The 70,673-nt window shown below is 44.0% G+C and overlaps 5 protein-coding genes across 5 annotated transcripts in view; 3 read left to right on the top strand and 2 right to left on the bottom strand.

Annotated features, from left to right (window-relative positions):
- Positions 1-168: 168 nt before the first annotated feature.
- skida1 (SKI/DACH domain containing 1) lies at positions 169-3,060 on the top strand. The gene has a single exon (XM_076761748.1). The coding sequence runs from the start codon at positions 169-171 to the stop codon at positions 2,707-2,709; it is 2,541 nt and encodes an 846-aa protein (XP_076617863.1). The 3' UTR covers positions 2,710-3,060.
- Positions 3,061-17,132: 14,072 nt separating this feature from the next.
- On the top strand, positions 17,133-40,137 carry pkd1l1 (polycystin 1 like 1, transient receptor potential channel interacting). Its single transcript, XM_076721593.1, is given in 49 exon segments — positions 17,133-17,329; positions 18,423-18,595; positions 19,387-19,548; positions 19,665-19,877; positions 23,168-23,333; positions 23,624-23,863; positions 24,099-24,231; positions 24,317-24,520; positions 24,643-24,824; positions 24,909-25,112; positions 25,267-25,430; positions 25,527-25,604; positions 25,918-25,968; positions 26,190-26,439; positions 27,330-27,407; positions 27,476-27,633; positions 27,727-27,804; positions 28,072-28,214; positions 28,350-28,470; positions 28,583-28,715; positions 29,082-29,274; positions 29,541-29,918; positions 30,008-30,256; positions 30,336-30,449; positions 30,570-30,718; positions 30,853-30,953; positions 31,295-31,493; positions 31,604-31,687; positions 31,934-32,141; positions 32,334-32,440; positions 32,611-32,710; positions 32,791-32,919; positions 33,018-33,191; positions 33,279-33,462; positions 34,000-34,213; positions 34,353-34,437; positions 34,536-34,712; positions 34,794-34,912; positions 34,995-35,105; positions 35,191-35,319; positions 36,074-36,136; positions 36,231-36,465; positions 36,633-36,737; positions 37,451-37,600; positions 37,872-38,006; positions 38,737-38,952; positions 39,114-39,275; positions 39,568-39,735; positions 39,839-40,137. Coding segments are annotated over 49 exon segments (7,860 nt in total). The 3' UTR covers positions 40,133-40,137.
- A 334-nt stretch (positions 40,138-40,471) lies between these two features.
- On the top strand, positions 40,472-45,954 carry pdia4 (protein disulfide isomerase family A, member 4). The gene is made up of 10 exons (XM_076761763.1): positions 40,472-40,800; positions 41,221-41,401; positions 41,521-41,726; positions 41,829-41,967; positions 42,089-42,294; positions 42,395-42,553; positions 42,763-42,914; positions 43,178-43,334; positions 44,417-44,650; positions 45,285-45,954. The coding sequence occupies exons 1-10, from the start codon at positions 40,725-40,727 to the stop codon at positions 45,698-45,700; spliced, it is 1,926 nt and encodes a 641-aa protein (XP_076617878.1). The 5' UTR covers positions 40,472-40,724; the 3' UTR covers positions 45,701-45,954.
- Positions 45,955-46,017: 63 nt separating this feature from the next.
- LOC143314467 (alanine aminotransferase 2-like) lies at positions 46,018-55,153 on the bottom strand. The gene is made up of 12 exons (XM_076721495.1): positions 54,989-55,153; positions 54,711-54,903; positions 50,643-50,732; positions 50,170-50,278; positions 49,842-49,975; positions 49,160-49,403; positions 48,976-49,055; positions 48,486-48,622; positions 48,083-48,257; positions 46,933-47,088; positions 46,739-46,851; positions 46,018-46,641 (listed from the first exon to the last, which is right to left on the bottom strand). The coding sequence occupies exons 2-12, from the start codon at positions 54,855-54,857 to the stop codon at positions 46,551-46,553; spliced, it is 1,476 nt and encodes a 491-aa protein (XP_076577610.1). The 5' UTR covers positions 54,858-54,903; positions 54,989-55,153; the 3' UTR covers positions 46,018-46,550.
- Positions 55,154-57,894: 2,741 nt separating this feature from the next.
- ppp1r16a (protein phosphatase 1, regulatory subunit 16A) overlaps positions 57,895-70,673 on the bottom strand; it is a 14,132-nt gene continuing 1,353 nt past the window's right edge. Inside the window, exons 2-11 of the mRNA XM_076760894.1 lie at positions 63,470-64,579; positions 62,833-62,903; positions 61,674-61,819; positions 61,241-61,344; positions 60,919-61,043; positions 60,531-60,656; positions 60,371-60,446; positions 60,029-60,158; positions 59,767-59,929; positions 57,895-59,663 (exon numbers count right to left, since the gene is read on the bottom strand). Of these exons, the coding sequence (XP_076617009.1) occupies positions 59,124-59,663; positions 59,767-59,929; positions 60,029-60,158; positions 60,371-60,446; positions 60,531-60,656; positions 60,919-61,043; positions 61,241-61,344; positions 61,674-61,819; positions 62,833-62,903; positions 63,470-63,716 (1,728 nt within the window). The 5' untranslated portion in view covers positions 63,717-64,579 and the 3' untranslated portion in view covers positions 57,895-59,123. The remainder of the gene's footprint in view (positions 59,664-59,766; positions 59,930-60,028; positions 60,159-60,370; positions 60,447-60,530; positions 60,657-60,918; positions 61,044-61,240; positions 61,345-61,673; positions 61,820-62,832; positions 62,904-63,469; positions 64,580-70,673) is intronic.

The raw sequence follows: 70,673 nt of genomic DNA, 5'->3' as shown, positions 1-70,673 counted from the left end.
CCATTTAACTCCGCATGTCAAAGTTTGCATTTTCATGACGCAGCAGCAGTGTGGATGGATTAAAGGTATGAGCAGGATGCCTTGAGCTCGCGACCCCATGCCATTTACTGGTGAATCCATAGTGTACTGAAAGTGACTACATGGATTGATACATTGGATGCATAAAACATGGGAGACCTGGAGTGTGGCTTTGAGGAAATGCAAGGAGTGAGACTGGGATACCTGCTCATCAAAGGCAAGCAAATGTTTGCTTTGTCTCAGGTCTTCACCGACCTGCTGAAGAACATCCCCCGGACCACGGTGCACAAACGCATGGATCACCTGAAGGTGAAGAAGCACCACTGCGACCTGGAGGAGCTGCGGAAGCTCAAAGCAATAAACTCTATAGCTTTCCATGCCGCTAAATGCACCCTCATATCGCGGGAGGACGTGGAGGCTCTGTATTTCTCCTGCAAGACGGAGCGGGTGTTGAAGTCCAACAAAAGGAAAGCGAAAGCGGCGTGTGCCCCCGGGGACGAGGATGCGTCCCAGGGGTTCCTGCGTGCGGACGCCGAGCTGTGGAAGGAAAAAGTTTGGTTTAGTTTGCACGGTGTCCCGGAGACTCTCGCACTTCACAACAAAACGGGCAGGAGGAGAGAGCTGACTCCTTGCCTTACCGACTCCAAACTACCTCAATTTTACCACAAAACCCACGGACGGGAATACCGTTCGGTGACCAAGTCTAGTCACAAACACTTTAAAAACTATGAAACAGCGAAAATAACAGGGAACCGCGTTACCTTGAGCCAAAGGCACTCGTTTTTCCGGAGCGCTGTGAGCCGGCAGCCGGTGGTGTCCGCCATAGCTGCTCAGTCCAGGCTCTCGCGCTCAGCCGGCGACCTACTTCACAAAAGGAAGAGGAGGCGCGAGGGGGGCGGCGGCAGGGACAGCGCGAGGCACTCGTGGAGCAGGAGCAAACACGCGCACCACCACGTACCGCCAGTGCTGCTCTTACAACCCAAATCACCCGGCGGTCACGGGACTTCTTTTGGTGCTTTCCACCTCGGTCCGGATTTTTATCTTGACCCCAGACCTCACCATCATCACCACCACCAGCACCACCATCACCACCATCATCACCACCACGAGCCGAGTTTCCCAGAGAGTTACAGCAGCGACACTGAGTCCAGCACCTACTCAGACCGGGCGTACCCCGACTCGGACTTTGGGTCCGGTTTCTCCACCACCAGCAACTCCGGGAGCTCGGAGGAGGAAGAGGAGGGCGAGGATGAGGATGACACGCAGTCAGACAGTTCAGAGGTCAGCTCAGACGAGGAGGAGAGCTCCTCTCAGTCCGACTCGAGCTCCGTTTCTAGCCGTGTGTCGGTGCAGAGCATCCGGTTCAGACGGGCCCGGGTCGGTTCCCTCGTCAAAACTCTCAACACTAGTAAAGCACCTTTGGTCCTGCAGCCCACGTTTCACTACAACAACCACCAGCAACAAGAGAGACAGTACAGGACACTGGATCATGCTGCCTCGTCACAGACAGGAGACAGCAGACAGGAGAAACGGCAGAAATGTGAATTTATATGCAGTGAAACTAGAAAGGACTTGGGACCCTTGCAGACACCAAAATTTAACTCAGCTGTCGTGGGGGAGAGCTTCTTCATCGAGTCTAAAAGGGAAAACGCGTTTGAGGCTGATCATGACAGATCTGACCCCGCGGACGAGCTGGTCCCTTATTCACCCGGACCCAACCGGAATAAGGCCTTTCACCCCTCACGCACGACGCCGGGGCACCCCACCAAGTGCCCCCCGGGACTGAGCGCACAGTGTGACCACGACAAGCTCCCCAAATGTACGGACAAAAGGGAGGCGAAAGCCGCCAGCGTGAAACTGCCCACTCCTCTGAAAAAAATAAAGACCGAATCGGAGGAGTCCTCTGTGACCGCCGCCCCCCACTCGGACAGCGGCAGGACAGCCCGGACACCGCCCTTCAACCTCCACAATGTGAAAGTTAAAGTGGAGGAAAGCTGTGATGAATATGAATACCAGGCCGCTGCAGTCAAATGTAAAGGAGATAAGGCAGAGAGTAGCAGTGGCCAGTATCCCAGTGGGGCCATCAAACAAGGGGACTTTTTCAGCAGCGGGATTAAAGACACAGAGAAGAGCCCTGACGTGGTCCCCAGGCCCCCCTGTGGTCCTCAGGAATGCTGGAGCACCCAGGACACCCCGTGCGTCGACGAGGGGGAGTACGGGAACAAAAACTGCAGGGCTCCGGTGCTGGGGAATAAGAAATCCCGAGTTTCCAGGGTGCAAACAAAACAAAACGTTCCCAGGGTCAACAAGGCTGCCTCTTCCTCCTCCTCCTCCTCCTCCTCCTCCTCCTCCTCTACCACCTCCTCCTCCTCCTCCTCTTCTTCTTCTTCGTCTTCTTCTTCTCGTCCCGCGGGCTGCGAGGAGGTATCCACGGAGGATTTACCGAGCAGACGCAAACGCAGCAACGCGTGCACTGTAGCATCGCCTGCTAAAACGCCTTTCAGCCTGATGGCAAACTTCCCATCCCCACCGTCGCTGGTTGTTGGCAGCGACGGGGATTTGTGCCCTGCTTACTCCCTGAACTCGCTGAGGGGCCCCGGGCCTCCCCCTCCGTCCCACCCCGTGTGGAGGTGGCAGCCAGGCGGCCAGATTCTCCCTCCCCCACACGCTCAGAGAACTAGGAAATACTGAGCTGGTTTTTAAAGCAAAAAACAAAAGCTCACATCGTGTCCACGTCCAACCTAATCGCAGCCCGAAGTCTTAACGTGAGCTCATCAAATTGCTCGCAACTTTATCGGTGTTTATTATTATTTTTTCTTCCACTCCCCCCCACCCATTTTTTCCCCTCCTCTGAATGGGTTTACATTCCGCTTTGTTTTGAAGTTTGATGGAGGAAAACCTTCAAGATCCCTTTTTGGAGCCTCAGAAAAACGCCACACAGGACTGTGAAACACCGCTGGTGGATTAATGCTTAAAAAAACTTTAGATAAGCTATCAATCCTAAGCAATATGTAAGGTTCTCATTATTGTGTTTACTTGACTTTTTTTTTCCTCCCCCTGATTATTTCTTCTTCGCTTTTCTATGCTGACCTGTTGGATTGTATGGTGCCAGGGTTTCAGTGGTTTGTGCTTTGTCTGAAAGAGGAAAGGGGTGGGGAAAAAACACAGCATTCCTTGAGATGAAGCTACTCTTAATGTATCTGGGACTGAGAGCAAGTTTGACTTTGTAAATCATAAAAAAGAAAAAAAAAATCAGGGTTTCCCATTCTGTGCCACTTGGTGTATTTTAACCTATATATCACAGCTGTGTTTTCTTTCTCTCATGCTGACCAGCTTGGCCACAATGACCCACGTGTCCAAGTGTTTAATTCCAGAGAATTATTAAAAAAATTGGTTTATTAATGCCTATCTATACATACTCACGGTTAAGCCTTTATTAGATTTGACAGGAATTTATTCCTGGTGGTTGTGGGGTTTTTTTCTGTTTTTGTTTTTTTTGGAGTCCTTGTGATCTGGTTGTCAGTCTTGTTTTTATTTCTGCAGAGTATTTCCTGGTTTGCAAATGTGTGAGGTGTGCACAGGCGCAGGCCCAGACACAACACAGGCCTTATGTACAGACAATCAAAAAGAACAAGGCTCAGACCTTCATGGCACGTTAGGTCCCACGTTAGGACTCATATTCACGTCCCCTCCTGATCCACTTGGCGATTTCCTCTGCACACCATATGTGCCAGAGGCTGTCTGTAGTTTGCGTTTAGAGCACGAACAGAAGTGGGGGGAAAAAAAGAAGTAAATCAGAGATGATAACAATGTCCAAGAGAGGCTATAGGTGGGATGTGATTCAGGAGTCACAGTGGGGAAAAACAGCGTGAAACACCTTCTAGCTACTCTGGCTACTCAGAAACAATGCGACAAAGCACAAGAGATAGGCTTAAATGCATTGCACTTTGATACTGTGGGGGGTCTTGTTTCAGCTTTAGGGTTTTCTGACTAGCCTGTGAAATGATGTCTGAGAGATGCTGATAGAAAAAAAAAAAAAAAAAAAAACAGCTAAACACGAGTGTAATTTGGATGCAGACACAAAGGCCAAACTGCATTCATTTGACTGCTATTTGGATGTTTAGGATTCACCCGTATGTGTTTCTAACCATGCCATTTGCTGATTTTTCCTGTAATTTAATAATATGCTAATTTCCGCGGAGCCACTGTTGTTCATTATTCTGCCTTTACTTGGACTCAATTGTGTCGACATGAGCTGGAAAAAACAACGCCAATTTTTTTTTTTTTTTTTTTTTTTTTCCTGTTATTGGCTGTGTTCCTCTCTGAGACACCCAAGATCCAAGATCAGTTTTTAGAACATTGCTCTCTTTATTTGTCACCATCTTTAATGTGTTTGAATATGGCCGCTCAGTGAATGTGGTACCCCAGACCTGCTTCATGTTGTCCCCAAATTCAGTGGTAGCTCCAGTGCGCACACCTTTTTTTAAAACCAGAAGTAAATCAAGTGGTCGAAGTTGCACCTACATGTAGGTATTTTGTGTAAACGTGGAGATGTTTTTAATGGCAGTGCAGGACGCGCTCTGCTAATTGGCAGGCTTTTCTGTCTGCGACAAAGAGAGGCCCAGCTTATGGCGAGCCAGATCACAACAAACCCAAAGCCCGTGAATGATGTCAGCCCCCTCGCAAGCACAGCGAAGGGTGCATTCATTCAGAGGATTGTACAAACTATTTAATGGTTGATTGTAAAAAAAAAAAAAAAAAAAAAAGAGGAGGCAAAAAATGTACAAAAAGCGAGTTTCACTCTGCCTACATGAGCGTGGATGCATATGGTGGACGTGGTAGATGTTCAGCCATGTGATTACAGCGCTACTCTGCAGCCATGAAGCCCCAACTCACCACCGGCCTTATGTCCGAGGCTGGAAGCGACAATTCAAACTTGAACTTATATTCTCAGCCTGTGAACCGGCTATTTTTGAAGCCACGGCAAAGCTGGTATATGAGCAGGCTAGCAGTAAAACGGAGGGGGTCGCACAGGGTTTGGAGAGGGGTGTGTGTGTGTGTGTGTGTGTGTGTGTGTGTGTTGGGGGGGGGGGGGGGGGGGGTGGAGGGTTGCTGTGTTGCGAGAGCGAAGCTTTCAACCTTTAATCCGCGTGTCAAAAGCATGGGCTGCACGGCATAGGAAGGAGGAATAGCCTGCGCCCGAAGCAGTGCGGGTTTGCCCCCTCTGACGCACCAGCCTATTCTCACGCAGCACTCGCACAATGCGCGGCTGAGGGGAAGGAGATGGTGGTAATGGCCTGTTGGGAGGGCCCTTCCACCGTTAAGACAAATAGCTCTCTGACAGTGACGCTATCAATGTAAACAATTGCATCGCGCAGCGGCTAGAGGCTGCGTGAACACCCCCCCCCCCCATCCCCTCCCCTCCTCGCCCCCTTCCTCCTCCTCTTCCCCACTCCCCTGCCCTCCTCATTCACTCACTTACTTCGCTTTTTTGATACAATACTTGAGGTCAGGTTTTTGACATGGAATTTGAAGTCACTGGTTGTTTATATGAAACTGAATATTTATTTTTGTGAATTTTCTGGGGTTTTCTTGTATATTGATTTTTTTTTCTTTCTTTTTTTTTCTTTTTTTTTTTTTTGGTGTGAATATATATATAGGACAACTGCACTCGAAATGAAAACTTGAACGGTGGATTTCTGAAGCACTTTCCCTTTCTTTTTCTTTTTTTTTATTATGAAGCATTCATTAAACGCCTCTGAGTGTAATTATCAGACTCTTTCTCTTTCTTTTGAACTATCGTGTGTTGTTTTGGAGGGAGGGTTGAAAAGATTCAGATGGAGAAATTGGTCTTGCATTTGCGTTCGGAGAGTTAGAAAAAGAGAGAAATTTTTTTGGGGGGGGTTGTAACTTTTTTTTATGGGGTATCCCTGTTCTTTTCTTTTTTTTCCTTTTTTTTTTAATTATGCTTTATTTTGGGAGCACAGCTGCTTTTCATCTTTGGTATTTCTTGCACTGCTATGAAAAGGTCGCAAGTCTTTCAATTTACTCCGTAACACGAGTATTTTCTTGAATGTTTAAAGGCTTTTAGTGAAAATTAGACAGATAACGGGTTTGTCCTGAGGCATAGAGGTGTCAAATTTGAAAGGCAATAGAAATAGATGTACAGTATTGCTTAGTGAGAGCAGTTTAACAAAACACCTAATGAGAACTGATGGTAAATATCCCTCAAAGATGGCTGCGTACAGTATCATCAGTTCGGTTTAACTCATGTAATAGTGAGGGAATCCCTTCCCCGGTGTATTTAAGGGCTGTGTGGCGGAAGAAGTGGTAGGCCTGCGGAGCCTGCAATAATAACAAGAGGCAAACCGCAGACATTTACGCATGCAGCATTTCCAACCACTGCACATGAGGTGGTGCAAGCCTACCCGCTTTAATACGTGAAGCAGAGAGAAACCTCAATAAACTGGCTTAAATAACACTCCTGCAGGGACGCTTGAGCAACCCATAAAGCAAACAATGCTGCAGCTTGCATGCATGTGCAGGAAACTGGTGTGCAGACATGGACAACGTGTCGAATAAAAAGGTTATGACTCCCTTCCAGAAACAGCTTCTGTGTAGCAGTCCTTCAGCAAAAAGAGTATTGTATGAAAAGACTAATCCACCGTATAGCGATACCATAGAGGGAGAAATACAATAAAATAAATAACAATTCACATCTATATGTACCTGCTGTGCGGACACAGAGGAGCACAGCTAAACTCGCCTAAAGGCTATTGGACTTTCATAGAACTGTGTGCAGCGCAAGACCAAGCAACTTTTCCGAGAAGCTTTGACCAGACTTGCCCTTCGCTCAGTCTGCCATGTTTGACGTGATGTTTCCCTGATTAATGGGACTCTGCGGTATATAGTCCAGGCCAAAGCCCCGAGGTTGATAAGGGGGAGTCGGGGCTGGCAGGCTGTCTGGCCCCGGCACGGCTGCTGCTGCTGGAGCCTGGAGGGGCCACACTGGGAGCAGAGACAAGCCATTATACTGCTGCTGGCGTTTCAGGGTTAAATTCCAGTGCGGATTGGGAACCAGTAGACTGTAACTTCTATAGAATAACAATAGAGAGAATACGTGAAAAAGAACAAAACGAGCCTTAAGCACAATTTGGCTTTAATAAATGAAAAAAGATCATGTTTTCTAAAGAGCTCCGCTCAAAATTATATTTGACGCTGGCTGCATGTTTGGGAAACGAAGTTATGGGTAATGCTGACAGACACATGCCGCGTTAGGGTCAGCACTTTGCATTGATCTTTGAGACAATTAAATACACGGAGACCGATAAAAGCTGTCAGGGCGTTTTTATGTTGAATCTCTCAGCTGTGAAGTATTGGCCGGTCACTCGCTCCTGCGCACAAGGTCACTCACAAGCTCATAATATTTTGGTGGAAGTTATTAATAAACAAAACAAATCTTTTGACGTTTTGGATCCACTTGGGGCGAATTTGTGAAATGTTTGTGTGTGTTCTAGTAGGATTTCAAAGCATCAACCATTACGTACATAGCCGTACCCTTTTTTTTCCTGTCAGTGTTCTTTCTCCGTGTGTGAATGGATGAAGGAGCGGCTCTGTATGATAAAACAGCCTCTTGTATGAAGGCGAAACCTGCAGATTGCACATAAGGCACACTTTTCTATTGCCTCCCTGACTGGGGAGGCTGCAGGACCTGCTGTGGATCTGAGGATGAAATAACATTTGTGTCAAAAAGCAAAGCTGAAAGAAACTCCCTTAATTAAGTAACTCAGAATCTGCACGAGGACAGTAATTTCTTGTTGTATATTATCAGTTTATGTATATCATATATTTTTTTTAGTCTTTTTTTTTTTTTTTGAGTCTAATACACAATGCAAGACTCACTGAGCAGCGTCATTCATGACATTATCATAATAAAGTCTACACACATGCTTTGGGCTCCTCATACTCGTGTCCATGTGCAACAGACCAACAGTGAGCGCGCGTATATGCGTTTAGATGGATGTTTATGGTTAATAATTCAACAGTCGGTCGACTAATTTCAAAATAAAGGCATACTCCTTATAATTAAGTGCAACACCGCGTGGAGTTGAAGTGTGAGTGCGACTGCGTCCCACATAACATTTAACAGAGAGCAGAGCTTCTGTTTAAAGTGTGAAACAAACTTTCCCCATCGAGAGAAGTCGCTGTAATGTAATGGCTCCTCCGTGCGCTGAGCTGAGAGCGCTCCTCTGTGTGACCCATATGCTTTTCCCTCTTTAATGTGAATTTATACAAGCTGCAGATTTGAGACACAGCGTGGATTAAAGGCACAATAAAATCTCACCATTTTCTCTGCACACTCCTGTAGTTCTCTTTTCTTGGTATAATATTTTGACCTTTTTGGCCTTTTTACGAGCACTTTCATGCGCCAACATGAATGTGTACGCACTTTAAATAGACTTTAAATGGAGTTTGAGTGACGTGAAGCACCATCGTTTAATATATGGAGGTATGGCGACAGATATCGAGAGCTTTATTGTATCCAAATGTTTCCATTTTTATTTACAACACTAATTTCCTACAAATACGGGTTTAAACCTTTTGACAAAATAGGCACCAAACGTTTCCATTTACAGCCCATATGCATGTTACATTTTACGTGCACTGGGGACTGACAATCAATCAATATGCCTATAAGTCTGAGATCTCCATGAATTAACAATAAGTAGTGCAGAGGTCAGGGGCTCATAACATTATAATATTGATATAATTACGCAGCCATTACGCAAAGCGCAATAAGAACTAAAGGTCGTCCGCATCAACCAATCGTGAAGTTTAGGTGAGTGGACTCTATAATAACTTTCCATTCCCACAAATGCATTAACATGTGTCCTATGTTTATTCATTTCACTGCAGCCTCCATCACCGCGATCGTGCCTCAACGTGGAGGAGGAAACAGCGGGGAAACAGCGCTGCCTCTGCTGGGTTTTACCCGGCGTCCCCCTGCACACACGCGGGGTCAGAGGGAGGAATGGCGGCCTGAGCTGAGTGGAGAGAAGATAGGAGGAACACTGCTGCTCCTGCTGCAGCTGCTGCAGCTTTTCCTTTGGGAAATCACATTCAAACACCAACTGCTGTATTGTCAAAGTACCGATTAAGATATTGGCTACTTTTTAACTGAAATTTAAACATTTAAATCTGATAGTGAGTTGACTGTACTTCAGGTTAATTGGTAGACTGTGCGTTCTCTGACAGGGAAACATTCAACATTTTAGAATTTACTGGTGAAATTTACTTGATAAACGTTCTGTTAGCTTTGGTTCCTGATAACAAATAAAATAGACACATTTTATTTTATTCATTAATAAAATAATTCAAGGCTATTATTATTATTATTATTATTATTATTATTATTATTATTATTATTATTATTATTATTATTATTATTATTGCATGGAAAAGTCTTCCAAAATTAACACTGACTAAAATGTCTGATCACCAAATTAGTGAGGGAATTATTTTATTTTATTTTATTTTATTTTATTTTTGCTTGAAGTGACTCAGCTCTGTATTTTCCAGCCAGCCCGTGTAAATTAAGTTGAAATGCTCTGGACCCCGAAAACAAGTTTAGAAAAGATACAGGGAGTCCAAAGAGCTGATATCTGGTGGATTTCCCTGGCCAGAGAGACTGCATGGGGGGGGGGAGGAAGGGGAAAACCAGCACCAGAGGGCTTCTGCTCGGTCATGGAGCTCAACTCCATTTGTAAAGGCTTTTCTGCAGACAGGAGAGAGCCAGATGTAGCCGAATGTTGAAAGGAGCATGGAGACTAGAGCAACTTTTAAAATACAATTCAATCAGTTATCAACAAGCCCGGTTCAGTGGCGCGTTTGGGCTCGTTTGGCCGATCAGTGTGAGTCACAGGAAGGCATTTCTTCCAGCTGGTCAGTTGAAGTCTCTTCTCATTCATCCTGCCATGTATCAATATATTTAACTGGGTCTTATTCCTCAAACCTAAAAGCTGTTTGCCTTTTGCCTCTGTTCTCTGTTGTTCATGTAATGTTTTCCTATTGCCCATGGCTCCCATCAGAGATTAACTATGAATTATTCATCAGTTTGAATTGGAGAATAATTTAAAGACAGATACAAAACTATTTACACATTTCATATATTCAGAAGTGTTTAAAGTTATAATACTGGTGGGTTTGTACACATAATTCTGTTAGAATTAATAAAACATTTGTTTATTAAGGGTGAGAAATTGCACTTTTACTAAAAACCATCCGTCCAAGTCAGGTTGATGTAGTTTTCAAACTATATCAGGATTCGTACTGTCACACGGAAAAATGTCATTTTCAGTAGATTGAGACATGCAGCTTCACCCACTAAATTTAACCCCAAACTTATTTCTTGTAAAGACGTTTTGCAGTGACCCACATTTTAGACAAACAAAGTTAAAGTTTGAAATTCCTGTTGTTCATTTAAAAAAAAAAAAAAAATTGCCTAATCCCATTACACGAATGATTGAACATGTGCCATGTGTGAGCATGCTTCAGCGACCATCTTGCGCCATCTTATTGTTATTATCGTTATTATCATCATCATCATTACTATTATTTTCATATTTATCATTAAATTAATTTATAGTACTGCTGTCTTTTAAATAAATAATAATAATAATCAAACCACTGATTGGGAAGGAAGTATGAATTGGGAAGACTATGTATGAAGGCCTTTTCATCAAGTCTTTATATTTCAATCAATACATTATTGGCCTTTAAACTGAATCCCTACACACACGCACACACACACACACACACACACACACTTGCACATCTCACAGTGGTTTATTGGTTGTACACTCCTATAGAAACACCTTGTTTGCAGAAAGGAAACGTTATTTGCATTTGAAGGTACATCTTCACATTGATTTTTATTTTATTTATGCAAAAACAGTTCAAGCTTCAACAATATAATTGCTCTAAAATAGCTAATCTCACTGATTTTACAGGCAGCATTTTTCAGAGATTGACCTAAAAAATATTGGAGAATTTCCATCAAGAAGTATTTCTTTTGAAATAAGTTAAAGATGTCTCTCCATGAAAACATTAAACCATAATAACCACATAGGAATTGAAGAATAAATGCATATTATGCAGTCTATGTAGATACATTTGCTTTAAAATACGTGCAGTTCCACAGGGCACGAAATTAGATGATAATTTCAAGCTGCTGCGTGTTTATCCTTTAATATCATCTGATTCAAATGTTTCACCTCTGAAAACTAATATCTGGACAATAGTTCCCTTCATAATGTTACACACTATAGGGGGATTTGAACACGGCCACAAGCGGTGGCGACCTTTGACCCCTCATACCAGGGAGTTAGGATGAGGAGCCCAGGCTGGATCAGGGATGAAAGCCACCAACACACACACACACACACACACACACACACACACACACACACACACACACACACACACACACAGACAGAGAGCCTCCTCCACTGCTGAAACCACAACTGATGCGTCAAGTGAAACTGTGAATAGCTCAAACTGATACCTAAAATGTTTTTTTTTTTATCTTATTCGCACTCAAAGTAGAAATAAACCTCCTAAAATGATCGAAACACTGACAGAACCTGGGGCTGGATTTCTACCAGGTGCCTACATGTGTTCAGGCCACAGCTTGTCGATTATTGATCACTTTGTCAGCCATTGACAGATATTCTCACCTACAGCCCTTCTCGTTCAGTTCGGGCTACGTGTCAAACGTCAGACTGATGAAAAGCGCAGCCTGGCTGCAGGGCACGGCACCATGCGTCAAAACCAGATTTGAGCAGATGAGCTTCCTTTCTTCTCCTCTTCAAGTGAAGTTTCTTAAATTGGATGTTGAGAAATATAATAGGACTTTTTTTTGGGGAGCTGTCTGGGCCTTTGCCAGATAAGGTTTCAGCCAACTTTTTTCACCCACTTCTTTATATTGGGTATTCAGGATGTGGGACAAAGGGGAAAGCTGGGGATTCAAGACTCATTGTAACTAACTCTTTATTTAGGCCCAAATTCACTGGGTGGTTAGAAGGTATATTCAACTTGGAATGAAAAATCAGTAGAACTCTTCCTTTAAAAATCATCTAGGTTTATATGTAGTTCTCAAAAATCCGTTCTAGGTTATATTATATCAGAATATTTATCATGTTATCCTATATGGCATTGCTACAGCCAGTAGATCTAAAATGTGGCTGTTATATTTGATCCTCACCGTCTTTATTTGTGTTAAGACTAATGGAGCGTTCTTATTTAGCATCAATGTGATTTTGATATAAAATGTTTCTCATATCCTGATCTTTCTTTTGCTCCATTGATCTGTTTTATAGCTCCACGGAGGCTCTGCAGTGATATTACTGTCATAATATCCTGTTAAACTAATTTTTCTGATAAGTTCTCTCTCTCTCTCTCTCCAGCTGTCGTTGTTAATCCCAGGAGACTGCTCCTGCTAAACCACTTCTGATAAGATCTGCATGTTACAGTGCATCCTCGATAATAATTTGGCCTGATTGAGGCTTGTCTGGAGTGTAATCTGAGCCCGCATAGCCTCCTCTCCACCCCGGGGCGAAACGGCCACAGAGCCCCGTCAAATAGCTTTTAAATAAGGATGTTTAACTTAAGCACGATGGCGACTCCAGATTATAACTTTATTATAATGGTGCTTTAACAAAGCTTTAGGGTCCAATAAATGTATGATTTCTAATGGAGCTATTAAACTATCAATGCACTGTTTTTCTATGTGACTGCTTAACCCGTTTCCTATGGCCCAATTACCCATTACTTAATGAGCTTTATCAATATTTGCTGTTTGCTTATTTTTCAATCTTTCCGCAGACAAATCCATTCTCATCCATTCTCTCCAGTTTTGTTTAATGTTCATGAGCCTGGAGATGCGCCCTGCGTCTTTCAGGCCTCCTTTATAGATCCCTGGTTGGGCAGCTGGCAAATGAATGCGTGAATGCATTGAACAAGGACCAGAAGCAGGGCGTTTGGGGCACGCAAAGACTCAAAAGCATGTTGTTGCTGCAGACCAAAGTCTCTCTAACAAGCTGCGTTCACAAAGAGAAGAATCAGGTACTTTTTTTGGACACACAGGTCTGAGGAGCTTTTGTCACTTAATGCAGCTGACTGGATAATTAACGGACGACTTAAGAGCGATTTAGGCCTCACTGATTCATGAACACAAAGTGACAAATATCACATGATCATGTATCAATCCTGAAAGACAGGATGCCATGTTTTATATATATGAATCAATGCTTTACATAAGTCAGTCAACACACGCAGTTAGTTGTTTCCTTTAGTGTTTCATAGGAAGAAAAGCAGATTGCACAAAAATACCCAAACTACTGCATAAACAGCTGCTTGAAATACAAAGTATAAATGTTAGTATATGTTTGTGTGAACACTAGAATGAAGCTAAACAAGCTGTTTAATTTCTTTGAAACAGAAACAAACACCACCAACTGCTTCTTCCATCTTTCCTCATTATTCTGTCCTGGAGTAAAACACATTTCATTTTTCACATCAGTTCTTTTCCTCCGTGTCGACTGAGGCTCTTCTCTTTTTCTCTCGTGGGAACTCGCTGCCATGACTGCCCAATTTGCCCATCTTGTTTCCTTAGTGTTTTCGCAACATGATGCAGTGTTTTGATCTCGTCATACAAACAAAAAATGTTTGTCCGCATCCATTTTCACACATCACCGAGCTGATAAATGAGCCGCCTGTAATCGCAGATGACTCATTTTTTTAGAAAGGTGCCGTGAAGTTGTTCAGTAAGAGACCTCTGTGGCTGCACCTCAGCCTTCTTTAGCAATCATTTACAAATGATCTATATGAATTAAATTGCTGTCCCCTTGTTGTAAAGTGACTGTGGCTTGACCAGGATTCACGAGTCCTGCGTTTATTTTAAACTCTGTCATGAAAATGCAAAGAAAAATGTCAAACCACTGCCTTAATAAGACTTCTTTAGGAGCACTGAGAAAGAAAAAGTATTCCAGCTGCTACATGTTAATGAGGAAGATGGGTTCTGGTGAGATCAGACCTAAATATTCTACTATTAAATCATAATCCTCTGAAAAGTAAACCCAAAAAAAGTAGATATAAGGAATTAATATTCTTCAAGACAAACAGAAAAATAATTAGGCAAGAGAAGAGGAAAGTGCAGCATAGACTGTTGGGTCTATTTCTGGGAGAAGCGACCATGAAACAGTTCTTTTCTTTTTTTAAATGTGTCAGCTACTTTATAGTCAGCTGAGGTGAACTTATTCTGTGATGTGGTGGCCAATAAAAAGGTGCATCGAATACCACCTCCAGTCGTGGATCATCACACAAACAGCTTCAGCTTTGTTTTATTTTTATTATCTCCTGAGTTGTAAGCGGGTATCTTCTTACACTCATGTCAATGTGTAGTCCATCATCTTCTTTAATTTACTCTCGGGCGCTTTGATGTCATCTCACAAACGCGTTAAAAGGATGCAAATAAGAAGGTGCGTAAACTGAATTAATGGGCTGATTTTCTTCCACTACGTCCCCACCTAGATACGGAAACCCTGATGACAATATCTATTTTCGATATCTATTTTCAATATCGCTCCACCAAAGTCTGCTGGACTCAGCTGAACTGGTTTATCTGTGTCCTCAGTACAGGGCGCAGACTCCAGGCGCTTACATAATGCTTCGTCCGTTTATTGCGGCTCTCCGTTACGCAGCGCCATAACGCTGATCCAGCAGCTTCTTTTTTAAAGATTTCGTTGACTTAATCGTTTGTTAATTGTGTCACCGCGTGCGCACATTGAAAACACAGCGCGCGCGTAACGAATGAAGCAGATTATTGGAGTTTAGCAGGCCCGGGGTGGGCTTTACGCACCGTCACAACCACAGCGCTGCATAATGATGTTAAGGGTTTGGTTAGAAAGTGCGTCTCAAAGTGTGATCCGGAGAGCTGTGGAGTGCTTGGATGGGCTCCGGGGGGTCCCGCAGCAAAAAAAAGCGTTATGAAATTTTCACTATAAATTATTTCACGTGCAATTATGCAAATTTCATACAGGCTACATGTGGGCGTCAAATAGAGTTTTCACTCCCGCAGCTGGCTGGCTTTCATATATGCAGTTAAATCTATATGAAACCAACAATAATTAATCCCACTGTTGAGTCTTTTTTTGGAAATCAAATTAGATTTGTTTGTGTTTCTGTGGTCGCGTGGATGTCCGCTTGGTGTTTTCATGATGTGAAGACGTCTGCGAGTCCGTGAGCGGAGAGACGAAACGAAATCGTCCAAATATGCGCCAATTCCGAATAAAAAATGGACAGAGAAAATGTGATTCCCCCCGCTGTGCCTCTCTGTGGTACAGTGAGCCTGAGGAGATGGAGCGGTCTGACTGCGCCCCCTCCCGGCCGCGCAGGGGAGTGGGAAATTCTCTTAAAGGGGATGTTTGAGAAACCGGAAGAGTTTTTTAAGGTGGATCGGTGGAGTTAGCTGCACGGTGAGGGACCCCCTCCCCCCCTCCCCCTCCTCCCCCCAAAGGGCTCTCAGGGCAGACTGGACTCAGACCAGGTTCCGTTGTGTTTTTGCACTTGGTTTTTCTTGTTTCTCAGCCCAGCAGCTCTTAAGAGCTCTGCAAAAATATCCGCCTTTAAGAGTTCGTGCTGCAGCACACAATCCAACTATTATTAAAAACAAGCTCAAAAACAGGCTACCACCGCTAATGAGAGCGTTCCTCATCACGTCCAGTTGAAAACAACACTTTTGAAGAATTTCCTGGAATTAAGCCAATAAGTGGGGGCCCCGACTCAAGCAAAGAGGCAACTTACCTCACTAATCCACCCAGCTGAGCCTTAGATGTAAAGCAAGTCACCCCGGTGTCCTTTTACCTCTGAGAAAAAAAAAATATTTCAAACCTCGGAATAAAATGAAATACTCGATAAGCTTGATGTGTTTTCATACTACAGCTTGGTCTGTGCTGGACTTTGCTGGCAGATGACAGAATGCTGCACAAGGCTGGTTCCTAAAAAAAAACACGGAGACACTATATTCCTGTTAACATAATAAGACAGAGATGTGCTGCTCCTCCAGATGTGGTTTTTAATGATGATGAATGAATAGAGATCAGCCTCTGTGCTCTCAGGTGGCCCCGCCGGCGTCACACGGGCTGTCTGACAAAACCGGGATCAAATCAATAACGGGTTTTGCTTCGTGTCTCGGCAGCAGCCTCGATGGTCTCACACACACGTGGCTGTTTGGAAATAATTCATCTCCTTCTTGTGATCCACTTTTCAGGCCTTTTCGAAGCGTTTGAGCGCGTGGCCAGGTCACTTCAGGCCAGTTTTGTTATATCTCAACGAGACGGTTAATAAAAGCAGAATCATTTAATTCAGATGTGTAGACTAAGAGTGTGCACGAGGGGCAGAAATAGCATGTTTCTCTTTTAACACTGCAGATTTCTTGTGTTTTTGTTTCGTGTGGTCACGATTTGGCCGCACAATTTTGCTGTTTGTGACAAAAAAGAACCAGCTCTTCAGACAGCAGCAGGCCCTTGTGCCTATGGAAGTTGCTCTATTTTGCATTGGAAGACTCACCTGTCAAAGCTCCAACAACTTTAGTAATTGGTGTTCAGCTTTGCGGCACTGACTTGTGACCTTTTGTGATTTTGACTGAATCGAGAGACAACAGAAGGCGTTAAAATGGGAAACTTACTGTAAGGAGTGTAATCATATTTAAAGGGAAGACGCACGTTTATTTAAATTGTTAAACATGGCGCCAGACATAAAACACAGGGAAGCTGCATTGGTAAAGATCGCTTCACCCTCACAGGAAACAAACATCACTGCGGCCTTGCATGAAAAAACTATCTCACACTCTTCTAACCTTTATTATGGCTCCCTCATTTGCATGCAGTCCCTCTCTGTGTTCTCGCCTCCCACACACCTTGGGTACTATATGCAGAGTATGTGGTGTCAACGCGCCTCGCTTCTCTCTCCCATCCCTCCTCTGGTCTCATTCTGAAACCTGCGCGTCCCCACCACACACCGTCTGCCCGACCAGCTGAGCCTTTACGGCCTCAGACATGCTCCGTGTCGTTGCCTGCGCGCTCATTTCGCTGCACGCGTTTTTTCATCGCTCGTCCGCGGCAGCTCCTGCGCCGGATCGCGAGAATTCAGCGTGGTTCATCGGGTGCGTCAACGCCAGCAGCAGACTTTATGCATCCAAAGGTGGCCGTGACCTTGACCCGGTAACCTGCTCTGCACGCTGCCTGGATGAGGGGTATGTGAGAGGAACCGTAAAAGAGCACGCTGAGTCAGATGCATCTCAGCTAAAGCCGGTTTGCGTATTTGTGTGAAAATACGGAGAAAATTCACTTTGTGACTTCAGAAATAATAATCCTGTTGGCACGTTTCTTAATGGTGACACTATAACTTGTATTGGAGTCATTTTCTATTATTTTATGTGTGTGTGTGTGTGTGTGTGTGTGTGTGTGTGTGTGTGTGTAAAACAGTATTTGTGCAGCAGTGATGTTCTCATTCTGAAATATTTTAGATTCTAGAATTTAATTTCAAACACCAGGCCAGTTTTTTTTCTTTTTCTCTTTCTATTTTTTCTTTTTTAAAAGAATAATAAAAATGACATGAAGTCCATCTTTTCTTGCATTTTATTTTCTTATGAGTAAAATCTGAAAATAAAGCAGGGGGACTTAAAACTCTGTATTTAAAAGCTCCCCCCCCCCCAACAAACAAAAAGCCTTAAACTTCAAAATAAAATGCCAGCTTTGCTGTCTGGGCTCAGTCGGTGATATTGGTTGACTTGTGCAAAACATTATGTTGGAAATAAGTGTGTCTTTTATTCTTTACAATAACATGTAGCTTAGTGATGCAAGAAGCCACTCAATGTTTGCCCCCCTCTTTCCAAAAAACAAGTGCAATGCAGCATCTTTTACCATGAGCGCTGAGATTGGCACAGGTGTGTTTGGGCAGTTTTTTCTTCACCTTCAGTATTTGTTGTTGAAGGTACCAGGTTGCAGCGTTGACCTCTGAAGTGTGTTACTGTGGCAACCAGCAACATGGTTTGGTGGCCAGTGAGTGTTTCAACACATCATCCAGTGGAAGAACAGAGGCTGTCAGAGGAGAAAGTGGAAGACAAAGGTGACTGCTCTCTTCCCCCCTTCCTTCAGTGTCTAACCATGGCTTCTCTTTGTTTCATGTGCTGACAAGCATGTGGCTGAACATACAAACCCACCAGATACTGTTTCCTCAAAGCCACCAAATTCATTTGTGTGTAAGTTCTGAACTGGCATGTGCATGTGCAGTCCCTGAGGCTTTCTGTGTTTGATCTGTGTGCATTCTTTTCTTTTCTTTTCTAGCACCGTCTCCTTGCCTGTTGGAGGTGGATGGGGGAGTGTGGCACTCTACAGAAGTGCAGGACCTTTTCTGCACAGCGTTCGTCTGTCCACCTCTCCACACAGAGTGCAGGCTGGGAAAACTTTTGTTGTGCAGGTTTCAGGAAACCTAGCTGGGCATCCTGACCAGCCCACAGGTCTGCTGCTGCTGCTGCTGCTGCTGCTGTGTTTATACATGTGTAGTTCTGACTTGGCAAAGATGTTTGTTTGGATAAAGATGTTTTCTCCTTTACATATAAGTGAAAGTGCTTTTTCCCCCTCAGTTATTTCCATAACAAGCCTTTTTTGTGGCTCTGTTCGGAATTGGGTAAATTATTTTGTTGTCTGTCATATATTCCTCATGGTTTGACAGCGAACCTTTGCTTGAATAAATGGTAGAATATAATTCATGCTATTATTTATAATAACCTAAACAAAAACATGTTATCTATTATATATAATAATACTTAAAGAGAGAGTCTATCCATGCACATGAGAGAGCATTTGTTTAGTCAGTGTCTATTTATTTAAACTTTTACATGTTGAATTTTATATATATATATGAAGACAAAACAAAGTCAACTCACTAAAAAATGTGTTCAGCATTTGTTTCTGAACAACTGCACATATATTGTGTAAAGTGCTAAAAAAAAAAAATCAACCATAATTTATTTCTATTATGTATTTGTAAATAATATAAAAAGTCTGATTTTAAATATGAACAATGATATAAAGCAAAATAACTGCTCTAGATTTAACTCTAAAATAATGAGAGGCTGTTTTATTGTGTGCTGAGCAATATCTCATTCAGAATGTGCCTGCTGAAGAGTTTTTATGTGAACAAATATATTTACACACAGAAAAAAAATCAATATATTCAATTAATGTTTCTGTAAATCAAAAGTTGTTATTGTTTCCTGTTTCAATTGAGTTTTTCTGTGGCTTTTAGGCGTTGTGGGTCTGGGAGGGCAGGACCTCTCTTACGTCACCGTTGAGGTTCAGGAAATGACCCATAAAGGTCAAAGTTCACATCACGTCAACGTGCTGGATGATGGCTCCTTTGTTGTGTCATCTGACTGGATTTTGGAAACTCCGGGAAAATACGAACTCAGTGAGTCAACAAGAGCAAACACATTTAGTTAAATGATGAATAATTAATTAACTAGAAGTGAAAAAAAAAATCTAGTTATCCTCTCATCTTCTTCTCCTTTGTCATTTTCTGTTTAGATGTCAGTGCCTCCAACCCCCTCTCCACACTCTCCTCCACCCTCCAGCTCTACATCTTGCAGCCGTCTCCACGCTGCCTGGGGATTTCTGTGCTTCATGGCCCCCTGGGTGCCCCCTCCTGCATCCCTTCCCTGCCAATAGACTCCAGCAGTGTGACAGTGGCGGCAGTGTACCTGGGCGACACGGTCACGCTGCAGGCAGACATGGTTGATGGTCTGGCTGTGGAGTTTTCTTGGTGCTTTACTCACAAGGAAAAAAGGGAAAACATGGAGGGTGTAAAGACAGTTTGCTCTCCCAACTCTGACTGTCTGAACAGCTCTGTGGTAAGTAGGGCTGAGAAAACAGCACGGCCATGTTATGCATCTCAAAATTAAAGGGTTTTCATCTAAGGATGAAGCTTCCCCTTTTTAATTGACCACAGTGTAATTTTAACTGTCTGATAATGGGTTTATCTTTAGGCCATGACTCAGCAAAACTTTATAGTGTAACCTAAATGAAGCAACTTCAGTAAAACAAGAGATAGTAATTTTTTTAGGTAAAGTTTTAGCATTACTTAGCAGTGATTCAACATTTACAGCTCAGAATTACTGTTGGACCTGTCTGTGACTGATTCATAACAGATAATATTACAAGCCTTTGAAGATCAAGCTAAAACCTAAAATCATTACGTGCCTGAGCTTCAAATATGGATGTACTGCATGTCTTTCAAAAATAACCAGGACTATTTGAAAATGGAAAAAACATTTGATTGAAAAAAAATTGTATTGGAGATTTATAATGGATTATATACATTTCAGATTTGGTTAGAAAAAAATATGATCATCCATAGTAGCTTATTACGGAACAGTAATGGAACAAATCGGTGAAATCTGGGAGATTTTTTAATGAGCTGTGGTAATAGAACACAATAAGGACCCATAAATAACAGCCACAAATTAATAAAATGCAACAGTAAACATTTGCTCAGGTTTTGAATTGTGTTTCTTAATTAAGAGGGGTCGAGGGTCAACACCTAGGATGTGAAAAGTTCACATAAACATTATAACCAATCAATAACGTAAGCAGCTATTTAGTGAATTATTTATTGAACTCCTCCCAGAACAAACACGTTTCTTGGATAACACAGGAGGATGGATCACAAACAAGTGTGATAGCTCATTTTGTTTGTAAGAACCAGAGCTACTAACACATGACTGACAGAGAGATACGCCAATCGGTTAATCAAAGACTCTAGTTTAAACAGTGGGTGTATTGTATCTCCAGTGTTCTGCAGGGACTGATTAAAGAGAGAAATAGTGTAAAGTTGAGTTCAGGTGTCTCTGGGACTAGATCCATTTATTCATTGTTTAGATGAATCGCTTTGTAGGTAAAGTCATCAAAAACTCATCTATTAGGTATTTGATAATTTGGTGATTTAGGATGACAAAAAAGTGTTTTTTATCATATAAAAAATGACAAAAAAGTATAAAAGTAAAAAAATATGTAATTGCAAATCTTCCTCGTCATCTCACTCTCGTGTTTTAATCCAATGAATTAAAAAATTGAAATGCCTGCAGAACTGGACCTTTGAAACAGAGGGAGTTCACGTGGTGTCAGTGAACGCCTCGGGTGCCGATGGATGGACACAGGAGATGATACATGTTGTGAGTAATCTGCTTTCACTCACTGAATGTGTTTTCCTCAGGCTTACTATTGAGTGAAGGATAAAGCTGGTGATATTTCAAACTTCTCTTATTGTCAACAAATTGCTGGGCACTGAAGGTTTTAGCAAATGTTACTCAAACAGGAGTAAATGGAGCATTTTTGGGGGGACTATTTTCAGCTGTGGATTGATACACACTTGGTGAACTGGCAAGTGTTCGCAGCAGCAGGATGGTGTATGCAGGATTGACTCAAAATAAACTACATTCCCCACGTTCATTGTATTGAAGGAACATGTCAAACAGTGGAAACATGTGGCTCACTGGTGTGTTTTTAACAGTTTTTGGACAATAATGGAGCTCTACAATACAGAGGAACAAGACATATCACACTCTGGCAGTTAGTGCTTGTTAGTGGTATCAGTTCATTGTTATTTTTGGCCTTTTCATGGGATTTGTTGACATTGAGAGAAAAATTACCACACCTACAACACAATGACTTATTAATGTCGCATTTGCAATTAAACTCACAGGTGGTCGTGCGTCCTGTCGTCTCCGACCTCACAGTGAGTGTATCAGGGAGTCAGCTGACTTCCGGGGAGGTCTTTTCTGTGGATGTGGAGATGTTCACCACCATGAAACAGCTACTTGTCCTCAACCTCACACTGAACACTGAGTGTAGCAGCACTGACACAAAGAATAATTTCAGCAACAGTGGCAGAGGTGACTGTAACAACAGTTATGATGGCAATCTCAGTCAAAACCACACTAACATCTCCTGTCGTGGCGGCACCCACTTATATCTTCGCTCTGATACCCGCCTCAGCATCTCCAACCGCTCCAGCTGCCGTTTGCACCTCCACCTTCCCTGCCACCTCCCCACCACTGCAGGACGGTATCACCTCACGGCGTCTGTTCTCTCCACTTCTGATCCTTTGACAGTGCTGCTCTCTGCCGTCCTGCCTCGAGCCTTGATGGTCTACGAGCACATACATGCCCTGAGGCCTTCTGGGAGTTGGAAGTCAGCAGTTTCAACACATGCAGAATTCAGCCTGGAGGTCCTCAGCCCTGCCAGCCGAATGGGGTCAAGAGCAATTTGGACTTTTATTTTAGATGATGTTATTGTGATGAACAGGACAACCGAAGAGTGGAGTGTGAACACATCTCTTACAACAGCAGGCTGGTATAAAGTGACAGTTAAAGCATTTAATCCAATCAGCTGGGCCTCATTCTGCAAACACATCCTCGCTCTAGACCCCGTTGGAGAGTTGGTGTTGAACGTTCCCAGCGTGATCACAATGCATCAGAGACACTCCGTTTTATTTAGCATCTCAGCAGGGTCAAATGTGACCGTGTCCCTGCTGGTGAATGCAACGCTACTGTACAGAAACAGCAGCTACACGACAGGAGAGGAGGCGACGGTGGTTTTGCTTTTCAACCGAATGGGGACAGTTGTGGTTGAGCTTCGAGCTGAGAACGGAGTGTCTTCTCAGAACAAAAGCGTGAGGGCGTGTGTGGAGGGGAACTGGAAGCCGTCACCACAAGTTAGAGTTAATCCAACGTGGCAACCACCTACCAGCCAAAGTCCTGTTCACAGCCCGGCTGACAATGGTGAGGTAGTATTTCTGATTGACACCCACTGAGCAGTACAAAACATTTGAGCATTAATTAAGCATTTTAGAAAAGGATTGTGACTTTCTTTTCCTGTAAATGTCTCAGATTTTTATCTTTAATCAGTGTTTAAACATTTAGATCTTTGATTATGACAGACGTCTAAAATAATTTCATAACTGCTTACTCACATTTTTACAAGTTGTGGTATGTACAGTATGCTGTAAAGATGACTGTTTATTCCCCTAGCAGTGCGGATTCATGCAGCAAAGCAAGCCTATCCCACAAATACAGATATAACTTTCCTGGCTGTGGCTCAAGCACCAGACCCTGTGGAGTTCCTCTGGTACTTTGGAGACATGAGATCAGCCAGAACCACCTCAAGGACCATCACCAAAAGATACCACAAACCTGGCAGGTATGAGACACAGATTAAACATTCAAAATACAATGTAAGTGCTTCTTTGAATCCATAATGGAGTGCGGACTTCCAAAAGACTATAAATTAAGATTATCAAGATTCAAGATTACTCTATGTGAAGAAGCATTTATTAAGTGTTAAAATGTTGTGTTTTCCCTTTAAATTAAGGTCAGCCTCCTATCTGTTAGTGAACAAAACCCTAAATGTCATTTAAAAATCCCCTAATGTTCACTATTTAGTCACGAAGACAGATCTGAATACCCTGAATGCCCCTCACTTCATTGTAGGTATGAGGTAGTTGTGGTCATGTCAAGAGGCCAGACCTCCGTTACCTCTGATGTGTTCCCGCTGGCAGTCCAGAGGGCAGTGAAGCTCAACCGGCTGCTCCACCAGGCCTCTGTGCTGCAGAACCAGACAGTGACGGTGAGTTGTCGGGTCAACGTGGGGACAGACGTCAGCTTCCTGTGGAACTTTGGAGACGGATCATACAGGCTGGGACAGAGCACAGAACGGCACGTCTTCCACAGGTGAGTTTCACTGTCAGTACTGATTTTAAATGAGCATTTGTAATAGAGCTAGACTTACAGCACAGTCATTGGTATTTCCTGAACCTTTGCAAAGTTATAATACAAATTAAATACATCTTTTGCTGACATCCTGGTCAGCTTGTCCTTTCATTGTCTTAAAAATGTTAAAAATCAGCTTTTCTCTAGTATGTATTTTTGCCTGTGTATATTTACTCTACATGTTTTGCCTCTGCAGGACAGGAGAGTTCAGAGTGTCAGTGACTGTGTCTAACCTGGTCAGCTCTGCCTCTCTGAGCAGTCACATCTTTGTTGTGGACCGACCTTGTCAGCCTCCACCAGTCAAAAACATGGGGCCTCTCAAACTACAGGTACATTTTACCCTGACCTTAACATAGCATGTTAGCTAAAAAGATAATTACATCTCTGCATCGTCTCTCCTCTCCTGCCTTCAAGGTACGGAGATATGAGGTTATCCGTCTGGGCGTGACCTATGAGACTGAAGTCGACTGTGACCTTTCAGGAGGCCTTCGCTACACCTGGAGCTTGTTTGACTCTGCTGGACAGGTCTTCCCATTGCCACTCGTAGACACACAGAGACAGAGCCTTGTACTGCCCAGCCACCTCCTGCATTATGACATATACACTGCCATAGCCAGGGTAAGTAGCGGATGCATTGGCTCTTAAACTGGGAACTGGGACTCTTTACAAGAATTAATGTTCTTTCACTCCTGAATTTACATGACTGTGGTTTGACTGCAGTAGCTGTCATTGCTCTGCAGGTTCAGGTCGTTGGCAGTGTGGTGTACAGTAACTACAGCGTGAGAGTGCAGGTGATGCCAAGCCCTCTCGTGGTCTTCATCCAGGGCGGCACCAACATCTTCATTAACAACAGGAACAGCAGCGTGGTAACCCTGGACGGCCAGCGATCTTATGACCCCGACTCCCTCATGAGCCAAATCAGGTACAGAATCACCTTTCACAGAACTTCTGGAAACTCAAGCGTGTCCATTCAAGCACCATGCTGCTTCTGATTTCCTCCTCGCAGCTTCAGTTGGACGTGTAAACCAGTCAGCTCCATCGCCACCTCCTGCTTCCACCAAGCCGTTCCCACTTCATCCCCTGTGCTCATGTTTCCTGCTAGTTTCCTAAAACGCAACTTTGACCAGTTCCAGTTCACGCTCACCGTCACCAGCGGTGAGCGTTCAGCTTCAGCAGATGCCTTCCTCACATTAACATCAAAGATCATCAGGTGAGAGTTACATATATATATATACAACACTATTTCTCATTTCTACATCAAAGCATGCTTTGAAGTGAAGTTCCTAGAAATATTTGTCACCATTACAGAGTGTACTGCAGGTGATACACCTCAGGACCCTTACCATGTATCTGAATATATCCAGGAATGTGTCAGTAGACTGCCCTCGGTGCCAGGGAGACCAGGTGAACTGGGATCAGTCTTTCTCTGTCAGGGCCTGGTGTGAAGGCTGTGATATTGCTCCAGAATACATTCAGTACACCTGGAACCTATACTTGGTCAATGCATCCTCCAAGCCTGTCATAGAAGGTAAGAGTAAGGATGCATTCATTTGAGTGTGTAGAGTAAATTATCATTATTTCATTTGTAAGAAAGAAATTTCACCTTATTTCTACTCTCTTCTAGTCCCGTTTTGCTACACAGTGGATCTGAGTGCTCCATCCACCATCATGGAGAGCCCTGCCACCTCTCCTCAGACTCCTGGTACATCCACCTTGCATCTACCTGCTACAGATGCTTCACAGTACACTCATGCTGTCAATACCTCTGCTCCCGTCTCTCTGACTGAGAACGCCTCTGAAACTGGAGCCAGAAAGCTAAATCTGAACATGAGCAAGAGCGCAACATTATCGGAGAACAACAGAAAGATGTCAGCTACAGCTGGTGTGTAATTAAATGTGACTGGTGAGATAAAAACAGTGAAACCCAGAGCTGCCCCAGAGGGTGTCTCTGTAAAGACAGATCATACTGAAATAGAAAGTAACACCCTGACTTCTCTCGTTTCCTCCTCACACAGGTTTGACAGAGCCTGTCTCCTCTCTGGGCCACATAAGAACTGCAGGATCAGGTAGGCCCATGGTGAAGCTGGCGTCACTGTTTAAAATGGAAATGATCACATTCTGTAGGTAGATCTTGTGGAGAGAAGTGCTCACAATGTTAAGCTTAAAAGCATTTAAGACAGGGACATCAATAGGGAAAATCAACAAAAAGTAATAATGTGCTGGGTCATAGTTACAGTAAAATGGATAGTTTATGAATTATTTAACAGCTTATCCTCTTTATGTCCAGGAGAGGAGCCCTTTTATCAGCCTCTGGGGGAGTTTGACCCTCCACAGCCTTTGTACTCCTCGACTGAATACCAGCCACTTGCCCTTGACAACAGTGGCGTCCTATATTCAGACCACTTTGGCCAGAGTGACGTTATTAGTGAATTCCCGTTTGATTCGGACTCCTCTGCTGACTGGGAGCTTTCTTTTCCCGTCTCTGAGAGCAGTGACTTGGGAGCTCGACAAGGTGAGACAAAACTGAGCTGAACTTTGTGGAGCTGTGGAGCAGCTTTGGTCTGACAGCCACATGAAAACATGAATCAAATATTTTATTTGGTTTTTGAATGATAAAATTAAAGGTGTTTTCACTCATTCCAGCTGATGAGACCTCTGCTCAGGCTGATGGTAGGTGGAGCAGTGATGGGAACTATGTGAGGTCAACAAACTACATGCCAGTAAGAATGATAAAGGCATTACTTGTCCTGTCCTAACAGAGAGTGAGGGAGCTGTCAATCAAGCACAGTCTGAATACACTCACACAGCCCAGAGAAGAGGTCCAATCAGATAATAATAAACACCTGCATAGATGTGCCAATGCAAGGTGTGTTTAAACCTGTGATAAATAATGTTTTAGCCACTTTGAGGGCAGCAAAAAGACACAGTTAAACATTTTTTTTAGCTTTGTTTTTGGTTTCAACTCCTGAGGTGAATATGTGACTCTTTAGCAGCTAAATGTTGCTCTGTGTTCACCAGCTGCCAGCTAACTTCTGGTGCCCTTTAGTGCTATACATATATATAGATAAATAAAGTAAATGAAGTAGGTTTATCAGAGTTTTTTCACTGAAAACGAAACGTCTAGAAATGATGCTAGCTAAATACGAGCTAAAGATGCAAAAAAGTTAAGTGATCTTAGAGATTACACATAATTGTTTTATCATTAATTTCATCTTATTGATTCTAACAGCTGTAACAAAAGATTTGTATGAATTCTAAAGAGTCAAAGTGGCCAGTTTGTGAAAAAAGAAACAACCACTGAATGTCTGATCATAACACAACACCCAACATAACACGCTTTTATACTTCTGAATGCATGGTCTGTGTGTATGTTCAGTGTGCAACTTTGAACTGATTCTATGACAGATTATGATGATCCCTTGATGAGCGCAGAGGAAGGAGACCCAGGGATTTCAGCAGGAAGACCCACAGGTACAGAGCATGTCTGCATCGGCTAAGAATCACTGTGTGTGTGAGGTTGTGTGTTAACTCATGCATATTCCCAGGTGTGAATGGTCCAGGAGATGGAGACAGTCCAGGAGATGATTCAGTGTTTCATCCAGCATTACATGAAGAGGAGGGGAGTAATCTGGTGGATTCCAGGCCGTCTGTTGTGATCCAGGAGCCAATCCTGCTCGATTTATCTCGAGACCTGGTAGACAGAGGCCTTTTTGAGTCCTACACATACACGGGTAAATTATTCAGGAAACTTAGGCCCACATTTCCTCCTTTAATCCACCTCTCTCAGCCTTTAGTCATCGTTCTCTCTCCCTCCATCTTTCCAGGAATTTCCTCCCCTTTGCTCAGCTTCAGACCCTTCAGTCTGAGGCCTGGGAGCAGATACATGTTGGAGGTTACTGCCAGTAAGTTTCAATTTGTGTCCAAATGTAATGCATTATCAGCGCTGAACCATGGCAGGGTGAATTGATGGGATGGCAAATAAACTGAAACAGATCCTGTACAGTCCTACTCTAATTCTAAGAGTCCTGTAGGAGTGATGCAGAAAATATAGTGGCATCTACAGTCAATTTGAAATAATCATGACAACCTCAGTCCCATCAGGTATTTCTCTAATGAAAATTGAAGGAATGGATCTGGATGCTAATCTAGTTGTAACCTGTTGTCCTCAGAATCCCGTGGTAGTTTTCTTGGCTGGACTCAGCTATTCTTAAAAACCAACCCTGCTCCAAAAGGCGTGACGTGCCAGGTGCAACCAGTGAAAGGAGTGGAATTATACACACTCTTCAGCGTCTTCTGCACCTCGGGGAAACAGGTATCTCCTGGCTCATACAGTAAAAAACACACACACACACACACACACATATGCACAGATATATTTTTAGTCTTCAACAATACTCTAAAAAGGATCATTTAAGAGAGCTTTGATTTGCTTGTGTGTGTGTTGAAGGACTTAATGTATGAGTACAGCATCCGTGTAGGAGACAGACCACCCAGGATGCTGTATCAGGGGAGAGACTTCCAGTACTACTTCAGCCTTCCTTCTGGTGACCCCAGTGATGACTATAAAGGTAAACACACACTGATTCTTAACCTCTGTAGTGCACAAACATGCATTATCATGACAGCTTAATGCAGAGATTCCCTTTTCATTCGTTGAGTGATCGTTTTTTGTTCCTGTAGTGACTGTGTACACAGAGATCAGAAGCAGCACATATGGAACGGCCACTAAACCCTGTCCTGTCACCGTCCAAGTCCAGCCAAGCTTCCTCAGAGACACGTCTTCCTCTTCTCGTCTTGATCCTGATCTGGAGCTGTAAGAATCACCACGTATCACATCAGGATTGTTATCTTTATGTTGCAGGGCTTTGTTCGAGGTGTACTACATATGGACAGATTCTTTAGGTTTGAACACTGACTCTAAAATTGCTTAAGATCGTATTGATTTATTTTATTTTTATAACTCAGTACCACCTTCTCGTAAGACATTCTTCATAAAGTGTTTATGAGTTGGAGCTAATAGGTTTATAACAGCTAATAAGATATTTATCCATGTTTAATATGCTCTAAATTAGGTTCACTTTTGCGTTGCCGTCATGTCTGGAGTTGTACATTTTAATAAGTTACTGTCTTATTCTTCGCACAGTACATAGTTGTGTTATTAGTGTGTCTTCTTCTGCAGTTCTGAGTCAGGACTGAGGAACCTGTCGGCTCTGGTGCAGCTTGGGAACAGCGTGGAGGTCCGTAACTACATCAGTCTCCTCACCGGCATCCTGAACAGACTCAGCCTGGACGCCGAGGCCAACACACGCGCACAGAGACGCACACGCAATGTGCTCATTTGCACAGCATGTGAGCTTGAGAGCAGAGAACAGGTACACACAGAGGCCCAGAGTAAACCTGAAGGTTAACACAACCACTTTTTTAATTTCAGCAAATCTACATTTCCACCTTTTTACAGCATTTTAATAGCATGTCATTTAATCTCAGGCATCCATGGTGGACAACATCTGCATTCTAAAAAACCTATTAGAAGTTACAAGTCAGGTAGGTGGACAGTTGTCTTTTTTCATGCACTTTCACTGACAGAGAGAGACCGGTAGATGAAAATTGTTTCTCGTATTTGCTTGATCCTATTTAGGTAACATTGGCGAGCGCAAGGAGAGTGACACTTCACATTCAGGTCATCTCAGAGCAGTTTTCAGAGTCCAGTACTCCAGGCTGGTTCTATCTGGACCAGAAGACACTCAACACCCTGGTCGCCCTGCTCTCATACAGCCTGCAAGCTGCTGTCACCGGTAATGACCTCACACCAGAGCCGTCCAACAGAGCTGACATTAAACAGGCGTTAGAATCAGACTCACATGAGGAAAACATCAAAAATGCCATAGCTCCTTCTAATGGCCGCATACCAGACTCATTCAGTGGTGTTTACATCAAAAGAGGAGGATCAATTTCAACACAGCAGACAGTGCAGCTGGTAGCTGACATTCTGCAGACTGCTTCAGACCTGATGCTGGTGAGAGGAAGCAAACGTGTTCTTCTGCATATCTACTCACAAGCTCACCATTACCTTCATCTCACTACCATTAATTCTCTTTTTTCCAGAAGTACATGTTGTTCCACAAGGTTCAGGAGCACAGAGTCAGCACCGGTCTTATCACCTTGTATGCTACACACCAAAAGCAAACCTCCATGGTCATCAGCAGTGGCTCAACCACCTGCTATATGCCTGCCTCTCTGATCCAGCTTCTGTTTGATCATCGCAGTAGAAAGAGGGAGGGCAGAGTGTGTGTGCTCAGCATGCTGACTGAGCTCACCCACAGCCCTTACGCCTGGGCCCACCATCCTGGAGGGGTGAGACTGGCGTGACATGATGACACTTAGCAATTAAATGACAAAGGCATCGTACTCATTTTCCTCTGCTAATTTCCAGCTGAGTGGACCAGTGGTCGACCTGAGTCTGTACGAGTGCAGCACGAGGAGAAAGATCCCCATTCGCTCCCTCATTGAGCCAATAAATATCGAGCTGCAACAGCCACCAGGAAGCGTATGTTCTTCTTTCTTTGTTGTTTGCAGCAAGTTGACTCCATTTGCTCTGTATTATGCCAGTCGAGCGCATTGTTAAATGAAAGCATGTGACCTTGTGATCACATCCATTCTCCAGAAGAGCTCTGTGCGTGAGTACGTCCTCCAGCGCAGCAAGGTCAACTACCACAGCTTCAACATTACCCACGAGCACTTGCAGCAGGCCATCCAGCTGAGTGTGGTGTTCACGCCGCCGCTCAACAAGGCGTTTCCCATCATGCTGCTCTTCAGGTGCACTTGCAGTGACTTGTTTTATAGCCGTCGTTGCCTGCTCGAGCAAAATAATCACGCAATGTTACAATTATAATGAGTTTTTGAGTGAAAAGCAAGTATGCGACACAAACCAAGAGTCTCTGTTGTGGCAGGATGTTTAAGAGGCCAACTCCCAGCATGCACCACCTGCACAGGATTCACCACTGGGGGAGCAACACCTCACAATTCACTCTGCCCTCATCCTACCTGAGTGGTAAGAAATGGTTTTTCAATCAATCAGTTTTCAGCTGTGTCCCTCCACCTTCCTCCTGGTCCTTCCATCTGTTTAATCACTGGTATCTATCACAGTATCTATCATATTAATCAAGTGCAGCATCACCTTTTCAGCGCAGTTTTTATACAGACTGTAGTAACTGAGCACAAAGTCAGTTATTTACTTATTAGAAATTCAGTCAATGCATGTCAATTCGGAGTTTCACTCACTGCACATGTCACTGCAGGGCTGAATTCAATCTTCTTGCTGTCACATCTCATCAGAATCCCACACACTCTACATATTCAACAGTTTCCTGATTACCATAAAAAAAATTCTAGCTGCAGGGGTTGCTCACCTGGCCCTGCTGAATGCTGATTTTGGGAAAGCATCTGGACAAAAGCACCTGAGTGAACAGGTCAGCTACAGTCTCACTGTGGACAGCAGCTTGTGTTTGTCCTGGGACGGCCACCAGGGGGCGTGGACAGACCACGGCTGCAGGACACGAAAAGCAGACACAACTACAGCAGTCAGCTGCAGGTAATGCTGGATTAACCTACACCCACACACATGCAGACATTAACTGGACACGGTGTTGATTCACGTAAATGAATCACTTCTTCCTTGTTGGTGTTTGCTGTGTGTCTCAGGTGCCACCAGTTGAGGCCTCTGACTGTGGTGCAGCAGCAGATCCAGAGCAGCCATGACACAGCCGGTCTGAACCCGTTCCTAAGGTGACCTCATCTTCCTTAGACTTGAATGTGTTTAAGCAGAGAAAATAAAGTCTCCCTTTTACTTTAAACTGTAGCAGTAATTGTGACCTTTTCTTCATGAGCACACAGTCCAGTACAAGACAAAAAGCATAATAATCATTTGGTGATCAGTTTCAAAATGTAAATAATGCCAAATTTTGAGACTTTTTAAAAAATGAGAATGGTAACGTCCTCCAGTGACTCCTCTCTCCCTCTCTGCCTCTTCAGCGTGTCCACTGATCTGACAGTGCTGGGTGTGCTGTTGCTGTGCGCGTGCCTGTACATCCCCGGGTTGGTAGCATGCAAGAGAGCTGACGTCATCTCAGAGGCGAATCGGAGGGTCCACTACCTTTCTGACAACTCCCCCTGTGACCCATATCTCTATGCTGTCACAATCCACACCGGCCTCTGGTCTGCAGCCTCTATGAGTGCAAAGGTACGGATGTTTGTTGTTCCTTTAAACGAGTCAAATATTTTCATTAATTCATATTGAAACTGACATTTAGTTCATTCCTGACCATGAGACTTGTCATTCGGATATTGTTGGCTTCATCAAAATGTTTCCCTCTACAATACGTTGATACTAGAATAGTCTCACAGTAACTATATGTAAGTATATGTTTACCAGGTTTACATAGTGCTGAATGGTGAAGATGGGGTCTCCCAGACAAAAGAACTACAAGTCCCAGGATGCACTCTGTTCAAGAGGAACTCTCAAGACACTTTTATATTCAGGTAAAATCCAAATATTACTTTCAATAAGAAATAAGATGCGCATTATTTTCACATAAAATACACAGAATGCTTCACATGTTTCTACCATACCGCATAATAAGTAGCTTTAAGGCCGATCAAGTTTGGTTCGTTCATAGTCTTCAGTGTATTCTCTCTCTGTGATGCCACAGTGCAGCAGACTGCCTGGGCCCAGTGTGGGGGGTCTACATCTGGCATGACAACTCTGGACCCTCCCCAAGCTGGTACATCAAACATGTGGAGGTATCTGAGGTAAGCTCCACCTGCTTGTGAATGTGCCGCTTCCTCTGTGGACTTTTGATCTGACCATCAAGGTGGTTTTTTGTCTGCAGGTGAGCAGAGGGCACACAAAGGGACGTGCTTGGCTCTTTGTCGGTCAGTGCTGGCTGGCTGTGAACAAAGGCGATGGCCGGGTGGAGAGAACGCTGCGTGTCTGCGCTCAGGGATTGGGCTTCGCTAAGGTGGAACCCTCACATATGCATGAACACTCAGATTCAATAAAAAAACCTCAGCTATTAATCTCTTCTCCCACCCTGGGTCTCCACCTGTATGCTTGCAGATGTTGCGTCTCAAGCTATCTGACTACTTGGCCGACCACCACATCTGGATATCCGTGCACAGCCGCCCCTGCCCTAACTCGTTCACACACACTCAAAGACTTAGCGTGAGCCTGCTGCTACTGTTGGGGTACGCTTGTGTCAACACAGCGATCATATCACAGATGGATGATCAGGTAGGTTATTAAACCTTTAGAGATTCGGTGCATGCGAGTTCCAAAGCGTCAGCCATAACGCTGTTGTTAATGATCTCTTTTTCACAGTTACCCTTCGACTTGGGAATTGTTGATGTTTCAGCTGTTTCTGTGGAGACAGGAGTATTAAGCGTGGTGGCAGTGTTGCCTGCAGCAGCAATAATATCCTTCCTGTTCCGACTGCGTGAGGTCGAGCTGACGGGCTCAGGAGTCCAACATGCAAAGGACAGGAGGACTGAAAAGGACTTTGATGGTGAGGTTTGTACTTTAATAGAGTGAGATGGAGTTCAACACAGAACTCCTGACCTCTCCTTCCATTTCTCCTTATTTCATCACTGGTGTCTCTTCTCAGATGCTCTTTCAGTGACTGGCAGTACATCTGAGCCACACCTCTCTTGGAGCAGTCTCCAGCAGTGGGCACAGGAAGCTTGGAGGAAGAAACACCAGGTTACACCTCAAACATCTCCTTCCCTTTGTTCTCACAGCATTTTTCATCTCTCTCTGACTCTTCTTCTTGTGTTGCAGAGCACAGACCTGCTGCCAGCGGCCACTATGATTGTGGAAAATAAAGACATAGATAAAGAGTCTGTAATCCAAACAGATGTGGCCATAAGAAAGGAGGCAGTGGAGAACCATATGTTACCAGGGCTTCAGGATTTGTTGCTGATTACTGAATGGAACAATGCTGATCAAGCACCTCAGGGGAAAGAGTCTGACCTTTTAAGTGAAAGCAGCAGGTTTCATGGAACCCAGAAAGCCCTTTTGTCTGGTACGAGCGATGTGGGTCAAGCCATTCAGACGGAGGAAGATCCTCAAGGAAAAAGAAAAGAAGGCGTCCATCAACGGGCAACGTGGCCTGGTCACAGCAGCAGTTATAACGTCACTGACAGGCTGAAAGGGACACGATTCAGACCAGTATCATGGTGGTGTCACTATTTGGCCTGGACACTGTGTCTGCTGTTGTCCCTCTGCTGCCTGCTGCTGTCTGCAGTGCTGGGAATGAGGTAGTAAATGTGGATTAAAGCTGACTTTTGGAAACATCAGTTATATCTTACAACTGTGTCTCTTAGAGTCAAAGCTATGTATCTGTGTGTGTGTGTGTGTGTGTGTGTGTGTGTGTGTGTGTGTGTGTGTGTGTGTCAGGTTCAATAGCAGCAAGGTTCTGCTGTGGATGCACTCCCTTTTCTTCTCCCTGCTGTCCTGCACCTTCCTCATCCAGCCAGCCGTGGTAAACTAAAACCAGCATTTTGACGTACATTCCATAATCTTGAATTTCCGTTACCTCTTTGCACTGCACACAGAGAACATGTTCTTTTTCTTTTCCAGATAATCACAGTGGCGGTGACTGTCTCCTTTTGGTACAAGAACACAGCAGACTTTCATAGTTTCTCCAGAAAAAGAGCGTTTGAGACAGAGACTTCACAGCTGTGGAGCCACAGTGGTGTTAATCAACCAGAAGGGGTATCTGAATTTCCCCAGGAAAGAAGCTCATACTTCGAAAAGGTGACAGCCAGACTCTATGTCATTCTGTTCTCACTGATTTTATTCTGTTAAGACATAAAGTCACTTATCTCTGACTGGCAGCTGCTTGGAGCTCGTCAGCGAGCCCGGTACCTCCGTCTTGTGTGCCCGCCAACTCCTGCAGAGCTGAGGAAAAGTCGTGGGAAGAAAAGAAGAGAGGCTCTCCTCCAGAACACCCTCAGGTGCGTCTTTGTGTCTTTATGCACTTATTTGTATGTAATTTTAAAGCTGTATGGGGAATGATCTCTCTCTCCTGCCATCCAGGGATTTGTCCGTCTGTGGCTCCATGCTTTTCCTGATGCTGTGTATGAATTATGGCAGCTCACTTTCTGACCGTTACCACCTCAACACAGCTGTCAGAAAACAGTTTGTGAGGTAACATTTGCACACACATGCTCTCTCTGTGTCCCTGTTGCTATCTGATAAACATAAATCAAAGTCATACTTTATCTTTCAGCAGAGGCCATGATAATGCATTTATGTCCATTCAAAAGCATGAGGAGTGGTGGAAGTGGGCACAGACCAGTCTCCTTGATCTACTGTACAAGAACACATCAGCTGCCACTGAGGTAAGCTACGATGCCATTCAGTGAAAATATGAACATAAATGACCTGCACTGTGTATGCGAGTCTCTGTGAGTCACTAAAAGAAATGTCCCTGCGAAGGAAAAACCTTATTCATCATTATCAAATTTTCACCTTTTTCGCGACTCAGTAACCTGATATCATCCAACAGTCTCACATCTTGATTGGAGAGCCAGTCCTGTGGAAGATGGACATGTCAAGCTCATGTCAGGACCAGGTCAGAAACAAAAGTAGCATTTCACTGCTTATTTAACCTCAACAGATTTTGCACACATTGAAAACAAAGATTGGTGATTGCTGTATTTTAAAATTTTGTGTTATGAAATAACAGAATGATGGATGATCCGCTGACCTGCTTTGCTTAAATTTCAAGCAAATGATCAGTCACGTGGTCTTCTCACTGAAGGCGTCATCATAGTGCTGTGTTTTGCTGTAACTGCCCCTGCAGGGGGTGCTGTTTCACATGTACTGTATTAGTCTAGTGATACATTTCAGTTCCTGAAAAGTTTAGAATTGAATACTTTGAGAGCTTAATGAATACTTGTTGGGGTGTTTTTATTAAAGATACTATCATGTCACAGTTCCTGCAAGTGTTACCTTTGATTTATGACTTTACTCTGACTGTCTCTGCTCTTTTTGACTCCTCAGCTCTCTAGTGTGACTTTCATACCAGAATGTCTTCGCATCTTCTTGTCCGGGAGCAGAACATCCACTCACCCACAATCCAGTGTCTCAGTTCCTATGGCAATGCCTCCAAGGACATGTGGTCACCTGGGCTGCCACTCAGGACCAAATGCCACAGTTGGCCTTGGCCACACAAAGTGAGAAACACAGACACACACATTTTTTCCAAATTTGGTCTCTGCTGAAACGATTTCCTGTAGTGTCGACTTTAATCTCTCTGCTCTCCTGCAGGTCTGACGCTGCGTCAAAACTGAAACTCCTGCATTCAGTTGGCTGGCTGGGCAGACGGACGGTGGCTGTGAAGGTCCAGTTCACCTTGTTCAGCCCTGCACCCAACTTGTTCACCGATGTGACCATGCTCGCTGAGCAGAGCCCTGCCGGTGTCCTCCTGCCCTCTGCCAAAGTCCAGTCAGTGAGGGTGTATCACACTCCTGCTGTGTGGGACTATGTTGTTATGGTGTGCCAGGTAAAATGCTGCATTACCTTAAATACTGGTGATTCAGCTGATTTGAAAAGGAAAAGCAACACAATAAGGGACTGAATAACACTGACTCTGCACTAACACTGAACATGTTTTGGTCAGTTTTTATTAAAAAGCCTAATGATCCTCATGTTTTTTTTCCTCCCCTCCAGCTCCTCTTCCTCTTCTTGTCTCTCCTGCAACTCTGTGATCAAGTGCACACTGTCGAAGAGCAAGGTATGATGGGATACTGGAGGATGCCCTGCAACTGGCTGGAAGTGAGTCGACTATATGTGCACAAAAGCACACACTCACATAGGCAATAATATGAATTCCAACATTCATTCATCTTTACCCGCGCATCCCATTTCGGGGTTGCGGGGGGCTGGAGCCTATCCCAGCTAGCAATGGGCGAGAGGCGGGGTACACCCTGAACCGGTCGCCAGCCGATCGCAGGGCCACATACACAGACAGACAACTCACACACTCACACCTATGGACAATTTAGAGACCAATTAACCTAATGAGCATGTTTTTGGTCTGTGGGAGGAAGCCAGAGTGCCCGGAGAGAACCCACGCATGCACAGGAAGAACATGCAAACTTCACACAGAAAGGCCCTGCCCGACCCAGGGTTCGAACCAGCAACCTTCTTGCTGTGAGGCACGCGCACTACCTGCTGCGCCACCGTGCCGCCCGAATTCCAATATAATGATTGTAAAAAATTAAAAGACTTGCAAGCTTGAACGTGTAGTAGACTCATGGAAACATGCACATGCACACACACACACACACACACACACACACTTGGCCAAACAACAGTGCAGACAAGATCACAGTGACCTACCTGAAAGGGTAAAGTAACCGGTTGCTCTTAAACTAACATACCTGTGAAGTATTGAAGGTCAAAGCACACAGCAGAGAATGAAATGGACCTGATTATGCTTTACTGCTGTAGAAATATACCTCTCTCTCTCTCTCTCTCTCTCGCAGGTCACTTTGCTGACAGTAACTCTCGTGTACTACATTTATTGCGTCTCTCACTCCATTATTATCTTGGAGGTTGTGGAGCAGCTGCAGAGATCACAGATCTCAGATCACAGAGGACACGTCGATGTCAGCTTCCTGGCTGCCTGGGAACAAGTGAGACTAAGAAAGAGATAAAAGGAGGGTTTGGAGAGACTGGAAAACAAATATTTAATGTTGAGAGAACAGGTCACCGCCTTCATTTATTACAGTTCCTTCCCTAAGAGATAATTATGAGTAGTTTATATGCAGAACATCATTAAAAGTTACATTTTACATTTATTAAACACGCCCTTACTAAATACACAAGGAAAGCCCAACTTTGAGGCTAAGAAGTTTATTTAGTTGTCACGGTGTGGGTTTTAAAGATGTCTCTCTGTGTCTGTAGCATATTCGCACTCTGCGTGGCGCTATGATCTTCCTCCTGACCTTGAAGTGTGTGACTGTGTTGAGGGTGAACAGGATGCTGGCCACCTCTGCTACGCTCCTTGCCCGCTCGCTCTCCAGCCTTTTCTGGCCAACGGTAAACATATTTTGCAGCAAGACCAGCAGTTAGGAAAGGCCTTCATCTCAAGCTCTACCTGTTCGAGTATTATTTTAGAAAAAGCAGCTCATAGTTTCAGTCATCAGAACACTGTTCCTGATAACATAATGGTACATATTGTCATTGTTTGATGTCTTTAGCATTATTAATACACTGCACTCTGGAATTAACACACTGGAATTTGTGTGCATTGTCTCATTAATGCAATTTTTTCTGGAGATATAGCATCCAACCCACACATGTAAGGCTGATATTATTTTTCTAGATTTCCACCCTCTTAAAGATCCAGTGTGCAGCATTTAAGACTGCAACCAACTGAATTCTGCTTGCCTCACTCTCCCCTACAGTGACTGCTAAAAACATGCAAACCACAAAAGGCGAAAGTGTTTGGTTTGTTCTGGGCTACTGTAGACACATGGCGGTGCTACATGGTGGACTCCGTGGAAGTAGGACCTGGTCCTTCTCTGATATAAAGAGCTCATTCTAAGCTAATGTGATATTACACTCATGGAAACATAATTATAAATACTATATTCCATTTTTACCAGTACAAACTCCTGATCTTTTCTCACTGGACCTTTAAAGCAACTTTCTAATAGCTTGTTTATAAGAGTGTCTCTTACGAAACAGTCAGGAAGTTATTCCTCAGAAGTGAGCAAACTCACTAGAAAGACAGAAAAGATAAAAATGGTCTCCTCTTCTGTCCTAGATTTTGGGTCTTATCTTGATGGTGGCGCTGTCCTGTGTGGGGAATCTCCTGTTCGTACAAAGCTCCTGGGGCTTCAGCTCACTTTCCCGCTCCCTTCAGTCTCTGCTCTGTGGCTGTGGAGGTCTCAGGGCTGTTAGAGGCCTCCAGTTCTCCTGGAGCGATTTCCTTTACCGTGGAGTTCTCTATCTGTCCTCCAATGTGGTGTGGACAGCAGTGGTACATTTATATCTTATCATTTGGAGTTTATTTTCTTTGTGAAAGTTAAATGGATAAGAGACTGATTTATGCAGACATTGAGTCTTTGCAGAACTTATACTCAGTTGAAGAATCTGTCAAAGTGTGGATCAGTGTCTAACAGCTGTCTGTCTTTCTTGTAGGTGATGGGTGTGCTGTCCTCAGTGGTCAGAAGTGTCAAAAGATCTCATGGCAGGGGGATTTTTATCACCGTAGCAGAATTCATCAGCTACATCAGACGTAGGGTCCCTGACTTCACTGGGCATCGTACACAAGCATGGACTGAAAATCAAGTGGAAGGGAAGGTGAGGACGAAGCTGCTTAGTCTATAAAACTATGGAGCATTTTGAATATCTACATATTATTGTCAAATTACCCAGCTGTGAAAAATTGAGATTACAGTCAGGGTTATTCATAGTTCATTCATCTCATGCTTCCAGCAGACTGTGAGTGTTTCCTAAAATTATGATCACATTTCCCAAAAATCCTGTTGCCTCTGATTTTACCCCTGAAATGTTACATCATCTAATTATATTTAGATTCAGAAATAAATGACTTAAATTCAGAAATGAATGACTTTGCTTTTTGGTTTTTCAGACTTATTACTTTGAGGAGTTTGAAAGCTTGGTGGATGAACTACTCTTCAGACTAAACGCCCTCTCAAACAGTCTGCACCACACTCTGCCCCCCAAAGCCCACTGCTCCAGGGAGGAGGACAGTCCTGCCATCTCACCCATACAGGAGCCCTCGAACATGGCTGCACAGGTTAGAGTTAGCCTCAAGTCAAATATCCACAAAAAAGACACGTGCAGACACTGCATGCACCCATACACATATTTTCTCTCACACATGGTGTCTTCTGTTACAGGACTTTGTAAGAGCACAAATGACAGAAGAGACTACGGTGAGTGATCACACAGATGTCAGTGACCATGGAGGAACCCTACCTGCATCTCATCAGGCACAAAACTACCTGTCACTCCCAGACTCGGCCTCACTCATCAGGGTTTGGACTGAAGATGTTCTGGAGAAGCAAGCTGAGCAATGGACTGAAACAAATGACAGTTACCGGTTAAGCAAAAGTCAGACCACCCATACAGAGGTGGTGGTGGAAGTTCTGGTCCATGAAGATCCTGGGAGGGCAGGGTCAGCTAAACAGTAGGGTTTTTGTGGAGATGACAGTATATCTTTTAGTCCTTATGAGGTATTTCCACATAGGGACTTTTTTTATTACACATTTGTTACACTATGACCCTTAGGCTGCAAAGACTGAATTGTATTGATTATTTGTTGTTTGTACATCATGTGAGGTGAAGATGTGTGGACTGTATCATGTAATCTATCACTAAAGTTCTTTTTATATTCACAATGATCTCTCTAGTCAACTGGCCCATGTACAAGCGTTGAAGTCCAAGAGCGGAAACAATAAATAAAAGCATCCAATAGCGTCCCTCAACGTATAATTGAGTGGCGAAATAAGATTGGAGGACAGCCGTTGATGAGGACCAATCACAACGTGGCAAGTCAGACAAGTTCCAGACGGAGGAGGCGGCGTGCGTGATTTCAGAAGTGATTAGTTTGTATGAAACCACAAGCCAAAGGCGTCTATAGCCACACATCAGCATTGATCCGGACAGCGGGTCTGTGCAGCACACAGTGTTTTGATGACATTCATCAGCGTTATTAGCTAAATTAGTTAGCCGGCTACTTCGGGGAAGCACGTCGTTAACACCGGGCCGCATCATCTGAGGACAATGAGGAAGGTTGCTCTGCTGCTGATTGTGTTGCTTGGCGTTGCACATTTTGCAACTGTCAGCAGATGTGAGGAGGGTAAGTCCGAGCCGTTTTTCATTTCTGTGTTAAATACACCTGAAGAAGTTACTTAAGTAAAGCAATGCGGCAGCTGGTGCGCGTTTCACGTGAGTTACTGTTATGCAAACTTGCTAGCTAAGTTACTGTAGATTTTGCTAGCTCGGTTAGCACGCTAGCTAACAGGACAGGTCAGCTAATGTCAACAGAGCTGCCACACACCTGCAAACATGCAGCTACGTGGCTTGCGAAGGTTTACACTAATGTTAATGTTCAAAATACTAAGTTGTTCCTCTTCCTGTTAAAACGTTTTGACGTGTACAAACAGGATATATGTTGCTATCACGTGCTACATTTTATGCCTTGTTTTCTTAATCCATAAAGCATAAAACTAGCAGCATATTGATAGGAAGCTTGTGTCCTTTTCCTGTTTACTGTCAGATGCTACAGAGGAGAAGGAGGAAACTGGTGAAGAGGACAGTGATGATGAGGAGGAAGAGGATGATGATGATGATGACACAGAGGTGAAAGAAGATAATGGAGTGCTGGTTCTCACTGACAGCAACTATGACACCTTCATGGAGGGCAAAGACACAGTTCTGATTGAGTTTTATGCCCCGTGGTACGTCTGTTATCTGCTTCACAAACATGCTGCAGGCCAGTCACTGCTCACACATATTACTTCCTGTATCCCTGCAAAACTTTAAATTGTTTCTGTATCCTCTCTCTGTCCCGTTTTAGGTGTGGCCACTGCAAGCAGTTTGCCCCAGAATATGAAAAAATCGCTCAGACTCTTAAGGAGAATGACCCCCCGATACCTGTGGCCAAAGTGGATGCAACAGTGGCCAGCGAGTTAGCCAGCAGGTTTGAAGTGTCGGGCTATCCCACCATCAAGATTCTGAAAAATGGGGAGCCTGTGGACTACGATGGAGAAAGGACAGAGAAGGGTAGGGGCACTTCATTCATGTGAGCATCATCGCGGCCTTTCAAACCAAACCTGACTTCTGTTTTGAGGAGAATTGGCAGTGATGTGTTGCGATTTGTTGCAGCTATTGTGGCCCGGGTGAAAGAGGTGGCTCAGCCAGATTGGAAGCCCCCTCCTGAGGCGACGCTGGTGCTGACCAAGGACAACTTTGATGAGACTGTTAATGAGGCAGACATCATCCTGGTGGAGTTCTACGCTCCATGGTCAGTCAGCCAGACATCAAACACAGATAATACAATGACCTTCACTGGAGGTTTTGAACAGCAGCTGTTAAGACTAACAAAACATTCCTCATTGTTTGCCTCTTATATAACTGACCCTCAGGTGTGGACACTGTAAGCGCTTGGCTCCAGAATACGAGAAGGCAGCCAAAGAGTTGAGCAAACGCTCTCCTTCCATTCCTCTGGCCAAAGTGGATGCCACCGTGGAGAGTGAGATCGGCTCACGCTTTGGAGTTACGGGCTATCCCACCCTCAAGATCTTCAGGAAAGGCAAGGTGTTCGACTACAACGGACCCAGAGAGCAGTATGGTACGTCACTTTCTGTGTAAAGCTGTTTGCACTCTGGACACTTACCAGAGTCGTCGCAGTTGATCCAGTTTCTTTGCTTTCTCTTTCTCTTTCCTGCCAGGCATCGTTGAGTACATGAGTGAGCAGGCAGGGCCTCCATCCAAGCAGGTCCAGGCAGTGAAACAGGTGCAGGAGCTCATCAAGGACGGTGACGATGCTGTCATAGTCGGCGTGTTCTCCGGGGAACAGGACGCAGCCTATGAGATCTACATTGAGGCCTGTGAGTACCATGAGCTGGCGATCTGTTCAGAGCAACTGGCCAATAATGTCACCACTGAATGTGCAGTATATGAGTGGCACTAAACTAACAACTGCAGTGCCATAGATGGATGGATGATCCATCATAGTGTCAAAATTCTATTAACTGTGTGTGCTGAGAGTACAGACTCTCTGTTTCTTCCTGTTTCTGACGTGCTGTCTGTCTGGCAGGTAATGCACTGAGGGAAGATTTCACCTTCCGTCACACCTTCAGCTCCGAAGTGTCCAAACTGCTCAAAGCTTCACCCGGACAGGTTGTCATCGTTCAGCCTGAAAAGTTCCGCTCCAAGTACGAGCCAGCGTCACGCACGATCACAGTGAAGGTACTGTCAGTCTATGTCTGTCTGTCTGTCTGTCTGTCTGTCTTCACCGTTTTCAGTGTTTTGTTTTTTTTCCTATTTGTGATTTGAATTGGTTTCATGCGCTCTCTTTCAGTTCTAGTCTCAGTGTAAAAATAGACTAGATCAGTAATAAGAGGTTTCACCTGAAGAGTACTATATGTTTAAGTGCTGCATAATCCATCTTCAAAAGAGTCTCTATTTTCTCTCGGCTGAACTCAAGACACTTTGATGCATTAATCACATAGGACTCGACGTCAGTGTCAGAAGTGCAGGAGTTCTTCAAAAAGCACGTGATTCCTCTGGTGGGCCACAGGAAACCAAGCAACGATGCCAAGCGCTACACCAAAAGACCCCTGGTGGTTGTGTACTATGGAGTCGACTTCAGCTTCGACTACAGGAAAGGTGAGTTTCTCATATTTGTTGAGGTTAAACAACTGGTTATCCACTGTTCTCTGAGTGTGATTGTAAAAGGGTTTTCAGTAAATATTCTAAATTCAAATATAGATTTGAATTATTAAAAATACAGATATTTGATTGTGAGAATTAATATTCAATTGTGGCAAAAAAACAAAAAACACACATGATGGAGAACCAGAGTTTCCATTGTCCAGTAATTCCAGTTTCATTTTACTGGGAAAATCTGTGAAGTTCAACATATTAAAATCTCTCCGGACATAACGTCTGGTGAAAAGAATTCCTGAGTTGGATCCACTGTTTTCCTTGCTGCTTCTCTGATGTCCGCTCTCTCTCTCACTCCTCTCCTGATTCGGTGAATTTAGTGTTTATGTCAACCAAACCAGCGTTGGTGGTTATTGGAACAGTGTAAGAGAGCAATATAGCAGCTGTTTCTGGTGAAACAAAAAGGATCTTACACATTAACAAAAAGGTTTATCTCTGCAGGGATCTTTTCCATAAGATTGTCACACACTTAGACTAAAAATTTGAGCCTGTCAGCAAAAACAAACACTTCCTTTAACGGAATTATATACATTGACTGTGTGCAAACAGCCGGAGGGGTTAGACTGCAGTGCGTTGCGTGCTGGCTGGCTCCTGTTATCAGGCAATACTGAAAAACTTTAAAATTTGTCATCTCCATAAGTCACTTGGACACAGAAACATGGGAAAATACAAAAATGGAGTGTAAGTCAAAGTGAAACAAGTGAATCATTCAGTAACACATTATAGGACATTTACTTTATTTGTTTATTTTGAAGGTATGTAGATCTTTTATAAGACATGTTTACGTTGAAATAATGTACAAATTGTTTGTTTGTTGTTGTATTGGTTTTCCCTCTGTGTGGACATAATGCACAGATATTTGAATAGTTGGAACCTACATGTTTTGCTCATTCATTGTTGTATACCATGCTGTTTATACAGCTTGGTATCAAGGGTGAAAAATGTCTTCTTGACACCAGAACTCCACCTGTGGATTTTGATGACGCAGTAAAAAAACTCTGGTCTTGTTTTTCTTTCACTTTTAGCGACGCAGTTCTGGAGGTCCAAGGTGCTCGAGGTGGCCAAAGACTTCCCGGAGTACACGTTTGCCATCGCTGATGAGGAGGACTTCGCAGACGAGCTGAAGAGCTTGGGCCTGGGCGAGAGCGGAGAGGAAGTGAATGTGGGAATTCTGGCAGATGGAGCCAAAAAGTTCGCCATGGAGCCAGAGGAGCTCGACTCTGAGGTGCTGAGAGACTTTGTCATGGCTTTCAAGAAAGGTGAGTGTTAATTGCTAAATTATGGGAATTTTACAGCATGTGCTCATGTGTATTTAATGATTTGTATTGAAACTAATGTTTCACCTCATCAGCATCATTGTTTTTTGTCAATATGTGCTTATTCTGAAGACAGGTAAACAGGTTCACTGGTAACAGGTGATAGTATCATGATTGGGTATGAAAGGGGCATCCTGGAAAGGCTCAGTAAGCGAGGATGGAGCGAGGGTCACCACTTTGTGAACACATGATTGGATAAAGGATGTTACTACATGAGCTCAAGAACATTTTGTAAACACTGTTCGTTTGCGAATGTCAGCATTCTGTTGTTATTTACATTTTACACAGCGTATAAACTTTTTAGGAGTTGGAGTTGCAGGTTAATATTCCACCATGTGATGGCAGCATTTTGCAGCTCCAGTTGATTATCTGCATATAAATAAACTGCATCTGAATCCTCAGAGGATATTTTATACAGTGATAAAAGACTTTCTAGTCGAGCACTGAATAAAAACCTTGACACAGTAAATGATAAAATTGATGGGAAATCTACAGAAACGTGTTAGCAGTGAATCACTTTGTGCTCTGTTGAAGCCGTTTAAATCACTTGTTCTGAATTTCTCTCTTCTGTCCTCAGGAAAACTCAAACCAATCATCAAGTCCCAGTCAGCACCAAAGAACAACAACGGACCAGTGAAGGTTGTGGTAGGAAAGACCTTTGATGACATTGTCATGGATACCAGGAAGGATGTCCTGATTGAGTTTTATGCTCCCTGGTGCGGCCACTGTAAGAAATTAGAGCCTGATTATTTGGCTCTGGGCAAGAAGTACAAAGCAGAGAAAAACCTGGTCATCGCCAAGATGGACACCACAGCCAACGACGTGCCAAATGAGAGCTACAAAGTGGAAGGCTTCCCCACGATATACTTTGCCCCAAGCAACAGCAAGCAGAGCCCCATCAAATTTGAAGGTGGAGACAGAACAGTGGAGGGGCTCAGCAAGTTCATGGAAAAGCACGCGACAAAGCTATCACAGAAGAGAGAGGAACTTTGAAAGCACCTCTCTCGGCGAATAGCTAAGAACTCTTACCGTGCAGGACGCTGGGGCGGTGAAGGGAACGCGGTGGAATTCAGCGGTGTTACTGAGTTGCTGTGATGATTACAATGTTCAATCATCATTTTAGTTTCTGTTCATTCCGAGAGATTCCGCTTTCTTCTGTTTCTAAAAGCATGTAAGCACTGTTGAAGATTTCAAGTCTTTTTAAATAAAACTTAAAAAACGATGGCCGCTTTGTGGGCCGCCACTTCAGTCTGACTTTGTTATTGTGTGTGAATGTGAGAGCTGGTATTGCATCCATTTCAGAACACAGGTGTTTTAGAAAGGGTGTTTCTTTAATCACATTTAAGAACAATTTAAACATTAGTAATACAAATGGCTCTGCGGCTACTCAGGTTAATCAAGTAATCACCTAACATGTTACCAAATTGATACTTCTAACTAATGTGGCTGTGTAGGTCTTGGCAGGAGAGAGATGCAGCATGTAGCAGCATCTGAAATAGCTTAAACTCTAAACAATCACAACTACAACATCCTACTGAACATTACAAACCTGGCGCGGTAATACTTTGGGAAAGTGCATCATGTACTGGAAGTCAGTACATCTTCACGTGCTGAAATCCTTACATGAGCAGCAGCCATCACTAACTGTCTAAACAAGGAAATATTCAAGGTTCTTCAGATGTAAAAAAAAAAAAATCTCATTGTGTGAATATAGCCTTGAGGTGAGGGATGTGTGTTACAGGAGGCCACGTAGAAGACTGCTGCCTCCCTCACACAAAGGCACTTGAAGACACTGGCGCTGAATGGGTTTGTTCTTGGGATGTAGTTGAAAGGTGGTGGGCTGTTATGAGAACTCTTGTGTGAACCGCAGGTGGAACTCACGGATCTTCTGCAGCACAACCTTCAGCTTCTCAGTAGGGGGCAAGATGGTCATCCTGGATGGAGGAAGGATGAGGTTTAATGCTGTCTACTTAAACCAGAGGCAATGTTATTGTACAGTTACTGTACAGAGATGAGTTTAGCAGTACTAACCTGAAGTGGAAGGTCCCCTCTCTCTGTCCAAAACCACTTCCTGGCACCAGGCAGATACCCTCCTCCTCCAGCAGCCTCATGCAGTAGACCATGTCTGGGACCTGGCCTTCCTCCTGTGGATGGACACGCACGTTTGAACACGTCCACACAGACGACTGAAATCCGAGTGAGATAAGGAGGGTGTGTGTGCAGACCTTTGCTTTGTCGATGGCCTTCTGAGGTAGAGTGATGCGGGGGAAGGTGTACATGGCCCCCTGCACAGGGTTACAGGTGATACCAGGTACCGTGTTGAAGACCTCCTCTGTTAGTTTGGCCTTCTCTGCTAAATTTGACAGCACCGCTGTCCGCTCCTGACAGGGAAGCAAGTTAAAGCTGTCACAAGTGAAAGAGGTTAAACAAACAAATAAAAACAGGTGATATAGACAAAGAACACATGTACAACAGATTGTGGGTTTTCGGATACTTCAAAGCATAAACTGGCTGTCTGCTCCACATTCTGGGCTATGAAGGCTGCTTTTGGAGAAGCCGTTCAAATGGAACACGTTTCCTCGCACTTTGAACCAAACCCTGAATTGAACCCAGCATTTGTTTGTCCTTTAGCCCTCTTGTGGCCATCAGAGGCATGACAACACGCAGCCTTCCACCTAGCACCCTGAGCCACTATCTATCGGTCATCCTGCAAGCCTGCTGACAAGAAAGAGTTTTTTATACACCGTCTGAAGGTGGAAGGGAGTGGCACATCTACACCAACTATAATACATGATGACTCATGGACATCAATTCCTATTTTGGGCTCATTTGGTTCGAACGTTTTTATTAGGCTTCTGTTTGGTTAGGATGCCTGGGGTGTTAGTTGTGACAGGCTGTAATCAAATCTCCTGCCAGAAAAGTTAATCAGTAGATGCCATCGCTGGTGTTCTAACATGTAGCCGTGCCATGCAACTACAAACACCATTACAAATTATTTGCAGCTGGAGACTCATATTACCCATGGACATCAATGATCACAGTAATGGCTTCCTTGGCCACATAATGCTTCCACTTCACTGCAAGTTAGATGCACACAGGCTTCTATCTGCATGCATTATGCATATGATCCCCTTTGCAAAGCTCTCCTCTAGAAGAAGTGCTGTATAACATCTCTAAAAGACACATCGTGTTCCAACAGGAGCAGCACGTTCAGTATTATTCACCACTGACTGAATTCAGTGGTTCAGGTTTTATCTGCATGGGGTATACGGCGTGGTGCTGAAGAGTGTTTACCTAAGTAAATGCTGTGTTTGCATACACTCAAAGCATTGCTAGGATTTGTGCTGGCTGGCGTGCTTTCGGTTTTTCTCAGACCTTCATAAATGTGGCGTAGGAGGGCTCGTCAGGCTGCGGGGGGTTGACCACCAGGTCCAGCAGAGCCTGTCCAGGCACCGGGGGGCACAGACGCACTGACACCAGTTTGGTGAGTTGGGCCTTCACCTCAGGGTCCATATTAATCACCTCCATGTAGCCGCCACGGAATCCACACCTAACAAAGCAAACAGAGGAAAAGAGTAAGTCAATACAAAGTATGTTCTTAGTACAGGTGGTGTACACGTCAGCTTAGCTTGTAGAACAACTCCAAGGGTCATTTACAGGTGCTATACAGTGCTGTATACTGTTACAGTCCTGATTCATACACAGGCCTAGTGTGTGTGTGTGTGTGTGTGTGTGTGTGTGTGTGTGTGTGTGTGTGTGTGTGTGTCTAGCTACTCACTCTCCCATGTAGCATTTGGAGGTGGAGTGGAAGGAGGCCATCTCCACTGTACTGGAGTACTCTGGTCCCATCTCAAACAGCACCTTCTTAAAGGAGTGAAACTTGCAGCCTTCTGCATACACGTTATCCTGGTAGACCTGAAATGGGAAAACAGATTGAATACACAAGGTCTGAATAAAAAGACATCATTATCCATAAAAAAAAATCTAAAAACCAAAATCTGCACACAAAAGAGTGAATTGAAATGAAGAGTAGAGCTACAAGAGTTGCCTGAAAAAGGGATCATTTAAGTGGCTTGAAGAGCAAATGAAACGCTGTATTTAACGTCAGTACACGAATTGAATTATGGTGACTATGTTACTATTCACTTTTACTTTTTTAATCTATATGATCACTTTTAAAACTTCGCTTTGAAAAGCAAACAAGAGCTCTGACACTAGTTCTGTTGCTTCAGACGGAGGAAACTGTGAATGAAACATGAGTGCATTACTTCATCAGCCATGAGGAAGAGGTGCTCCTCTTTAGCAAACCGGATCACGTCTTCAATGCACTGTCTGCTCTGGACCTGACCTATCACACAGGACAACCAGTTTGATGATGTGTGCGCATACGCACCGACAAAATTCAAGCGACTGTTTCATCTCGCACACGGGAACTACTATCACCAGACATACCAGTGGGGTTTCCAGGGTTGATGATGCAGAGGACGCGGGGATTGCAGTGCTGCCTGGCTGCATTGAGGGCTCTCCTGAGCTCTGCAACATCCAGACTCCAGCACTTGTCCTCATCCAGGTAGTAGCTGATCTGCACCGCACCCAGATCTGCCAGGGCGGCCGAGTACAGAGGGTACTGGGGGATGGAGATCATCACTCCTGTACGGTCGCGACCTTCACCACACACCATCAACTTCAGCATGGTCTGGACGAGGGAGGAGAGAGGAAGAGAGGGTGAGTAGAAAATAAATATATTGTCTTTGGACCGTTTTCATTGGAGTGCATGTCAAAACCGGTAAGTACTGTGGCAGCAGCTGTTTGTTTTAAACAGTGTTACACATTATGCAAGCAACACAGCAGTCAGTAGATATTTTATAGTGCAGTAATTGAATGGCTCAAGATTATTCAGTAGCCTAATTAGGTTGCATCAAACTGTACAAAACTGCACTGACAGTGACAAAGGTCCGTGGGTGGATTCAAGTCACAGATGTGCAAAGTACGGCTGAGTGTATTATTAACAGAAGTTCAACAGAGAACAAGAATGCCACCTGCGCTGGATTAATGCAACAGATCACCTCCTGCCCCGGCCTACAACGTGTCGGCACTTCTATGAAGGAGAGATGATGAAAAATGGAACCCGTACCACAATGGCATCACTGGCCCCCGTGGAGAGGTAGATGTTGTCGGGGTTGGAGGGGATTCCGCCATCTCTCCTCTCTATGTAGCGCGCCACATCCTGGCGGATGCACTCGATGCCCTGGCTGGCACTGTAGGCCCCTTGGACACACGAAGATGAACTTTGATTCAAACAGAACATGCTGCATTGATCAATTGATGCTCTGTTTAAATAGCATACAGACTGCGCAAATAAAATTGTAATGAATGACAAATGGAGGTGGATGCTGATGACGTGTGTTATTGGCAGTAGGAGTTGTACATATGGTTGGTGGAGCGAAGGGGCGTCATCTGACCTATACTGTGGCCTCCGCAGGCCTCCAGAATACGCCGTGCCCTTTTCTTGGCGTCCTCTGGAAACTTGTTGTCTTCCAGGAGTTCAGGGTATGAACACAGAGCCAAGACCTGAGAGAGGAGGACAAAAAAAATATTCTGAGACACAGTAGCTTCTTTCCTTAGGCTTTGAGACCTCCCAGTCCTCCACACTCCACCATAAGTAAAAGATGTGGTATGTGACATCACACACACCATGCATACTTTGTGGGTGAATACGTGTACAAGTACATATATGAACATATTGTTTTAGTTTTATTTTATTCTAGCTTAAACATTTGTTTATACGTTCAATGTGTGTTGTAAAATTGCAGTAAATGAACCTAACGAGCACGTTCCACTCAGCACAGAATGCATGAATGCAGTAAGTCCAGTTTGACGTGGAACCACCGTATGAGCGCTGCTCATTAAACACAACTGTACAAAGTGGTCCTACCTGTCTGAGAAATGTGATTGGTTTCTGACCCATGGCGTGGGCGTCGCCTATGTTAGCCTTGATGACTTCTGTGAAAGGTTTCTTGACTCCCTGGAAAAGATAAAGACAGAGAATGGTAAGAATCTGGGCAGTTGATTTCCATCTCTCTACAAAGGAGGAGTTGTAGAAAACACTGAGACAGTGGAAAAAAAAAGAGAGAAGCTGGTGACACACCAGTCGATAAGTAATAAGATTATTATCCAAATTAACATGTTATCACATCATGACTGACGTTGAGTGCAGATATATTATGTAAGAGGCCCCAAAGCAATGAATATGTGACTAGAGCAACGTGTCATTTCAGCTCTCTGGAGTGAAACATAATGCACAAAGAATGCATGGCTGTACAGAAAGAAATGTAAAATCAAGAGAAAATTCTGCACGTATGCATTTTTCTGCACAGCTGGTCCACATTACTAACCTCAGCTTCCAAAATGTGATTTTTCGATATGGGCCACAGGACTCGGACATGCTTCCAAATCTAAAGGTTTCGCCATGAGGAACACTATGTGCTAGTAAAGCTTCAACATGTCCTTCAAAATAAATCTTACAAGAACAGATGATTAACAACTATGTCACATGTCCCCGCTCATCTGTGCTGCTGCCACCTCGGCTCGGCTCTGCACGCAAATCGAACCAGAGAAACGTGCTTTCCTCTCACACATGCATCTTCGCTCATTAGAAGCCTTTTTGTTGTCCAAAGACGCTGGCACAGAGGCTGTTTTGGCTTGCAGAGCAGGAAGTGCTGGCCTGGGAGGGATGACGCTGCTGCTGCTGCTGCTGCTACTGGGGCTCTTGGAGACACAAACCCGTCTGTTTCTGGTTGAGGACTCGCTCGAGAATTACTGGCTGAACCCTATCACACGCGAGACTTGAGCCTTTTTCCATTTCATTTCCCTCCTCATCTAAACTAACTCACTATTCATCTTCATTGAGGTCCTTCCCCTTCATTGCTTTGACCAAACTGCACCGGTTTGGTTCCTGTTTGCTGGTCACAACATGATGTAGCGTAACAATAGATTAAGTTTTCAATATCCTGATCATTATGAGGCTTTTTTGGCTTTATGATTTGTGCATTGTCTTTCACAAAACCTTGCTAGTAAATGTTGGGAACTTGTTTTGTCTTCTCTTGTTTGCCAGCAGGTAAACGTGATGCAACCATCTCTTTGCCGAAACCTGCCTTGAATGTTTGAGGGCAAACATGTCAATGACTGAAAACTCATTTCATCGAACCAAACCGACAGAAAGCGTACAAAGCACAATAGGTTTGCTCTCCCAGGTACAAATAACCTTTTTGTGTGAAAATCATGGTGTTGACATGATTCAGCACATGATAAAGTATCAGGCAAAGGGTCTCCAAGGGCACAGGGAGAACTTTCCTCTCAACCGAGTCAATATTATCACTTCTATGTCCTTGCATGACGACAAAGGCGGGGCCTGCAAGGTTCTTTGGGTTCGCGCAGCGTCAGACACGAGCTTGTTTGAAATCTAAGTAACTGGATGCAGCACATTTCCTTTTAAGTCCTCGTCCCTGCCTTGTTCTCGAGCAACAAAGAGGCTGCTGTTCTGCGGGATAGAGAGGAGCCAGTCGGTTCCCCCGGCTCAGGCCTGCGTTCTCCTGCTCACTCAGCACCAGGCACTGATTACACAGGCCGGACCAGTGAACCAGGCCAAGAAACCCCGTGGGGCTTAATAGAGCCTGGCCTGAATTCACATTTCACTTACTCTTATGATACAGAATGAAACCTCCATCCCTCTGACAGCATTCAGTCACACCAGAATAACAGGAACTGGACTAACTGAAGCTCGAACTGATGCAAACTGATGTGATTTGCTCATGTGACTTATCACATTAACTCAGTACTGTTTCTAAAAAGATGCTAATGGAGTTGAAAGTGAGTAACCCTCCTAATTTACTCAGTCCAGACACGGGGCATCGCTGAGCCTGCATCGGTTGCTTTTACAAGGTATGAAGCGCGAGCAAGAAGGTGGGGAGTGAAGGGGGTGGGCGCTGACTGATTGGATGTATTTAGCCTTCCACACTGCTTGTCCATTGTACAGGACAGTGAGGCTACTTTGCAGGACACCCAGCTGTTTACTGCTGACTTTCACTATTTTGGAAAGAGCAGCTTTGGCCTTGACACTGAAATTCCCATACCAGCAGATTACACAACATGCTAGTAAAGACTAACTGTAGGATTTGTAAAAAAAAAAAAAAAAAAAAAGGCTGATGAGGGTCTTTTTATATAGGCATAACAGTCATTGCAGGCCACGTTTTGCAAAGCATCTGAGTGTTGAAGTAAAAATGTTTATTCAAATTAACAAACTCCGAACTATTTCCTAGTGTCACCACTCCATTGTCATGGACAATGCAGACTTCCCGGCAGCTGAGATCCAAGCCTGAATTAGCTTACTGCAGTGCAGGCACTGTCATGCCAGATGTCTGGGTAAGGATTTATAAGGGTCATCACCACAACAGCACACGAATCCACAAACACAGACACACACACACACACTTGCATGAAATCTGCTGAGCTGTCAGTAAAAGTGTTCCAGTCACAGATCTGACAGGAAGCACACCCGCAGATGACTGGGCAGCTGCAGTGAACAGCACTCCTGGATTGTTTTCACTCTCGTTTGCCTTGCAGCAATCGATGACGCTTAACAGGTGAAAGTCGGCTGGAAAGAAGAAACGCAATGTTTGCTTTTCAGCACATCTTGCCAAGAAAAAATACACTCATCAAACCAATATTAAAAGCCACTAATGTTGATCTAACACACTATTAGCATGTCCTGTATGAAGCTGGTTTCTCTCAACTAATGCACATGTCTCAATTTCTCTCCTTATTCCAGTCAAACACTGAGCTTTAGGTTCAGAGGGAAAAACAAGCACCCCAGCAAGAACTCAAACGCTCTGAGCAGAATTGGGGGGCTGCTTGAAACGAACCTCCGTGCAGAGAAAGGCCTCTGACGCTGCTGGGCCTCACAGCTGCAGCTCCGTCCAATAACCTCCCTCCCTTGTGGGGAGGAGGGAGGTTGGCAAACTCAAGAGAGACAAAAGAGGACAGAGAATGCACCCTCTTCGCCTTACATAATAACCCTCCGCAACATACACACCGTCCACTCCAGTGAAATGTGCTCACACTCAGACCTTCCCCTCGGGCTCATTTCGTGTTTGGTGAAGAGAACATAACTGCAGAGAGGATTGCATTACAGCTTTTAAAAGACCCCTGTTCGACCTGCTTGCCCTTGCTTGGGAAAGCATGGTAGATCAATATTACCACAGCAGGATGTAGTATGAGTGTGCAGCAGCGCAGGAGAAGAACATACCAGGCTCACCGCTGCTGTCATGTCAGGGACTTTTAAAAGCTGACCTATTGTCTACGCCCTGCCTCCACTCGCTCAGCACAAACTGTCCAAAGCAAGCATCTTATATATCTGCTCCGCCATCTCCTCTTTCCTCTCTCTTCATTTTCTTAACATATCTCGGGGAAACAGAGTAGGGAAACAACTTGTTTTGCGGAGTGATCACAGTAGTAACTGGTGTGTGCCAAAATCCACACAGAGGCACGTTTTATAGATGCAGTGTTTTTAATAAAAAGCACATTGCCAACATGAAAGAAAGAAAGAAAGAAAAGCGGAATAATCCGCTTGAGGCAAATATTTAAAGTGCCTGGCTCTTAAGTCAAATTCCAGCTGTTGGAGTGGATCATCCATTCATCCTCTCTCTCTCACTCCCACACACACACACACACACGCATGATTTCTTTTCACAGTTTATAATCACTGTATGTCCGCTTTCACTATGACAACAATATTTCCCCGAATAGGTCACACTAAAACCATGTGATTTAAATACAGAAATCAGCTTTTCGTGACTCCACCTAACTCCCTGATGAGTGCCACATCACCACTAAAGCAATATTAACTCGCGTTTCTTCTCCCGTCGTGCGTTATCAGACTTAACTCAGGTCCGCGTGCGGAGAGATGCGCGCGTGGTGCAGTCCCACACTTGACTTTTAACGTTACCTCTCTCAGCTCCTTCTCTATCTGCACCGCCCTCTGGACTATCGGACCACGGACGGCGTACTCGACCCGCTTCACATTGGGGTTCATGTTGTCCAAAGTCAGCACCTTGCCCCGGCACGGGACCCCGTTCACTGTCTGCTGGGACATTTTCAGTCACGCTGCTTTCCGCCGATATCACACACTTGACTGATATCTGAAACACAAAAGAAGATTGAGAAGCTAACACAAAGTCGTAGCTGGAACAGTACACCAGCAGATACAGTGTTATCAGCTGTTACCAGTTGTTCAGGTCAACGGGGACAGTGGACTCAGTCGGTCTGGTGTGTTTACTTCCCTTTCAGCTCCTCACTGTCAGTTGACTTTCACAGTGTTCATATTCCCACTCGGCCGCCACGCCTTAGCTCGCTCCTGCTCGTGGTTGGCTGGATTTCTTCACTAACTCCAGCGGCTTCAGTTTGCCCACTGACGCCTTTAAGTGCTGTCGGAAAAACGCTCCCTCCGTGCCCGTCGTGTGCAGCAATGAGCGAGAAAAGGCTTTAATTGAAATGCTTTAAAGTTTAAGAGAGGCAACTTTTCGGAGTAACAGACTAGCCTGAGTATTATGAACTATCATTCAAACGTTTTGCAGTGGCTAAAGTAAAAGTATATATAAAACCACAGCTGCGTTCATAACTTCAACTTGCACAATGGTTTTTATGCCAATTGGAGGCAATCAAACACAACATGGTAACAGAAAATGAGAATATTAACATTTGAAGTCGTGTCAAGTTAAGTCAAGTTAAACATTTACATTTTTGAAGAATGTGCTACTAAGTGTAGACCTTTCAATCTGGTGTAAGTTTGTTCCAAAACATGCAGAAGTGATGCCAACTTTAAGATGACTTGACACGAGTTGCTTTGCGTTTAATTCTAAAACAGATAACACTGAAATATTGCTTTACCAAGTTAATATGGCTGACTTGTCAATTGCTCATCCAGCAGATATAGAGCAGCATTAGCATTACTTGAAATTGTATTTAGCCATCTGACCAAATCTTCAGTCACCCTTTAGCTCTATTTTGGTCTCCACAAACTTTTGAGAAAAATACCCGTCTCTTTGGCTGCTAAATACTTCACTATGTTCACTAGCTGGCTGCTAACTTTGCCGTTTCAAAAAGCTTCCAGTCGCTGATTACAAAGTAAGAGTGAATCAAAACACTAAAGCTGAACTCAGCCATCATTCATTTTATCATTTACATGCGTGCTTTTCATACTGTGACGTGAAAATGTCTTATGTGAAAGAGGTCTATTGTTATGAAAATACTGATAAGAGCAACTTCAAAAATAATATCAGCAAAGCAGCATGTTGCCGGGGCCCAACAGCAACTTTTTGCTGCAGGCCCTTGGGTGTCAGGTTAATCTGGTTTCAGAGTGTTATATCAATGGACCGTTACCTATGCATTAATGTTTAAGCATCATTTTAATATTATAACTAATCAAGCTAATTTTAACTACTTTACCTATCATATAGCATTTTAATTAAACAATATTTTCTAAGAAAATCATGTGTTTTGGATTAAAATTGTACTGTAGTAATTGAGTAAATGTTTTTTGTTACTTTTTGGCACTAGTGTTTTGAACCATAACACTTGTGTCCTTGTACAGTAGAAGGATTTTATTTGCCACTGTGTGCACAACTCTGCTTAGGTGTGTTGCGTTGGTCTTGCAAGGAATCGTGGAGCAGCATGTTTTGTCAGGGGTCCCTTAATCTGTCATGTGCCTTGCATTATGAACAAGGAGATTTTTGAGAAAAGACCCTTGGATTGCACATTCTCTTCATTTAGCTGACTTGTTAATACAATGAAGTTGACAGATAGTGTTTTCTGTGGAGCTGCCCTCTGTGGTTGGGGTTAGGGGTCGCAGAGATGACTGGGTGGGGTTAAGGGGAGACAGACTGAGAAACAGTTTTGGCATGAAAGTGAGGGGCAGTCAGAGATCAGCAGTTTATCATAAGCCATCTCTGTGTTTCCTAGCCTGGCATATGGTTCCCGGCACCTCTCAGGTCTTTATTAAGTCAGTCAGAACATAAAGTGACCTAAGCGTTGGTGTGTCATAATGTCACACCAGCCTCTGCCCGTATAAGGATGTTAAACCTGCATCAGAAGAGCAACCAAATAAAGACTAGAGAGGGACAAGAGGGCAGGATATTTTAGAAGTGAGATGCTGATATGTAAAAATCCCCCTTTGTCTGTCTTCTGTCTGGGTAAGAGAGAGAGAGCTGTAGAATTAGCAGTGTGCTGGTGTGTGAGACAGACAGGATGTGAGACGGAGAAACCCCAGATGTCTTGGAAAGGGGTTGGGAAAGACATTCGATATCCCCAACTAAGCTGGTTTACAAGGAGGCATGTGATGCCCCGGTGATTTTTGGGTGCCACGCAGTGGCTGCATCACACGACACAGTGTCCGGTTATCCTATAGCTAATTTTAAAAGACAGATCAACATCACGCAACAGATAATACTTTTAAAGTGGGGTCTCTAGGCACTCACATATAGACATGTGAAGACAAACTGGACCTATCTTAGCTGCTCAGTGGCCTTGGCGCACAGTCAAAACATGTCTGAACATAAGCAGGTTCCATTTTTAAACACACCCTGTGCACAACTGTTACCCAGATCACAAACATGTCTAGCACTGTTACACAGACCATGTGTGCATGTGTGTACATGTTGAGGGTAGAGGTGAAATTCTCGGCATTTTAAAAGAAAACCACTCAAACAAGTTTTCAAAGAAAAGGCGGGAACTTGTAATGCTATAACAACCTGAAAGAAGGCTGATACAGTTTTGTCTACTCGTACTGCGCGCAGAGCTTGAGTGCAGTGGAGTGCCTAATATGTGTGTCATGTGCTGCTCTGGCAGATGGATCAGAACGGGCTGTGACATTCAAGATGTGCTGAACGATAAAGACGGCATGATGTAACACGTCAAGGCACTGGGGGCTGTGTGTAAAATGTGCAGCTGCTCAATTTTACCACAAGGGGGAGACATCCTCACCTTCAGGTATGAGGTCAGTGATCTCATCTGCTCTAACCGTAAGGTGAATTGACCCTAAACTGGCCTAAAACACACAAACAATACCCAGAGACACGAGCAGTCATAACGCCCATAATAGAAGACCACGTGCATTAAAAAATACAAAAATAATTTGTGAAAACATTCTGTTTTTATGTTTTGTTTTTCTAAACAGGGCTCAGTATAAATCACTAACAAAACTGAAATGCAATACATGAATTGGAGTGCGCTGACAGCACATCAAGTTGGAGTCCATGTCTGATAGATCATTTGATCCCACGGCTCTTCAAACTGAGATGTGGGACTTTGTGCAAGCAATGCAAACCTATATCAAATCTGCCACCTAAAGCAGGCACCAACCTTTGACAAATAAGCATATGACAAGTTTACTTGGTTTGACAATAAAACTATATATCATCTCTTGATAAATATCTTGCCTTCACACTTTCATCTTTAAAAATTTGTACAAGAACTGTACAATGTAAGCCATATTCAGTATCAGACAGAATAAATAATGTGATTCCATTCAGAGAATAGAAAAATAGAAATACTGACAGAAAAATAAAAAAAAACTAGAAGTGATAATGATGAGCTGAGTAATTTATCCACTGATTTAAATATAGATTAGCTCAGATTCCTTTATAGACAAACACTTAATTTACAAATTGCAGCATTACAAATATTGAAATGTAGGCTTTTTGTGCACTGGAGAAGTTACAAAAAAAAAACCTTCACTATATTTTCAGCCCAAGGAAAAAAAAAATCAAGCAAGGGAACAGTCCTTGTTTACACCTTTGTGTAAATGTAAATTCAGAATAGCTATACTGTGTACTGAAACTATCATGACCAAGCAATCTCCCAACCACAAAAAATAACTCTTGCCTATAATGTAAATCTATGCAAACGGTGATGACGTACCCTTCATTGCTCTCAGCAAAGAAAACAACTGTAACCTCATTCTTCATTCAAAACAAATCATACTGAGCTCTCAATTCAATTTCATTCAGCTTTACATGGATACTGAGTAAATATTTGCTTCTAATTGCAACACAAGACTCCGTAGTTCTCCTCTGAGTCACCAAACAGACATCAGATGTGCAGCCCCGAAATAAGAGGGAGTTTAGGGAATGCTCGGCTCTTTAGCGTAAAGTGTTTGTCGTGTTGATCAGAAAACTTTTAGGGTTAAATAGAAACGCAGCGTAGCTCAAACCCTCATTGGCATGTGGCCTTAACTTACAGTCTTCAGTGATTTCAAGCATGTGTGTTTTGAAAGGTTTTTGCCACTTTGGAGTGTTAACATGCCCAGCTTCTCTACTCTGTAGGCAGTATGTGTGTTTAAGTGTGTGTGTGTGTGTCAGGCTGGCTACATGAGTCCACAGCAAGGCTCCTTTTTGTTAGACTGGTCCTCCTCAGGGGCTCGGAGCTTCAGCAGTGGAGGATCTCCGCTGGCTGGGGTGAAGTACACCTGGCTCGGGGAGGCCACCTCCTCTGCGTTGGGGGTCATTTGGAACTCTGGCTGAGCCTGAGTGGTGGTTGCCTCAGCTGCTGCGACAGAAGGCTCCTCCTCTAAGGAAGGAGGCAAGGGAGGTGGAGGTGCTGGGTATTTATTGAGCTTGGCAGCCGCCCGCTGCCGTTTCAGGTCAGCCAGGGTGTGGTGCGATTTCTCTCGAGTCATACTGTCTGCCCCCTCGCCCTCTGCAGACCCAGACCCTAACCCGGCTCCAGATGCAGAGCTCAGCTGGTAAGAGGCGCTGCGCTCCATGCGACCTCCACCACTCCACAGCTCTCCAGGTACAGAGGAGGCCAGAGAAACAGAGGTCCCTCCATTACCTACACTGGACACAATTTTCCTGTCTGCAGCCTCCAGCTCCTCTAAACGTGACGTGGCTCCCCCACCTGCGACCTTAAACAAAAGAGGGGCATTAAAGAGCACGTGTTGCTTCAACTCTGACAACCGTGGAGACACATTTTCTTTAAAAGACACCCATAACACTGAGCTCACTCACCATGGTGGCATGCTGGTTCAGCTCATTGTCTGTTTGTCTGTCCTCGTCCTCGTCCTGTGGCTCTGGCTGTCGGCCGCGCTCCTGCCACACCATGGCCTCTTTATGGTGCTCCCGTCGGTAAAGGCTGGAGCGCTCGTTCACACTGACACGACGTACCACCTTACTGTATAGAAAAATGAGAAAGAGCACAGTAAAGCGCTAAACGGCTCCAACTTTGTGTGTATATTTTCACCTCTTCATCCTGCCCTTGCCCCCCCCTCACCCTCTGCTGCCAGTGCTGGAGGCTCGTCTTTGCAGTGTGCCCTTCTGCCGGTCCTGGCTCTTCATGATGGCGTCATGTTTGTGCTTCAGGTCCATCAGTTTGGCTCTGACCTCTTCATCCATACACACATCTGAGAAGGCAGGAAAGGTTTAGACACTGGAGGCTATTAAAGGAAAAAATGCTAACAAGAAAGCTATAATTGAGAGACATTAAAGAAACAGGTCAGGATAATTAGTTCCTCTTTTAACAGGGGCTGTTAATACACTTGAGGCATGGAATTAGCTTCACATCATTAAAGGTGAAAGGTACGGTCATTTATTATTTTGGGACCCAGAGCCTTACCCAGAGGAGTCTCCTCCAGGACAGACTTGGTGTTTAAACTGGCTCCATGAGCCACCAGCAGCTCCACCATTTGGATCTATGGAATAAATACAAACACTACTGATGGAGCATCTCAGGAAAGTGGAAGGTTTTTATGTTTTGGTTTGTATGCAGCACTTACTTGTCCCCAGCAGGAGGCAGCATGTAGTGGCGTCCAGCCATCAGAGTCCTTCACCTCCACCTGAGCCCTGTGCTCTAGCAACAGTTCCGCCACAGACGTGTAGCCGTTAGCAGATGCTATATGGAGCTGGGAGAGATGTTCAACATCGATCATTTAAGTGTTGACCTAGGAGGGCACCTTATGTAACATACGATTTCCAAAGGCAGATTTATACTCTTGATTTAGTCCAGACCTTAATTTCTTGGCAAAGCTTTATTTTCTACATTTTCTAGTGTAAAAGTAGCATAGGATCACGAATATTTTTAAAGTCCCTAGCCTACCTTATCCTAATTAATAACTTTTATCTTTGATCATCTTTATCTGTGTAGTTTATATCCCTCTGTCTCACCAGTGTGGCTCCATTATTGTCCTGTGAGTTTAAGTCTGCTCCGCTCTCAACCAGAGCCCGAATGTCAGCCAGCATTGCCATCTCTTTAGCCCCGCGACATTCATCTATACGGTCCTGAGTTATCCCTACACACAGACATACACACAATGATACCAGTTAGCATGTGGACAAAAACGGCTTAAACTTCATTCCCCTCTTTTCCTCTGACCTGTTAAAATTAGCTTTGAGCTTAAAGGGGAAGACTAAATAACTTTCAATGAAAAGCTCTTAAAAGACACTCCAACAATTCATTAACAGGTTTGATTCGACTCAGCTTACTGACCCTGTTCAGCCATGACCATCTCCAGCAGCTCAAGGGTGGCCTCATCCTCACAGAGGTCATAGGGCATGTTTCCATCCGCATTGACAGCCAGCAGATCAGCCCCACTACAAGCACAAATACACAAAGGCATGCATGGACATATGCAAAAACAATTGAATTAGAGTACTACACAGTGACACGCCCTGATGTACTGAGCCACTCAAGAATATTCACACACTTGCAAAGTGTTCTGAGAGTCAAGCTGCAGCCGCATTTGCATTGTTAATGTAGAGTAAATACTCCTGTCACGAAGCCGTTCTGCCTAAAAGATAACACAGCTTCTGTATTTCTACATTTTTATTTTTACTATTATGACAGCAGAACAAACTTTGTATGGTAGAAAGGATGCATAGATGTGGGGCTGAAGCTGAGGGAAACTGATGGGAAAACTCACGCCTGGATCAGGAGCTGCACCAGTCCAGTGTGTCCACAGGTGGCAGCAGCATGCAGCGGAGTCCACAGCTCACTGTCACAGGCATTCACACAGGCACCAGCATCCAGCAGGCACTGCACTATCTCCACAAAGTCATCAATGCAGCACTGAGAGGGCAAAAGTAGACATGCATGAAAATGCAGATACACATGAATGCAACTGGACGTGCAGATGGAACACAAAACAGGCACAGACAATGATAGAAAGCATATACTGGAGGAAAACAAGCACAGATGAATAAATCGATACATGATTATTTATGGAAACTAATACACAGGCTTGTGTGATAGAAAACATTTGCATGCGTGGCCCAGCCCTCTGCTGTGTAAACACCAACTTTTCCAAGGGGAAGAGCAAAGTCAACTGCGTTTATAAAGAGTTCTCTGTGCTCATAAACACCACTCTTCTAAATTTATAGCAGCATGTGCGGAACATAAAAAGAGAAATTAACGACAGAGAGAGCCAAACAGGAAGGGAAAGAAAGTGAAACATCATAAAGATTTGTGCTCATCTTATGATGCTTAATCTTCTGACGGAGTCTGACTGTAATGTTCAGGAAAGGAATGTGAGCAAAGCAAGTTGTCCTCACTCCTCACAACACTGGCCCTCACACTGCAACGGTAAAAATGAATCAGAGTGTTCATGTAAACTGACTTAAGATAAGTTACGGTTCAGACAAAGCAAAGGCAAACAGCACTTAGTGTGCTGACAGCGCACACAATATGAACACACACGCTGCACAAAAGGTGACCTGCCTCATTGAGGGCAGTCACAAAGTGTTTGAAGTGTAAAAGCGTGCAGGTAACCTCATCCCGTCTATTACACGGCTCTTCTTGTGTGAGCTGCTGAACATGTGGGAGTGGGCACCTGACACTTCATGGCCTAAATGCTGGACGTGTCTTGGTTACGAAAACCAAATTAGCTTCTGCATCTGAACACATTACAAGATATTTCCAGATGTTGGACTTTCAGGGTTTTTCTGGTGTTTTGTGACACACAGGTGGCACAAGCGCAATTTTCTTGAACCCTGTGAGCTTCATTCCATGTCACCACATCACCTGCTGAGGGATCACATCTTTGTTAATGCACTGACAACTGCTACAGCTATGTGTGTGTGTACCTGATGTAGGGCCGTCAGTCCGTCCTCATTGACCAGATCTGGGCTGACGCCACTGTTAAGCAACTCCCTCACTAGAAGAAGCACATGCATCCACAGACACAGACACAGACACAGACACACAGACAGACAGACAGACAGACACACACACACACACACACACACACACACACACACACACACACACACACACACACACACAAAGAGCATTATGATTGACGACCTGGGCAGAGTCCTTTCCACATGAACATTACAACTCTTGGCACATATCCGTCTGCCCTAAATAGATATAACACATAATTCCAATTTGATTGGCCTCTATAATTAGCCTCAATCCTGCAGCTGACAATAACACCATTGAAAACAAAATGCCTTGACTGTTACAATAAAGTATGACGTCTCCTGTATAAATTATGCATCAATCACTTCCTTTGAATTGTGTGTTTTACAGCCTATGGCTGACAAGTGCTTATGTCTGAGGAAAGGCCAACAGCAAGTTGATACACAAAGAAGCCAAACGCAGAGGTCACAGTAGCCCGTCTTTTACAGTGGGGCTGCTTTCACTGCACAAAATCAAAGGCTCTCTGACATGACTTTCTTCTGTGTGTGTGTGTGTGTGTGTGTGTGTATTTCTACCAACCCTCCTCCACGTCATTGCGTGCAGCTGCATCTAGCAGGGTGATGGCGTCTGGGAATTTAATTTTGGTGGTGCGCGCCTTCTTCTTATCTGCTTTGGCCCTTGACCCTCGTCCTGCATCCTTCTCCATCTGCGCCCAAGACTTCAGCTGCTGAGCGCGACGCTTCTGGGCGTGCTTCAGGCGTTCGGTGGCACTCAGGCGCCCGACCGTGGCCATCTCGGCCAGCAGCTCGCTGTGATCTGCTGCCATGCCAGCGCAACACTCGGAGCTGTCCTGGTGGCTTTGCTTCTATATTCCTGTTTGTTTCTCTTAGTCCATGAGGGTATTAAATATGAAACTTTCAAAATTTCTCATACGCCTCCCTGGTGCCTCTTAAAGAGGCCCTTCAGTAAGGCCAAACAGGCCTATGTTAGGGCCTGTGGGAAAGCCCAAAAGATGGTGCAGTTTATGTGTATAAAATGTCCAAATTATGATGTAACAAAGCAACTTATTTTGTGCGATCAGGTGACAGATATCTCCATGATTTTAGAAGAAAGCAACATGTAGAATATCTGTGGTGTCTCTTTGCCATCTTTCACATGATAACTCTTATCGCGCCTTGGCAAAAAAGCATGTCCAAAATGTAATCATCCAAGCTGTGGATTGAAACCAACTGTCAGTCCTCCCATCCATATCAACTGTGGGTAACTTGGCCAATGATCCACTGGGGAAAGGGAGACGCGGAGGCAAAAGACTAGAAAGGTAGAGTCAAACTACTCCCCACGTTAGGTGCTCCATCTGAGCCGCTAATTTTAAGTGGTGGTGACTGTGTCCAAGACTTGGATCCAACAGAGAAGTGAGTTTTTGAGAATCCATAGGGAGAATATGGTGGCAGAACTGGGAAGTTTAAGCAATCATGAGAAAATGGGCATTTGTAGTATTCACATAAGGACTATTCTAGTAAATGCAGACAGTGCCAGGATTCAAACATCCTTTGGTGATGAGTGGAGACTATTCCAAAGTCAACCAAGGCGTTATTATTGGTGCACTTTCTGGCAGGTCTTCAGCAGAAGAAAGCTGGGTACAAAGGTTTCAATGATTCGTCCCTCAAAGACATCGTCTTCTGTCTGCGACTGTGGGCAGGGAGAGAGGAAAAAAGGCAGGGAGAAAAAATGAGTGCTTGTGTTACAGTATAATGTACACACACTGCTCTCCTAATCCTGTTATCTTTAACCCCTGAGCTCCTTCCCCCTACTCCCTCCTCTCCCACTCCTCTCCCAAAGGAAACCTGAGACGGTGGGACGCTTTTCATTAATGATTGACACACCCTGCAGCCCAACACGCACTGCGCCACTACTGGCATACACGCAGGGGCAAGACTGAGAGAGGGGGTGCTGCGGAAAAGCCGCTAAATAGCTGGTATGTGACATGTTTCAGTGCAAGCACTAACCCCGGCAACATCGGTCAGCAAGACCGCTCTCATTACCTTTCGTTAACTTCCCAGGTGAGTTACGTGGCTCACACTCACTCGGCTCTTTCCAGGCTACTCATTTATTATTTAGGCCCAGGCCTGTGAGCGCTGAGAGGAAGGTCAACTCGAGGCACTCAGTGAGATAGAGAGAGTGACTGACAAGACAGTAGTCCTGGGCCACAGAGCCACTGCCAGCTGCCTGAAAAGGTGGGAGGTGGGTGGACCACAGCGCTCCATAAATCAGCTGATTAGATGGCAAAGAGATGGAGGGTGGTTCATAATAAGCAGGCTGCAGTTACAGGGTTCCTCTTTGGTTTGATAAGTGGACTGGACCTACCAGTCCCAGTTTCCATTAAGTCTCTTACCTGGCCAACTAAAATCTTAATAGTTTGTGCTTTGGAGATAGACAGACTTTTCTCAATTGTTCCTTCCTTCTATTTTTAGGATATGTAACCTCTCACTCTTTGTCACAAGCCACAATGTAAGGATTTCCTTTGACTGAGGTAACTGCTCAACTCTCGCCCACAGACTGGCAGGCCACTTCATTGATCATTCATTCAAACAATACACACACGGACTTGGAATGCACAGGATCCAGACATGGATTATGAACGTTCATCTATCATGCCTGTGATCCATGATGCAGCTTTCTTAAACATGTCTCTCTCCTATGGGAAAGAAACCGTTGTATCCAAAGTCCATATTCAAGTTAAAAGGTTGACAGGAAACAAAAGTGCTATATGCCAAACCCTTGAGGAACAATTAAAGCCACACAGAGTTAGCAGCCTCGCCTATTTTTGGCCTGTGTTCTCAACCAAAGTTCACAAATTAAAAAGCGAGCATGTTTTGCGGTATTTGAAGGGGCTTTAAAAGGGAGAGAGGATTGCAGAAATAGGGAAAATCCCATCAGGAACTTAACTGCTGTATTAGTGGGATAATATCTGAGAAATCACTGGAATAGAGATCCCAATCTTAAAGGTTAGCGCTCATGAAATGAAACTTGTTTTTGTAAAGAATTCCTTCTCATTAGGACATATCTGACTCATGTTTTGTTAGTGCTCATATCAGACTTGATTAGTAAAACAAATCTGTGTGAGTAAATGTCAAATATAGTGGTGAAACTCTGTCTGCCAAACAGGCTGAGACATAAACCACAAAACACGCAGACTGGGCAGTCCGCATGTTACAACACTGCAACTTAATCCACCTGTCGCTTTCGTTGAGTTGTGCAAATCAGAAGATTCAATTAACGTTTAGATCTTTGTAAACAGGATTCTTCCAATGCTCATTATACCAGAGTCCATTAACATTTCAGTTTGCTGAATAGGCTATAACAAAGAAACAGTGTTAAATATACTTTCAGCTACAATTTGAAGCCAGCGGACGTGACAGGGGAGCAAATTTTAAGTCTACAGACAACTAATGTGTCGTGTTGTCTCAGTCTGTTTTACTTTTAGTGCCAATTGCGGATCATGTGATCATGACAATAAACCGGTGTCATGATCCTGAACCCTTGTTCAGAACATACTGCCTCACCTGACTGCAGGATCTGTGCTGAGCCTCTTACACTGTACACTGAGCTGTAAAGCGCAGGGTCACAATGTGTTGCATTAACATACAGAAAACCAGCTAACTTACTTTTCTAAGATCTGTGAAGATTAAATTGATCATAAACCTTTTTAAGGTGTTAATGGCAATGTTGCTAATTCTGTGTAAAGTTGGATAAGAAACTTGGTGTTCCTTTAAAACAGGAAAAGAAAGTGAATCTTTGTGAAGTCATTTCACGTATTTACATGCAAACCCACTTCTAGCTCTTGTTGAATGCATCAGGGCACTTTAAAGGACAGCAACAACTGATGCAAAGCTTTTCTGTCTGTCAAAGATCTAATCTCTCAAAAAAACTTGACAAAAATCTCATTAAGAAATCAAGTTCCTGCCTGGTGACAAGTTAAATAACATTAAGAATCCACAGACTCCTTTAAGTGTGTCTTAATGGACCACAATAGACCTCATGGAGGCTGTGACAGCGAGCTGAGTTAGATTGCACCTGCTGATATGCTGGTACATTAGACGAGCGATAAGCTGTGCAGAATGTGGTTCCATAAAATTATTTCATGGCTCATTGGTTCGGTAAATGGCGACAGCAAATAGGTTTACTCATTATATAACGTGAGATTAAAAGGGGGAAAAAGCTGTTACGAGGCATGCACACTGTCATATGGACCAACTCTGACACAAAGTCACACTTACGTAGATGTCTGTCTGTCTGTCTGTCTGTCTGTCTCCCACTCATAATGCATTTACATGTGCTAACACACGGGGCTCAGGACAGGACAATGCTTCCTGTCTTGGCAGAGCGAGCCAGACAACTCAAATCTCAGCCAAAGCCAATCAGTGCGGGGTATAGGGGGAACGGAGTTGAAACAGAGGCTCTGTGAAGTTTACACTGCAGTCTTGCTGGTCCTGGTACACAAGCATGAAAGAACCATGATGTTCCACCAGGACCACAGGTGCAAATAAACCTACTTGGTGTTTAGCAGTCAGATCCATCCCAACCCTACAATCCAGGCTTAGCAGTACTGTCTTTTAAACATCACTGGAACTTGAACTGACAACTACCTGAAGGCAGGCTCTGGGTATTTATCTGTGTAACTTGTTGTTACAGACTCCTGCTGTGTGGAGGAGCCTTGTGCGAGTGCACACCAGTCACCACTCCTCCGTTCTCTCCCCTCTCTGGGTTTCGTCTATGTAAACCAATACTTTAACAAAAGAGTTTGCATCAAAAGTAGCATCTGTTCTTATTTTAAGTTTTACTCTCTCTTAACTATAGCCTTTCAGTCCAGTATATGCTTTAAAGCCTGAAAATGGAGACAAGCCTGAGAGTCGCCTCCTGGACTGTGTAGTTGAAGGCCATCATTTGGATGTAACTAAAAGCAAAACCCAAGATGTGGTGAAAAAGAAAGAGAAAATTCAAGATCCTCTCAGCATGAGGTTGCTGTCTTGGTCTCACAGACTACCAGCTCAGTCGGTCTCAGTCTGCTGTCTGGCACTAATCAGCCTACTGGACCTCACACACCACCTGCAGCAAACTGGTGGCAAGAGAGGAAGACGAATAGCTATTGCATTTCTCGGCACATTTAACTCGGTCGACAACACCATCATGTTAAAATCAGACAGCAAATAAATGATTACTTTGAGTGAAAGTAATTAAATCAATTCGATGATGATTGGAAAAAACAGCAGCAGAAAAAAATCCCATTAATTTCTCTGTGATGTTGTGATCTTACCTCATCTGTGTCCTGTACAGCAACAGGTTGATGAGAGCTTGGGGTCTGCTATCACTGGATGCAGCGATGTAAACTAGCATGTCATTAGTCTTGTAGTCTAGTTTTGTCCCGAATAAAATAAGCTCCTGTACAAATGGGGAATTGGCTAAACCGTGTAAGAGCCTTGTGATGCTCTGAGTCAGACGGAGCCCAGACAGACGGGAAAAGACGAGGTGAGATCATCAATATTGTACAAATTCTGGCGTGGCAGCACGGGGCATGCATGCTGACAAATATGACTACACGTTTTGTGTGTTTGGAAAAACTGTCCCTGCATCAATCTGTACACATTTGACTTTTTCCACCTAATGACCCAACAGGAAGGGCGGTCTACAGCTGCTGAGGAACATAAACTTTCATTCAGCAGCTGGAATGAATAGACCACTATGAACACACACACACACACACACACACACACACACACACACACACACACACACACACACACACACACACACACACGGTCAAACTCATACATTCATCAAGTGGGTGGTACCCTAGGTGTACAAGCTGAATTTACAAGAACACAACAGCTAAAACTCCTGCTCAGCCTTAAATCTGGCCACAGTGGAAATAGGCAAAACGCCACTGTGTGCTTCATTCATGGTTTGCCATCATGAAATGACATCGCTCAGCACCACCAGCCCCGGCGTGCTGTTTGGTGTGACCTGCAGGACCTTCTCGTTCATTGAAACAAACAATGCTGAGTCAATGCAGCTTGATGATTCGGGAATGATCCTGCCTGCTATCTGAACTAATGCCAAGTTACCTAATCTGCCTGCTGAATATTCAGAAAGGTTGTTTTTTCCTGTTACTGCACAACATGCAATTAATCTAGAAAGGAAGTAGAGCCGAAAGTGGTCATTATTTGATTAGTTGTTGGTACATCAGCTGCAGCCCTTGAAAGGACGACAGACTGAGAATGACTGAAAAGAAAGCAGGAGGGGGGATCTACTTGAGAAGAGGTGGGCACATTAAGTCCTGTCATGTGTAATGGTTTGAGCTGCTCCATATAATCACTCAGCAATCTCAGCAATGCCACAGAGCAGCCAGAGCGAGGGAGAGAGCAAGAGGCCGGTGGAAAACCAGAGAGTGTGGATGTATGATGCAAACATATCAAACAGATTTGGACATAAGTAGACAAACAAATAGTCACTGCCATTATCTGGAGGACAGGACACAGAATGAGAGGGCAAGAGGAAGTGGAGGACAGAATCCGAAGGAGACAGAGGAGAATATGAGGAGGAAGGATGGGGAGGAGACAGACTAGCCTACCTCAACTCCTCTGACTGTTTCTAAGCAGGAAGTAGGGTCATGTCATGCAGGCACAGATGTCGGGAGAAAAATAGGGATAAACTATCTTTAACTGGTGCCCACAGGATGTATTTGACATCCGCCTGCAGAATCTCTCACATTTAAACATGCACTACACAAACCATGCCTTGGTCAAGAAAGACAGAGAGAAATGAGGGGGAGTTTATGCACATGAAGAAGGAATGTAATCCCCAGCCAAATCTTCACAAATACAGCTTGACCTTTAAAGAACAGCTCGAGTCATTAGACTTGTGAGAATTATTTCATCATGAAGACAAAACTATATTAGGATTTCAGGGAAGCGTTTTTGGAATGATCACCTCATGCTAAACAGGCCCCTGTCCTTCCGCAGTATCTCATAAAGTGCTTGTTCAGTTTAGATAACCTATTGTTGCCACGATGGAGGATGCAAACGCTAGCTCTAAATTCTGTTCATGTGCCTTTTGCCAGGACACTGGGGTTAGAGTCCACTAAAGTGTAAGTGTAGAGTCTCTTGATTTCCTCGCAGGTCTTTCATACCATGCAAGACTGTGTGTGCCTTCACACTGTGCACCAAGGAGCCTGCAAACTTATCTTGGGCTATATTGTGAAGTCTGCAAATATTTGACCATACATACCAAGGAAATGCTTTTGAAGTAGTACTTTGACCACACATTGCAAAACTTGTGAGCAAGACCAGCAAGACTGGCTTGCCAAGAACAGATAACTTGTGAGTTCATTTAGGTCAATGATGTATCATTAAAGTCAAATAACTACAGTATATTATCCTGTCAGTGATTGACAGAGGAAAACCAAACACCAAGACAAACAAAAATCAATAATAGTAACTTTTTCTTTGTGTGAAACAAGAAGTTTAGGGTTGCAGCTAATCATCGTTTTCATTACAGATTAATCTGCAAACTATTTTCATGATGAGTCCATTAATTGACCCAAACATTTTCAGTTTGCTGTCATATACGATGAAGAAAGCTAGAAGAAGAGGCATAATTGCTTGATAAATGAAAAAAAGGTGTTTATTATCAAGATAGCTGCTGATTAGCTTTCTCTCAAACAACTATTTGATGAATAGAATCATTGATTCATCTCTGTAGAAGATACCGGGGTTGGCACAGGAAC

The sequence above is a fragment of the Chaetodon auriga genome, chromosome 21 (assembly GCF_051107435.1).
Source record: "Chaetodon auriga isolate fChaAug3 chromosome 21, fChaAug3.hap1, whole genome shotgun sequence".
Lineage (NCBI taxonomy): Eukaryota > Metazoa > Chordata > Actinopteri > Chaetodontiformes > Chaetodontidae > Chaetodon > Chaetodon auriga.
This window is presented reverse-complemented; position numbering and strand designations above follow the sequence as displayed.

Coding starts and splice junctions, on each gene's coding strand:
- skida1 (XM_076761748.1), top strand. CDS start 169: ATGGGAGACCTGGAGTGTGGCTTTGAGGAAATGCAAGGAGTGAGACTG.
- pdia4 (XM_076761763.1), top strand. CDS start 40,725: ATGAGGAAGGTTGCTCTGCTGCTGATTGTGTTGCTTGGCGTTGCACAT. Junction 42,295..42,394: donor CGGACCCAGAGAGCAGTATG/GTACGTCACTTT, acceptor CTTTCCTGCCAG/GCATCGTTGAGTACATGAGT. Junction 42,915..43,177: donor CACGCACGATCACAGTGAAG/GTACTGTCAGTC, acceptor TTAATCACATAG/GACTCGACGTCAGTGTCAGA.
- LOC143314467 (XM_076721495.1), bottom strand. CDS start 54,857: ATGTCCCAGCAGACAGTGAACGGGGTCCCGTGCCGGGGCAAGGTGCTG. Junction 50,279..50,642: donor CAATCACATTTCTCAGACAG/GTAGGACCACTT, acceptor CTCCTCTCTCAG/GTCTTGGCTCTGTGTTCATA. Junction 46,642..46,738: donor GAGGGGACCTTCCACTTCAG/GTTAGTACTGCT, acceptor TCCTCCATCCAG/GATGACCATCTTGCCCCCTA.